The sequence below is a fragment of the Nuphar pumila genome, chromosome 5, assembly GCF_984573655.1.
Source record: "Nuphar pumila chromosome 5, dmNupPumi1.hap1.1, whole genome shotgun sequence".
Taxonomy (NCBI): Eukaryota; Viridiplantae; Streptophyta; class Magnoliopsida; order Nymphaeales; family Nymphaeaceae; genus Nuphar; species Nuphar pumila.
In genome coordinates this window covers 128985077-129057165 of record NC_143253.1, presented here as the reverse complement: position 1 = coordinate 129057165, position 72089 = coordinate 128985077, and the positions used below count along the sequence as shown (strand labels likewise).

General features: G+C 38.1%; 2 protein-coding genes and 1 pseudogene across 2 annotated transcripts in view; all 3 read left to right on the top strand.

The window, feature by feature from the left end:
• LOC149838674 (putative B3 domain-containing protein Os03g0621600) overlaps positions 1-3334 on the top strand; it is a 14498-nt gene extending 11164 nt beyond the window's left edge. Inside the window, exon 4 of the mRNA XM_090008293.1 lies at positions 3246-3334. Within this exon, the coding sequence (XP_089864419.1) occupies positions 3246-3334 (89 nt within the window). The remainder of the gene's footprint in view (positions 1-3245) is intronic.
• Positions 3335-26573: 23239 nt separating this feature from the next.
• LOC149838673 (B3 domain-containing protein Os01g0723500-like) lies at positions 26574-35164 on the top strand (the record flags this gene model as incomplete). The annotated part of the gene is made up of 6 exons (XM_090008292.1): positions 26574-26579; positions 26743-27087; positions 27120-27834; positions 34113-34291; positions 34373-34664; positions 34761-35164. Coding segments are annotated over 6 exons (1566 nt in total), but the record flags the coding sequence as incomplete, so codon positions are not given.
• A 13721-nt stretch (positions 35165-48885) lies between these two features.
• Positions 48886-50568, top strand: LOC149838672 (L-type lectin-domain containing receptor kinase SIT2 pseudogene; annotated as a pseudogene).
• Positions 50569-72089: the final 21521 nt, after the last annotated feature.

Below are 72089 nucleotides of genomic sequence, written 5' to 3'. Positions count from 1 at the left end.
TGAATCCAAACCCACCTAAACCAGCTTTTGCACCTGGAAATCAATTATGAGAACCGGTTCGATCGGTTTTGATTTCACAAGATTCCCTTCTTGTGTTAGGGCAAGAGACGCCCCTGGCTCTGGCGGCACCTAAAAAGGGTAGGGACTTTCGACCTCCGACCGGCCACCCTATCGGTTAGAGCTCACCAGCAGGAGGTGGACAATGGTATTTCCATCGATGGTGGGCTTGCTAGCAGCCTGCTGCAACATAACGACGGAGGAGGAAACCTCCTATGCCATCATCTCTATCTTTGTCGGCGTCTTCTTTGGTAGGTAGGGGGCATCGCTGGCAAGGGTTTCCCCCATTGATTTGCCTCATCCCTTGGTGGGCCGTTGGATGGGGGGTGAGCCAATGGGAAAATTAGGTAGCATCCCACCCGATTCACTATGAGGAAGAGGGTTGTCATGCCGGCCAGTCCTGGTCGGCGGTGGGTCATCGAGCGATGCTGAGCTGGTGGTCGACTCGTGGTCCTCTGGAAAGAGAAAAAGAGAAGGAGGTGGGACCCCAATCGGTAGGTAGGATCTAGCTGTCTAACACCATCCTAGGCGAAGATCGAGTGATAGAAGGTGCCTCCCGTGACTGGCTGGTGTTGCTCCCTTGGTTCACCCCATCCAGGTGAGGGAAAGGGCCATCTGCCCCCTTCGGCAGTGGTGGTGGGACATACAACGATTGATGGGTGGAGATGAGAGAAAGGTCAGGTGATGGTGGAGGAGGGGTCATTGGCGATGTTGTTGGACTTCACAGTGACAGGACTGGGAGGGCCGATTGATTCGGGTTATTGCCATCCCCTCTGTCATGTGTGATCTTCTTTCAAGCATCTGCATGCCATATCAATTATGCAACCAACTGTTTCACCTCTAGAAATATTTGCTCTACCTCCCTTTGTAGGTTATCGTATTCTTGCCCAAACAACTATGAATTCGTTTCTGTCATTTGTTGTTCTCTGAATTGAATGCTTCAAAACTGAAGAAACCAACAAGATCTTCCTTCTAATGGAATCGAGATGATAATCTTTGTTCTGATACCAATTGATGTAAATTGAGAGGGCTCGATTTGTGATAAAACTACTCACACTATGAATTATCTCGAAAAGCAAAAAATAAATTTAAAATTTCAAAAAACCTACTTGAGTATAATAAAAAACTACAAAGAATTAACTCAAAATAAGAAATAAATCAAAATAATTGAAAATATTAAAATCAATCTCAATTTGGAATTCTTAATTTGACTGTCCCTAATCCTAAATCTTTCTTATATTTACAATAAAAGAATTCTAATCTTAATAAACTCTCTAAACTGATAACCCGCTAAAAGATAAAACTTATCCTAATTTAATGAAACTTAGATATTATATTCAATATATAATTCAATATCTGTTACAAATAAACCAAATACTAAATGATCCAAAGAACCAATAAAAATCCAAAATATGAATTAGATTCAAATATATCTTTATGGACCTGAGTCTTCAGCTAAATAAACAAGGAGAACTTTTTTAATTTATAGTCGAACTTCTCTTTTCCTATAAGAACTTTTCTTGCTTCCAAACTTGGTGGGGGTGAGAGGGATTCTTTATGAAAATGGCTGTTTTTTTTTTCAAAAATCAAACGTGTCGTAAGGGTGTGTGTAAATTGCTTTTATGTAAGAAAAGATTTGGTAGCAAAAAGAATTCGCATCAGTGAGGGTGACTAAAAATTTGCTGTTTGTTTTTCCAATCCAACGGTAGTTTGAAGCGTCGTTCCTTAACACTATGTCTTATTTCACTATTAGGTTGTGATGCTTAATATACTTTCAAATGGTAATCATAAATCTTAGTGTCTGCTCTGGGTGACATGCAATGACCACCCTTATGTATAATGATTGCCATCCATCTTTCAAATGAAATAAAACTAAGTGTTCCTTCATGATCTTTCTTAATGGTTTTCTTACCCTTTTGGAGAAGGAAACCCGAGTTCACGTAGGAGAGAATATAACCAAAGAAGATCAGAGGCAACACGTGCTAGGGATTTGTATTTGGCCTCGGTACTGGAGTGAGCTACGGTCTTCTACTTGCGGGGTGACCAAGAGATCACATTGGGTCCAAGAAAAACAACAAAGCCCGCAGTAGACTTACGATCATATGGACAACCAAACCAGTCCACATCTGCGTAGGCACTGAGCCGAAGAGAGAAAGAGGATTGAAGGGGTAGGTCATGATGCAGAGTCTCCTTTAAGCAGCGTAAGATTCTTTTGACGACCGTCCAGTGAGCATCAGTCGGTTGATGCATATACTCGCATACTTTGTTGACCACAAAGGCGATGTCGGGATGAGTAAGAGAGATATATTGCAAGCCACCAACGATGTTGCGATAGAGTGGAGGATCCTAAAAAGTGATGAGTTGTCTTTGGAGAGCTTGGAAGAGGAACTCGTAGGGATAGAAACGGGTTTGGCATCAACCATGTGGGCCTGCTGAAGCACAGTTAGAGTATATAGCTATTGAGAGAGAGTCATGCTCGCAAGAGAATAGAACACCTCGATGCCAAGAAAATAACTCAGTCGCCCGAGATCCTTGATAGAGAAGGCCACACCAAGACGTAAAATAAGATGAGAGATTTCAGCTGATGAGTTGCCTGCGATAACGATGTCGTCTACATAGACTAAAATATAAATAATAAGACTGCCCTGCTGAAAAATAAAAGGGAAGCATCTAATTGAGATATAATAAAACCATGAGAAACCAAGTAGGAGCTGAGGCGATCGTATCAGGCCCATGGAGCCTGCTTAAGACCATAAATAGCACGATCAAGTTTACAAACATGATGAGGAAGCTGGGGATGCACGAAGCCAGACGATTGGCTCATATAAACATTTTCATCCAGAAACCCATTAAGAAAAACATTGTTGAAATCCAGTTGATGAATATGCCACTTGAAGGAGACCGCAATGGATAGAACCACGTGAATGGTGGTTGGCCTAATGACAGGACTGTAGGTTTCAAAGAAATCAACACATTCTTCCTGATGAAACTCTTTAGCAACAAGACGGGCCTTATAATGAGCAATAGAACCATCAACATGCCTTTTGATGTGATAGACCTACTTAGAGCCTACTACATTGAATTGTGGTTGTGGTGGAACAAGATGCCAGATGCGGTTTTGTAAAAGAATAGCATATTCATCTTCCATAGCAAAACGCCAGTGTGAATGCTTTATAACTTGGTTGTAGGTGGTGGGCTCAGGCTCAAGAAGGTGTGCACTAAAGGCAGTGTGAGCGATAGGGTACAAAGACGTAGAGAAAGACTTGGGTTTAAGTGAGCTTGTCATTGAGCGAGTGACCATGGGATGAACATGATCAGTAGAACGAGCAATGGGCTGGGCAGGGATGAACGGTACTGGTGCTAGAGAATTGGCTACAGGGTCAGGAGAAGCAGAATCAGCTAAGTTAGAATCGGGTGAACAAGTCACAGGGAAAGAAGAGGGATCAAGCGGGTCAGAAGTGGATGAAGAAAGTGGGGACTCAGAAGAGGGGGAGGGATTGACTAACACCACCATGGGAGAAACACCCCAATGAGGAAGACTAGACGTAGAGACATGAGAGCAAAGATTGGGAAGAGCAAATTGAGACTCATCAAAGAGCACGTGGCGAGAAATAAAAATATGAGATAAAGAGGGATGAAAATAAATGTAACCTTTATGACGAGGAGGATAACCAAGAAAAATGCAGGATTTGGTTTTCGAATGAAACTTGGTGAAGTTGTAGGGGGTAACAAGAGGATAGCATACACATCAAAAAACACAAAGGTGATGGTATTCCGGGGATCGGTTTAAGAGACGTTCAAAAAATGTTTGGCGATGAAGTACTTGAGTGGGTAAACGGTTGATGAGGTAGACCGCAGTGCGAAAGGCATTAGTCTAAAAGACATAGGGTAGAGATGCATGGCTTAAGAGGCTAATACTCGTTTCTATAACATGTATGTGCTTTTGCTCAACCATTCTATTTTGTTCAGGCGTGTGAGGACAGGAAAAACGATGAAAAATACTCAAACTCCCTACTTGTGAACTCACCACCATTATCGAATTGAAAGGATTTGATGAAAAACTTAACTTGACTTTCAACAATAGATTTGAAACCTTTAAAATAGTCAAATACTTGAGATTTGGTTGTTAAGGGAAAAAGCCATGAAAATCGACTAAAATCATCCACAATTAATATATAGAAACAAAACCCTTCATATGAGCCAATCAGAGCGAGACCCCAAACATCGACATGTAACAGTTCAAGAGGTTGTGAGCTCTCTAACAGAGAACGGCCAAATGAAAGTTTTTTTGCTTTTTCAACAAGACAATGCTCACAAACTGAAGTGCTTTTATTATTAAAAGAAATACCATTATTGAATTTAAGAAAAGAGACAATTTTCTTATTTGCGTGCCTGAGACATTGGTGCCACAGATCAAATGAAGCTGAGGGTGTTGTATGTGCTGCCATCATCGATGTTTCACTCACCTTAATTGGGTAGAGTCTCGTGTTGGTTTTCTATCCCCGAAGAAGAATCTTGCCTGTTTGCCGATCCTTGACAAAAAAATCAAAGGGAGTGAATTTGAAAACACAATCATTATCCTTTGTAATTTTTTTCACAGATAATAGATTTTTTGCAATGTCGGGCATGTGGAGAACATTCTTTAAATCAAACTTAGAGCCTTGAGATAATAAAACCAAATCACCAATATGAGATATGGATAATGTCTTACCATTCTTGATTATAATGGAATCATTGCCCTAATAGGGGGATTTGTTTGCAAGTTGTTGGTCATCTATAGTTAGATGATTGGTAGTACTAGTGGCAGGATACCAATGGTCATCGGTTGCTTAGTGTAATGACATGGCGAAAAAAGCTTTGGAAATATCCCAACAATTTTTCGCAATATAGCCACGTTTACCATACTACTGACAGATGATGGGGCCTCATTAATGTTGAGGGTTAAGTTTTCGAAGGGACCCCTGTGTCGACCACGACTTGGATTCCAATGAGCCATATAGGAGTCACGACCGCAACCTATTGCCCGAGAGACCGTAAAAACGCTTTGAGAAGATTCTTGATTTTCTGATTGCTTAGGATGAAGCATAATAGCTCTTCTTTCTTGATTATTCAGGAGATCATACAAGTTAACAAATGAGCGATAGGTGGCTATACTGGTGATGGAGGTGACAAAGCTCCCATACTCGGTAAGGAGTCCGTTGAGAGTGATATGCACTAAGTCAGTGTCGTCAAAGAGGCTATTTGCAGCAGCAAAAGAATCACCCAGAAACTTGATTTTGTTTAGATATGTGTTTATGTTCATGCTTTCTTTCTTAATGAAGGTAATATCCTTCTTCAGAAGCATGATTCTCAGCGGTGATTGAGATCCATGAGACTTTTCTAGCATGACCTAGGCTTTTCATGCAGTCTTGGTTCTCATGATTTGGCTAAGTACAGACTCAAAAATTGTAGCCTTGATTCAGCTTAAGCCCAGTTGATCAGACTTGCGCCAAACGTAGAACTCTGGATTTGCCTCTTGTTTTTCACCTTTTGAGAGGATGAACTCAGAGTGTTTAGAAGAAGAGCCATCTACAAATCTGAGAAACACTTGACTCAAAATTACTGATTCAAGTTGAGATCGTCAGAAAAGGTAGTTTTCCCTACTCATGTTAATTGATACAAGACTTGCTACAACATTTCACTGGGTTGCGACAATGTTGGAAGCCATTGAAGCACTCAAATGAGCTTGAGGCTCTGATACCATGAAAGAATAACGATAATGGATAAGACTCACTCAATAACGACAATAGAGAAACCTATTTTTCACTCACACGATTTTTTGTGAGTGCATGGCTTTATTATATATTCAGTTATACAGAGATTACACACAGCCAATACATGACACACCTAATACACGATCCTCAAATGTTGACATTTAAGGGATAACACTATATCACGATAGAATATCGATATTTGAGAAATCGATTGGATAACACTATATCATGATAGATACATGATCTTCAAATGTCGACATTTGAGGGATAACACTATATCGCGATAGAATATCGACTTTTGAGGAATCAGTTGCACCATCTTAGGAAGCTGGACTTGATGAGTTGGACTTCAATAGAGGAGACTTGCAATATTTGTGAAATCTCCAACTATATTTAAGGAGTCGATATTGCAACATCATCCTGGAGGATCTTCACGTGTTATTATCGGTTGAGGATTGGTAACATTTGGCTTACACAAACTACTTCTAAGATTTTTATGTTCTCCTTCTTCCTTACTTTTCTTTGTTCTTCATTACGTGGTTCTCTCTCTCTCTCTAAGAAGAGAGAGAGAGAGATTAATTTTTTTTCTTTGGTATTTTTATACTTAAATTGCGGGAATAGCTACTTGGTTATTTTATCTTTTTATATGAATACCTTTTTTTCTGGTACATGTTGCTTGCAAGTCTGCAACCTTGACTTTCTACATTTTAGGGGTTATGATATTATTGATAGTAGGATATAAACGCCTTATGCACGCATGTTAGAGATTGTCTGCTTTGCACTGATTCAAAATTTTGACTAGTCCGGATCGGGTGCAATCACATTGCACAAATATTTATGCATTAAGCACCTGATCGCCCTCCATCGGGCCTTGGCCCCACAACTGACAGGCATGTTCCCAAGATGGAGGGTGATAGGGTGCTTGATGCATAAATATTTGTACAATCATATTGCACCTTATCTTTTCACGATATTGACCACTTGAAAATTCATAAATTTTAAGAAGAATTGCATTTAGGGGCCAAACTTTCATCGGTAGCTGACACAGCTTGAAATTGGCTTGGCATAATAAACGTCCACTGTAGGGGGGCAAAACTTGCGTATAAAAAATGCATGCCATGCTCATGCTGCTCCTACTTGCTATCTACTGAAAAGCCTTAAGACCTCGATGTTGGCGATACCATGTAAAATCAACATGGACAGGGAGCGTACCTGAATTCGCCATTGTTCGTGTAGGAAGTTCGGCGTTCTCCTCAGCCGGTCGACGCCCACAATGAGCCCAGGCCTTAGGTCGACGGTGAGCAGGACCCTTTCAGTTAAGTCTGAATGCGGAATAGAATTCAGGCAGGATAATGGCTATGAACACTCATCATCTTCGTAGCCCCTTAACCCCTTATTTGTAATGGGAGATTAGGCAGTTACGTGAATGTGGTCTCTCCACATTCACGTAACTCCTACCCACTATCTCCATTACTTGGCCACTTACGTGACCCACTAGTAGGTGTCAAACCGGGTCTGACTGTGGGTTGGACCCGTAACCCAAAATGTCTAACATTCTCCCACTTAACCCATTGACACCAAAAGTGTACTAAATTGAGGTATATACCGTTATCTCGATTTAATTCTTCATGTGGGTTCACATGCCACCCTTTATCACAAGGATGAATCGTATGAGTCAAGGATATGAACACCCCTTTATGAAATGTCATATTTCCTTGTACTACACTACAATTCACCTTCAGTGCTTAGGCATGTAAAAAAATTACCTTTATGAATAGGTTGGTCTCATACCTATTCTTTTGGTCCTTTAATATTGTTATTCTGCTATTCTCTCTAACCCATATGAGAGATTCTTTATGCAAAATCAACAATAACACAAAACCTTAGAGAATCAAAACATAAACACAAATGTGATCACATAATGTATTGTCATACATCAGAAGGAATAAAAAAGACCCATCCCCTTTACATGTTGGGAATACAATCCCGGTGCTAGCCCTTTAGTAAGGGGATCCACAGTCATTTCCTTCGTCCCAATTGTATCGATACATACCAGATGATTCTCAGTCCTTTCTTTAACAACAAAATATTTTAACTCCATGTGTCGACACGATGTTGAGCTCTTGTTGTTATTTAAAAAGGACATGGTTGCTTCATTATCACAAAAGATCTTTAGTGGTCTCTTAATAGAGTCCACTATTCTAAGACCCATAATGAAGTTTCTTATCCAAATGGCCTGAGATAAAATCTCGTATAAAACTAATAATTTCTGTCCCAATGGATTTCAGAAATTCCTCCACTGTCTTGCAGTGAGAGATAACACCTCAAATATTCTAAGCCACTCAAGATTGCAAAAAACAATAGGCTAAGATTATTCGAATACTCCCACTTCTCATAGACATCATTTTGATCGCTCCCACTTCTCATAGACAACCTTCAAAATAGTTGTTCTATTCTCCATATAAGTGGGGGATAAATCGCTCTATACGAGATTTATATTGAAAAGGTAAATATGAGACCCCTTATTATTCACATTTTCTGAGACAAGCTTAGTTGAGTTATTATCGTTCCACTTTGGTGAAAATGACAATACTCATAGTTGCCCCGTCTCTTTAATTATCAAGGAATTGACTTCAGTCGGTGAAACTAGCAGATTATGTAACCAGAGGCAATTCAGCACTGTACCTTTGGGTACGAACATGCTTCATGGGCTGGAATACACATCTACTATCACACCCTGTGTAAATTTGGAACACAACGACCTACCTTTGGGTAGAATCGATGTTTCATAAATTCACACACAATTATAATAGCGAATCTTAATACGGTCCAAAGAATCCTTAATTAACACGACTCAGATCACTTTGGTGATTACAAGAATCGATCAATCAAGATCTTTTACCGAAAAATCATATTCGTATTATGAAGCACGCCCATGCACACATTTTAATGCATGTATATTCATGACATAATACCAGTTCATACTTCAACAAAAATGCATAAACTAATTGTCATAAATTTAGTTACAATTCATGCTTAAAATCATCATGCATAACTTAACCAACGCAAAATACATGAATTAACATGCATAAGTCATGCATTATTCAAAACAAATACTTTATAAAGCATGAAAAAATAACAAAAGCATGCTCATATGGATAAAACCCAATGTCCACAAGTAAAAACCGGTCTAAAAACACTCTGAACCGGTCTGAAACCGCCCCGAACCGATCATCTAAGGGTCCGAACCGGTTCTAAACCGATACTTAATATGAACGAAAATTCATAAAATCCTATAAACATATGCAAAAATCCCTGTATTTCTTTATATTTATGAAAACAGGGTCTCAGCATCTCGGAACTGGTGAAAAACTGGAAAGAACCGGTCAAAAATGGCTCTGAACCGGTTTCGGAAGGGGTCAGATTAGGTTCCTGATCCGATTCAGTCTTAATAGTGTTTGGATCCTGCTTTTATGGATCCAACCCAGTTTAAATGGGATCCGGGTCTGACCCGACCCTTACTTAATACGGGTCGGACCCGGCCTGAAATAAAACTCGGGTTAGACCCGGTCCAAAATAGATCCGGGTCGGACCCGGTCCAAAGCAGACCCGGGTCGGACCCGGTCTAAAAACGGACCCGGGTTAGACCCGGTCCTAAATGGACCCGGGTTCGACCCGATCCAAACCGGACCCCGGGTACGACCCGGTACAACCGGATCCCGGGTATGACCCGGTCCAAACCGGATCCCGGGTATGACCCGGTCCAAACCGGATCCCGGGTACAACCCGGTCCATAACAGAACCGGGTTAGACCTGGTCCTAAATGGACCCCGGGTACGACCCGACTCTTAATAGGTCCGGATCAGACCCGATCCAAAAGCAGACCCGGTCCTAAATGGACCCGGGTCGAACCCGATCCGAGATAAAGACCTGATCCTTTCCGGATCAAACCCAGACCCGGTACCTTTATGGGTCCGGGTCAGATCCAAAAAGTGAAAAATAGACCCGATCCACCCAAAAGGGTTTGGATCGGGTCTGTCATCAAGTCTCCTCGCCGGACCCGATCTGGTCCCTTTACAGAAAAAAATAAACAGAAACTCGATGTTGGCGATACCCTGTAAAATCAACATGGACAAGAAGCGTACCTGAATTCGCCATTGTTCGTGTAGGAAGTTCGGTGTTCTCCTCAGCCGGTCGACGCCCAAGATGAGCCCAGGCCTTAGGTCGACAGTGAGCAGGACCCTTTCCTATAAGTCTGAATGCAGAATAGAATTCGGGCAGGATAATGGCTATGAACACTCATCATCTTCGTAGCCCCTTAACCCCTTATTTGTAATGGGAGATTAGGCAGTTACGTGAATGTGCTCTCTCCACATTCACGTAACTCCCACCCACTATCTCCATTACTTGGCCACTTACGTAACCCACTAGTAGGTGTCAAACCGGGTCAGACTGTGGGTTGGACCCGTAACCCAAAATGTCCAACACTCGAGGCCTGACGCAAGCAGGCGGGCGATACTATGGTTGTAGTTTTGCAACAAGAACAGAAGACAAGACGGCTGTGATTGGGGGCTTTGCTGGGCATAAAGCCAATACCCATAGTGCGAGCTCCTGTATTGTGGAGTACTTGCATAAGCGCCATGTCATACTTTGAGGGTGGCTCCATAGCGGAAGAACGGGATTGTAAATGGTTTTGAGTCTGGCTTTACACTTTTTTCAACAAAAAAAAAGAGAAAAAAAAGCAAAAAAGAGAAATGAATGCTTCCAAATCATGAGACTCAAGGAGGGGAGTAAATCGTGACTCTCGTACTGTCGTCAATTTAGTTGAGAAAAAATATTGAAAAGAACTCGGGGACAACAATATTGAAGAAGAAATAATAGTGGAGCTTATCTTAGATGGTGATTTTTCCATCGCAGTTGTTCACTGAAGATGCACCTTGTCACAATGAATGCCTAAGGAATGACTCTGATACCATAAAAAAAAGCGACTGTTGCGTGATGAAGAAGAGCACAACTATGATGTCAGTGCAAGCAAACACGAAAAAAACAAAGGCGAACACAGAAGAAAATGAGGCTCATATTTTTAACATGGTTCGGTTACAATAACCTACATCCACGAACCCTTATCTCTCTTATCTTTCGTGAGATAGAGGTGCTCTCTTATATAAACAAGGATTACAAACAGGTTGGTAACCTGTTTCCTCCTTTAAAGGAGTTCTGGTTACAAGAGGCTACATTCAAAACTGGAAATCTGATTTTACTGGAATCCTCCTTGGACTTGCTTCTGAGATCCTTATCAAGAGAGAACCCGATTTCACTAGAGTCCTCCTTGGGCTTGCTTATGAGATCCTTATCAAGAGAGTCCTTCTTGGACTTTCTTACTTCAGGCATTAGGTCCATGTGGAGTTCCTCTTGTAATCCACGCCAGCAACTGTTCACCATTGGATCCGGGCGAGTTTGGATCACATTGTTTGGACCAGGTCCATTTGTCCTGACAATAGTCTAGGAAGAATTAGATCCCTTTTCTTGCCCATGATTTTCTTATCTCATACAATCTTTGGGATGGCATCATTGCTCTATATGATGTTTTGCAGATAATTTAGCACGTATAACTATTATTATTCTGTATAGCTATTGTTAATTGGAGATCATTGTTTATACGTATTTACCTTTAGATAAGTATGCAGAATTCTTGAGTAAATTTTGAGGCTTTTACAGATAGTATGGTGCATTTTATTATCATCAAATTGAGGTTACATAGGAAAAATGTTGGGTGTATACTTCTTGAAACTTTCGTCAGCTCTACCATGTCTTCTTGTTTACTAGTCTTTCATTACTAATCAACTGTTTGCTTTTGTAGTATATCCCTCTAGCTTTTGTAAATCAAATTAAAGGAGACAAGTGCACCATTGCCACATTACACAGACCCTCTGGTCGCTCTTGGCATGTGAAGATGGGCAAATATGACTTATTCTCTATTTATGGAAAATGGTTGGCCAGAGTTTGTAGAGCATCATTTGTTGGAACTTGGAGATTATTTGATTTTCACGTATAATGGTGATTTAGATTTCAATGTCAAGATATTTGGTAGAAATGGATGTGAAAAGGTGGCTGCAGATCTACCCAAAAGTGTCAGTGCACACAAAGCAAAGGAGGTGAAAAAAGAAGACACTCAGATTAAAGGTGTTAGATCATACAAAGTAAAGGAGGAGAAAAAAAAAGATAATGACGAGCTTGAGTGCCCTTCATATGGTGCTCGTTTTTTGGGACAATCCTATTGGAATGAGGGTGAACATCAGGGGGTAAATGATATCTCCCTATTCATCATCCTGTAAAATGGCTTTACATTAGTTCAGACCCACACAAAATCCGGTTTTCATGATATCTATTGTTAAATTTGGCCTTTTCTTTTAAGCAAATAAATTTCTGCTATTACTTGAAATAGGTAGTGCTATTCCATGTGCTTTAAGGCTGCACATGAGCCCAGTCCGAGCCGAGCTTGAAAAACCTCTCTCCATGATGGCTTGAGTCAAGCTCGACTATGCTTGAGCTGAACATCTTTAGTTGAATTTTTTTTGTGAAATCAGTAGAGGAGGGGAGGGATTCGAACTCAACACTTCCTCTACAGAGGACCTTTTTTTGTTTGTTTGTTTAGTCAACAGAATATGTATATATGTACTAAAACTAGATGGATGCCTTATACCACTATATGAGCTGAGCATGATTGGGCTAATTGAGCTTAACCAAGTTCAATTGCTTGATCAAGCTTGGCTTGTTTATATGTACCGAGCCTGAATTCTTGCTCAATTACAACATGTTTATTCACTCAGATGAATTCAAGCTGAGCTTAAACAGGCCAAGCTAGCTCGACTTATCGTGCAGCTCCAGCATTGTGCTTCACAAATAGTAATTAAAGTGCATTCTTATGAGACAAAATCAATGCTTTGTACAGGTAATAAGTGGTTTTAGTAGACGTATTTTTCAAGCCTGCTACATGCCACTGCGGCGATCTGTGACTGAACAAGAGAAAAAAAGGACCCTGAGTGCTGCTAAGTCCTCGATTCCAAGTCGCCCATACTTCATTGCTGCTATGAAAGTGACAGGTGCCTATAAAAGATTTTATCTGGTCAGTTTTCTTTTAGGGCATTGCATGAGATAATCTTTTGAATTTGTTGTTAATTTTTTATTTTGTTTATTTTGCTTTCATTTTTTTACTTGTTTGTAATATATAGTGCTGTATTTTATATTGTTAAATGTGATACGATAAATAGAAACTTAGATAATGGTGACCAATGTATGCATGTAGACATGACCTGTTTAGTGTGTGCTTTTGCCATGTGCATAGTCACAAGGAATTGTTGAATTAATAATTAATATTTGTTTAAATTGAAATTAAAGTTGGTCCTTTTCTTTTATAATGTTAACTTCAAGTGTTTTAGATGTGGTTCTACATCCGAGAACTTATTATTACTACGCCTTGTTTTTATTTTAGTGAACATTTTGAGAAAGAATGAAATGTAAAGTTGTTTACCCTTGTTTGTAATTATGTGCTCATCTGCTAGGGACGACTTGTGAATGTCACCAAGTAGACAGGACGTCACAAGTTCGAAACCCAAGGGGGACCTCAAGGGTTTTACCAACCGGAGGCTATCCAATGTGCGATCGGTGATTGTGGCGGGGGGAGGTGGTGGGGTGTGTGGGAGAGGGTGTTTGTTGAGGGGTTTCCCTCAGATATCCAAAAAAAATTATGTGTTATTGTATGGATATCTCATTTCTGACAAATTAAGTTCAGGTATGTATCTTTCCTGTCACTTGCCTTCCTAAGACAGATGTATTATGCTTCCCTCCCCTGTTTTTATGCATATAACGTTCAATACCTTGATCCTTCTGCTTTCATGAATCATTTGTATGGAGCTTGTTTCATATGCATAATTATCAAAATATACTTCAAACTCAAGTAATTTGCATAACATGCACATACAATACATAGATAACACACATTCACATGGGGGTTTTGGACTGGTTTATGCCTGCGTATTATGTGATGACTATTTTTTTAATGGTGTAATGAATAAAATGTACTAGCATCTTGTCCTTGACAATTGAATTGCATGTAGGCCACTTGTGTTGGAGACTCGAAAACTAATCCACCACTTCTGGCCATTGTACAGACGGAAACCTGTATGGCCTCAGTCATATATATTTGATGAGGCAAACCCTAGCACTCCGTAGGACTTCCCCTTTTGTAAGAAAGCTAGGACTGATTTGGTATCAAGGCTCATATAATAAGATTTTCTCAAATAAACCAACAAATGGCAACAAACAATATTTGTGCTATTGTACCTTAAAATGTAATTCATTATTGTAATTTACGCAAATTTTTGTTAGTTGTTACTCGAATTGTATGACTAAGCTCTGTATATTGAATTAGTTTTCTCAAAGATATAATTTACACGATGCCAACTGTCTTATTGAACCTAGGTGGTGGAAGTTCTTGATCAAATATTGAAACATTTAGTTGGTGTGCCCTTCTTCCAAGAGCTCTATCCTTCATTTTTTTCCCAAGATGATTCAGCAGTGTGCACATATCAATGCATAAATGTGGGTGTATGAAACTCCCTTAGTTGGATGTCCAATATTTTCTCATGTTTATGAGCTATTATTTATTTTTCATAAGATATTGAAAGTTGAAACCAGTGTGTTTAGTCATTATCTGCAAGCAACATGTTGATTGCAAAACTTTCTCTTTTACTGCACTTCATGCAATGCACTTTTAATGTGATTGCAGTCACTCATCAATGAAGTTATTATCACTTTTGCATATACTATTATCCTTCACTTTCAGATTTCTTATTGATCATATTTTCTGGTATTTCATGATTGATGCTAACACTTCTTTTCTTTTTTCTTTTCTTTTTGGTTTACGGAATATCCCAAGGAGTTCCTCTCGTAAGCAGCACTTGGACTTGGAGAGCCCTTCAACAATAATTCTTCAGGGTCCTAATGCTAAACCATACGAGGTTAGCTTCGCCAAGATAATCACTGGCAGATGTAGGTTTATTGGTGGGTGGGGTTTCTTTCCCCTTGATCATAATCTAGAGGAGGGAGATGCCTGCATATTTGAGTTGAAAAAATCAAAAGATCAGTATATGATTAATTAAGGTGCATGTTTTCAGGGTGGTAGTGGAAATCACCCCACTTATACAGGTGAAATGAAGGTGTGATAGATGAACACAAATTGTTGGGTGTGTCTCAATTTTTTGGTGCTCATATGGTTTGGACAAGGAGAGGCACATGTTGCAGTTTGTTGTACTTTTTTATCCTACACAGACCATCCAACTCTATATTGTGTTTTTAAAACTGTTTAGGCTTCTCACTTTCTGTTAGACAACCTTTTATGCATGAATACTCTAGTTGAAAGGTTTGGTTTGTGATACTATGATTGTTGTGCTAAATTTGCATATATCTTGAGAATCAAGAAACACCTTAAACTTGTATTGATATTATATGTCAGTTTCCAGTTTTATATTATTGGTTTGCCATGATGCAACTTTGTCTAAGTAGGACTAGTTTTCTGATTAAAATAGCAGGGTAGTTTCAAGTGTGAATTTTTTTTTCTTTGTTACGTGTGTATGTGTATGTCTTGTGAGAAGCAGATCCAGTGTTCGAGTCGAGTGTTCAAACACTGGAAAATACCTCGCATTTAGTTCATTGGTTTTAAACCTTAGCTCTCCCTTGCCTGCTTGGGATTACACCCAGCTTCGGCCTCAAAATCAAGATCTGGGTTCATAAGGATATGAATGCACATGGGTCATCTTCAGATGTAGGCATTACCAAAACATACGTGACCAGATGTGGTTTGGTTGGGTTCTGAGACAGATGCGGGTTGCTTGATGAAAACAGTTACAAAACCTAAATGTGATTAGCTAATTTGACATAATTAATCTGGTACGCTTTTACCATTAAATGTGTTTTGGTTATGGATTCAGATCCAGATTTAGATGCAAGAAAATGTAAAGTTAATTGGATCTTGAAAACCTCAACTGGATCCATTCAAATAGATGTTTCCCAAACATATATACTTTTTAAGCCTCGTTTGCTTCATTAGCATGTAAAGGTAAGGCTTTACATGGGAATGGGCATGGATTTTTAAAAAATCATGACAGCTCAACCCATGTAAAAACTTTCTATGCGAAAGCTTTCTTGGGGGGAGGCATGAATAGATTAAAATATAAAAGTGGTAGGTGATAGGAAAAACTGGGACCCCACTTGTGCCAGTATGACACTTTTACACCATGATACCAGGATGATTCATGATGGAAAAGGATTACATCTGGGCATGCCATCTCAACACTTCCACATGTAAGTTGCATGAAATAAACGAAGCCTTAGATTTGCTTTTTATATTAAGTTTGTGGTAATTAATACCTTCATCACCTTTTATCAGCCAGGTTAGTTGGGGGAATGTGGTTAGATAGTAATCTCAAGCTCGGGGTTGTCTTGAGCCTAGCCAACAACGCTCTAGTTGATTTTGTTGATGAGCTTTATGTCAAGTTTGATGTTAATTTTGAGCTTATGACTTCTTTATTTATCATTGACATTACTGATCTTTAATGGAGCTGATGATTTTGGTATCACATAATGATAATCAAAGAAAAAAAATCATTTAAAAGAAGCAAGTTAAGTAAAGAAAGATTTAGATGAATACCATGTCCAAAGAGAATTTTTTTATAAAACGGAAATAATAATGTTAAATGAAGCTGTGTATCATGAATAATTAATTTGTTTAGGTCTTACATCTCCTATAATCTTATATATGCTAGTTCTGACATAATCAGAAGATGCAAACTAGTACAGATCCCATCATTTGATCACGTATGATGGGTTTCATCCTACATTCAATCCTGGCCATCCAACCGAAGGCTCGCATTATCCACATTCTTATGTGGATGTGAACTGACGCTAGCCATCCAGATGCATCAGCTGGATGGTCAGGATCGACATAAGATACTTTATATTCTATGTGCACTAATTAACTGCCTTATTAATTACTAGGGCCAAGTAGGTTAATAGTGTGATTGGTCGACCTCTGGGCATATCCAGACCCAATGGATAATCATACTAGGCTCGAGCCTTGAGCTTCTTGTAAATTCTTCTTCTAGGGTGTTTTGCCAAGGCTAAAACTGCACCTAGTGCCTCACTGTAGTCTAAATACTCGAGTATAATTAAGAAGTAGTTTGCTTTGGATGCAGGAAGCTCCCACCTGCCTATACAAACAGTAGGGAGTGACTTTTAGGAGCAAATTTGCCCCAAACTCTATTGGACACTTTTTCCTTTTTCTAGGAAAATGTTGCCCTTTAGGCAGGGGTGTGAGGGATTTCTTTTTTCATTTGGTAAGACTTGAATAATGGGAGAAAAGCACCTCACTTGTGAGCTTATCAGGAGGGAATACACCTAGTTTTGGCCTTGCAGCAAAAGACACACACACACACACACGTAGGTTTCAAAGTGCATTGTTACCTAGGGGTGTCAACCGATTGGGTTTGGTTCGGACCTAAGTGAAACTAGATTTGGAATAAATTTTTGGGTACGGTATCGGGTCTGAACTTGGGTCTAATCGGGTTTACTATAAGAGAAACCCTACTCGGACCTGATAAAAACTACATGAACCAAACCTGGACCATGCCTGGTAAAATAATATTTTTTTATCATTTTTACATTGAAAAATTGGAGTTCTTAATCAGAATTCGGGTTGGACCCGGGTTTGGTATAAAATATCACAAACTATACCGGGATCCATGTATTAATCGGACCTTTGGGTCCAGACCTGGGTCTTCTTATTTGTCACCATACCCAGACCCTATAGGGTTTGGTGACAAATAAGAAGCCAGCCCTTTACTTCATGAAAAAAAAAGTCATTTTCATGAGAAAATGGCTGATTCCAATGGAGCTCACACGGCACAAAATTTGTGCATTAAGCACCTGATAGCGTTCCGTCAGGCTTTGGGCCCCACAACTGACGGGGTTGTCCTCAAGATGGAGGGTGATCTGGTGCTTAATGCACATATATTTATGCAATCATATTGCACCTGACCTTTCAAATTAGCCTTCTTATATAAAAGTTTTCACAGAAAAGAGGTACTAAAGAATTTATAAATAAAAAAAGAGGTAGCTGGTGGGGAAAACCGGAGCCCTTGGTGTTTGTTTCATCCATGTTGGAAAAAGGGTTACATCAGGATTGTCAACTCAACACTTTCTCACGAAAGCTGCATGAAACAAAGGATGTCTAAGAGTGCTTAAATTGCATTTATGTATAAAATATTCGGTATAAAAAATGAACTCTCATTAGCGAGGTTCTTAAAAAATTTTAGCTACAAAAGACCAAAGGGGTTTGGCTTAGTGGGATGGGGGCTTAGGCGGATTGACCAGCGGCCTAAATTCAAATCCCCTTAAGCTTCGCGACTCCCTGGGGTCCAAGGGTAAGCTCTCTGAGTTTTACACTGACAGGACAACAAGCCTAAGTATGGCAGCGCAAGCCAGCACGGCAGTGGACCGGGGGAAAGCGGGGCCCCACCCCGGCTCGCCCCCTTTGGACTGGGGATGAAGGGTATGAAACGGGGATGGAGGCAGGGACGAAGGTTAAAATCCATCCCCGTTCGGGGATGGACGTACCCTTTTCCCTGCCCAGCCATGATCCCCGCCCCGTCCCTGCCACTTTTCCCCGCCCCGCCCTGCCTCATCCCTGTTTGAACCGGGGATGGAGGACATGAAACGGGGATGAAGGTGGGGGTGGAGGTTAAAACCCATCCCCGCCAGGGATGGAGGTTCTAATCTTGAGGCGGGGGTGGAGACCTTGTCCCCGGCCCCACTGCCATCCCTAACTGTTAGGGATCTGGGCCTAAGGAGGTTTTTTCCAGTAAAAAAAGTAATTGAGCTACAAAAGTTGCCCATTGCGATGGGACCCACAACTTACCAAAAAACAAATGACCACAGCTATTGATTGTCACTCCGTGAGAGCCTAAATCTGTCCATTGTTCAATTGATGGAATTCTTATACCATTCTATGGTTCAACCAAACAAGTGTGGGCTCCGTGAGAATTTTCATTACCGCAAGTTCTCACCCAAGAATTCCAATTTCCAAACTTACCCTAAATTCAAGAAATGAGAACTCTAGGACGCTATGAGCATGAGCCCCAACTTTAAAATCGAATTGCCACCTTTATTTACGGTAATTTAGATATCATTATAGAGCATAAAATTATCCTGCGTTTGAAATGTTTTAAATTTGAATAGTTTTTTTTTTTTTTTGTAAAAGAAAAAACTAGCCTTGTGATATTGTTTGACACACTTTATTTATTATTTTCATGCATTGAAATTGACTTCAATATGAAGTTTCGAGCCATTTCTCCACTATTCTTATCTTCATCAATTGTGAGATCTTCATTTTTTCACCTTCTTAAACTTTGAATCCTATGATTATGACATATTAATGATGTTTAAAGCCTATTAACATAGCAAATAAATTATATTAAACACAGCATTGAGGTTATATCTAACATTTAGTTGCTTGATCCACGTAAATATGAGTATGCGCCACTTATAGTAGTGTTTTTTTTAATCAAGCTGGGGGATTAAAGCCCCCCCTTTTTCCAGTACACAAGCCCAACTGGTTGTTATACCCAGTGTTGTGAGAGGCGTATGCCTCAGTACTTGAAGCGTATGCCTCACAGGCGAGGCACACACTCAAGGTACTGAGGCGCGTTTTGGAATTGCTTTGAATACATAATTATCTAAAATAATTTCAAATATAACACTGTTTGGATTGCCCTCACTGTGATTTCAGCTAAATGTTTGATGCAAGTTTCAATAGCATTAATAGCTCCCGATTAATTGCGTGGTGGTAAACCACTAAAAATCTTGCATTAGTATAACTAACTTAAATTTACATATACCTGTATATAAGTAATAGATGTGCGCAAAAGTGCATTGCAGAAAAACTATAGTTTCATGATAGTTCTATTGCATGTATGCATTTGATATGTCCAAGAAAAAAATATTTATATGCATCACTAAATTTTTTTTTTGGTTTAGGCCATTTTTGATGGAAACAAATTCAAGGTTATAATTTAAAAAAATTGGGAGCTATTTATTTTTCAAGTCCTTCAAAAACCTTATATTTACTAAATCAACCATCAAACAAACTCATATATGTATATAACAAACTCATATATGTATATTTATATTAAAAAACCATTTACCAGTGCTATTTTATTAATATTATATATTTTATTATTTTGATCATGAAGCTTACACTTCAACGCTTCGAGGCTTACCTCGCTTCATAACATGCTCAATGCCTCGCTCCGCCTCATCGCATTTAACAACCTTGGTTATACCAATGTTGTCAGTATCGGTATCGGCCCTGAATCATTGGTCCACCGATTCAGCAGTATCTGCGCCCCCCCTGATACCAATACTCAATTGAATCGTTTTGTATTAGTTAAAAAAATTTAAAAATTTATTGTATCAATCATAACGTGACACATGTTAAAATAATATTAAAAAAATATTTTTGGTATTTATTAAAAATAGCCAATTCAGGCCTGCAGCTAAGGGTGTCAACTGGTCTGGTTTACCTGGACCCAGCGTGAACCAAACCCTATAGGGTCCGGGTATGGTGATAACTAAGAAGACCAAACTAAGACCCTGGTCTTGACCTGAAGGTCCGCTTAATACATGGACCCGGGTAAAGTTTGTGAAATTTTATACCAAACTCGGACCGTTATGACCCACAATTTTTCAATTTAAAGATGATAAAAAATATGGTTTTACCAGGTATGGTCCGAGTTTGGTTTGGTTCTTGTAGTTGTTATCGGGTTCGAGTATGATTTTTCTTATAGCAGACCCAATTAAACCCAGGCCCGGATCCAATACCATACCCAAAAATTTAGTCCAAGTCTGATTCCACTTGGGTCTCAACTAAACCCGACCCGTTGACACCCCTACCTGCAGCATATTCGATAAGATAAGTATCGGATGATACAGGCCAATACGCACCGTTACCAATAACATTGGGCTATACAACTAGGCAGTTATACAACCATCGATACCAGTGGGGTTCGAACTTGCAACGTTCCATCACATGGTGACTTGCAAAGATTGCTCTTACCAAACACACCGAGCCCCCGTTGGTCAGTGTGATGGTTGAAAACCACAAAATCAAGCATATATCCATGCAGTTAGATTTAAAAAAAAAAAAGAAAAGCCCAAAAAATCTCAGTTCACATTGCCGTCCATTAGATTTTGGTTTGTAAGAATCTAATGGATGCAATTCAGATTCAGATTCATATATTCATATTCATATTCATAGCCAGCATGACATACCATGTCTCCATTCCATTTGCACACTTCGCTAATTGGTTTCATTTTTTCCCCTTAAAATAGAGGTTAGAATCTAAACCATAGTCACAGATATCTTTTTTTTTATATATGAAAATATCCCATTTTTATTGCTAGATTTTCAGAAATTGTTATAATCTCCAAAAACACGATTTTTTTTTCAAAATATCTCTCATTTTGAACATATCATGTTCTTATCGTTACATTACATGTTGGTAATGCGATATTTTATGTTTTTCCTATATTGTTAATGTTTTTCTTGCATTTTCATGTATTTTGTATATACGTTTAAATTAAAAACATATTGATATTTTTTAGAAAAAAACAATGTTTAAATTTATTGTGAGTTTTTCCTTGTCGAGAAAAATCCCAGTAATGAGATTTGTAATTATGACTTAATCCAATAATCCATTGAAACTAATTTTGGGGTTACACCCTTAGGTGACAGCGAGCTTGGAGAGAAGGTGCTGACTCCTTCGTCCTAGGTTCAACATCCACCAAGAGTGTAAGGATACCTTTAATTAGCGAGCTCCCCAAGGTAGGGATGGCAGTGGACCCGGGGAAATCGGGGCCCCGCCCCGCCTCACCCCGTTTGGACCGGGGATGAAGGGTATGAAACGGGGATGGATGCGGGGATGAAGGCGGGGATGGACGTACCCTTTTTCCCGCCTTGCCTCATCCCCGCCCCGCCACGTCTCTGCCACTTTTCCCCGCTTCAACCCCATTTGAACCAAGGATGGAGGACATGAAACGGGGATGAAGGCGGGGGTGGAGGTTAGGGATGGAGGTTCTAATCTTGAGGCGGGGCCGGGGTGGAGACCTTGTCCCCCGCCCCGCTGCCATCCCTACCCCAAGGGTTTGGGTGTCATCAACCCTACCCCAGGTTTACTTTGCAGGAGGGCGAGCTCACAGAGAAAGTGAGTGTGAGGATGCCTTTAATTAGTGAGCTTTCCAAGGGTTTGGGTGTCAGCAACCCTATCAGGGGTTTACTTTGCAGGAGGGCGAGCCTACCGGGTTATCAGTGAGGGTTCGTCGTTCAAGAGAGAGACTCATGGGTTTGTTTGAATTGAACATGACCCGATCCGACCCTGCTTGGGGCTGAAGACAAAGCGGTGTGTGTGTCATGTGGATCCAACTTTGCGCGCAGAGCAGAGTGAGGGGGGACCGGAATATATTAATCACCCCAAAAGGGCTTCGCCCCGTTGGTGGGTCCCACCATCCAAAGCGCCCTGGCACATGGGGGTCGGGCGTACTGCATACATGTCGATGGCGTTAGCAACCCTTCCCTTTTAAAAAAACCAAAAAACAAAATGAAAAGAAAAGGACAAAACACTCCCCTTCTCCTCCCTCTCCCCACCCAACACTCGTTCTGCTTTTCCCAAAATCGGAGGCGCAGCAACTCTCTCTCTTGGTGGGGAGTGTGAGAGGAGGGAGACGCAGAAGAAGAAGAAGAGGCGTTGAGGAAATGGCTTGAAGTCTCTAGAGAGCGAGGGTCTCAGCTTCTCAGGGTGGTTGGTTTCTTCTGCTTCCAAGGTTTTAAGTCTCCAGAGTGTTTATCTCGTCTTTTTGCTCGATGGGTGTCTCTTTTTATGCTTTTTTTTCATTATTTTGTTTTAGATTGTTGGTGTGGTATTAAGTTTATGTTGGTGTGCTTTATTTCGGTTTTATTGTTGATTCCTTTGAGCCTGGTTACCTTGTGTGTGTTTGTTGGTTTGGGGGAAAAAATTGGAGATTGTTGTGATGGGACACTTTGAACTCCCCAAAGGCATGCTCTGTTGGTTTTTGTGAATATGACGTGATGTTACCCAGGATTGATGATTTTGGTAGGACTTTGGATTTTTGTTTGTATTACTAATGACGTAAATAAGATAGTTGATGTTGGTCGTGTTTTGTTGCATGTGATTTGTAGGTTGGGATGTTGTGTTGAGTTCTGTAAATGACTTGTGCAAAGTTGGTCTTGTTTTCCACACGGATGTGTTGTGTGACGAGAGCGCATGATTTGGTTGGTTGTGTTGTATGATATGTTGGGGTTAAAACGGACGTACCCGGTCTCCCCACAAGTGTGAATCGATGGAAACAATAATGCATTGCCAGTGAAAGAAATAAAATCAAAACAAATCAAAAGCGGAAACAAAACAACACACAACGATTTACGTGGTTCCCTTTCAAGTGAGGTAGCCTTACAAACACACACACAAGGTGTAATGACAAGAACAAGAGAATATACCTCATTGAGGAAAAAAGAACGAATGATCTGAAGAACCAGCTTGACGAAGTTGTCCTGAAAGAAGTGTAGCAGCACTTCTTGCTTTTGTTCACTCCACACCATTTTGGTGCCCTAAAAACGTTTTTCGCTCTTTTCTGCTTCTTTTTACTCTCTCTCATCCATCCCTTAAATAGAGGATGAGACCTGCATTTAATGTAGAAGACTAAACATCTTGCACAACTTACAATGCGCCTGAAGCGCATTAGCACAAATCGCTATCCACCTGAAGCCACAAATCGCTATCCAGCGACAACTACAAATCGCTATGCAGAGATACCACAAATCAATATGCAGAGATACCACAAATCAGTATGCAGCGATACCACAAATCGCTATCCAGCGATACTACAAATCGCTATGCAGCGATACCACAAATCACTATGCAGCGATACCACAAATCGTTATGCATCGATGCTGCAAATTGATATTCAGGTTAAAGCACTCTTCGCCAAATCGTTATCCATAAATCGTTGATCCTTAAACTTTGAACAATTGAATCGTCATTCAGCTGAGAGAACTTCTACAAATTGCTATCCAGCGAATATGAAAATCATCCTCAAGAAGATCAAGCGTCGTGCTTGGAATTCTGCAGCGATACTGAATGTGCATCGAACCAATGAATCCCACAAAGGAGGGAAACCCAACATGATAAAACTCACGAAGACTACTGTATTAAGAGAAAACTCCTTTATTAGTGTGATGACCGTGATAATTGTTACAGAAGAGGTTAAAGCTAAGAGCGGAAAGAGGAATGCCAAGAGCGTGAGAGATTGTTTTCTTGTTCTTTTTCTTCGTCTTATTACCAAGAGTAGGTTTTTGGTTTTTTGAATTTGGAGTTTTTCGTTTTCGTGTCCTTTTCTTTTCCCAGATTAGATGATTTACGTGTAGTTCTTTCCTTTGCCCAGCCTGAATCATGAATGAGCAAAATGAAGGTTGCGTAGTCCATTAGACAGTGAACTAGATGCTATCCAATGACAAGAAAGCCCTTTGAACTGAAAGAAGGATGAAGGGGGAACCTTTGAATGGAATGAAGTGAATAGGGAAATGTTTCTATCCAATATAAACTGTCTTTGGAGTATTGGAGATCAAAAAATGGATGTTAATTGATGAAGTGTATTGTTCCGATTTCTTGATATTGTACTCGTCCTGTGTAGTTGTGCTCTTTCTTTCAGTATGTTGTTGTTTGTTTCCTTCAAACTAGTCCTATGTACAATCTTGGTTACATAGAACTCGAAGTTACACCATTTTCTTTTTTGGGCTTCTAATGCTTTCTACTAAGAGATGAGGATTCTTGCAGGTTCTTTATAGCTATCATTAAAATAGTATCAAGAAACCTTTTAACATAATTTCCATCAGCATTCTGATCGCATGACTGTACTGTTTTTGTTGTTTTAAGTTCTAGAAAGAAGGTTAAGTATGGACTTGATATTTGTGCATTCATATGTATTTTGTTAGTTCTGGTTTAAATTTTATACTATCTGTTTGTTTATCGTAAAATGGTGCATACTGTCACACATGTAAACTGTGGGACGTGCGAATGAAGATTACATCAGTTAAGAAAACACATGTACAAGACATTGCTTAGGACCAAAGGGTCAAACGACTTGTAGTCATATTTGTATGCCTTAAATGAATATTAACCATTCGTTCTCCAATCTCTGGATAAAAAGGAAGCATCCTGATGCACAAATAGGAGTACTGACATGGAATTTCTGTCTTTTTGGCTAATCATACAGAAAATTTGTTAGTTCTCTTTGTTATATTTGTATATATGAGGACCATATTCATATTGTACAAATTACCCCCTTTGTAACATAATGGCTATCATGATTATTACACCATGAAAGTGGTAAGCGCCCAGCCCAGAAAGGAACATCTTCTCTGATTGAGGAGTTTTTTTTAACAAGTTAGGATCACTTTATCAGAGAAAAGATTTTGTATATATGTTGTTATATATCTCAAACCTTTCATTGAAGAGCCTTTCTAATAATTCATATGCTAAATGTGTAAGAGAAAACTTCCACATACCAGAGATCTATTGTCATTTTGTTTCTTCATGGAAGGAAAGAAGAATCTAATCTATGCATTCCAATAAGATCATTTAGCTCACAATTACTTTTTATTTATTAAGTCTTCCTTAAGAGGTTGAAGGCATCTTTTCACTTGCCCAATGGCTAGATCACAAGGAAGGTCTTAGGGACAACTAATTGGAAAGTGGAGGATATGTCAAAGGAAGAGATTTAAAGCTTGAAAATAGCTGATCCTGGCCACGTGACCTGGAACACATTTTCACCAAATGACAAATTGACAATTTATTGTGAATTTATGTAATGATTTTCATGCATGATTCCTCTTTTAGACTAGTAGAGTGCGATAAGTGAGGAACTGAGGATATGAATTATTAGATTGCTATTGTGACATATCAAAGATATCATTTCTTTTCAGATTTATTTCCAAGCTATTCTCTTCATGCGTGCTAGATCTACATATCAATCATCGGACCTTTTTGATCTTACATTATGCCATATCCATCTTCCACTTTTGGCTGTCATGATTTTATTTAAAAATGCTATTTTCTGACCTTAACATATGCCATTTTCCCTTATTAGCAACCTATTTTCTAAGTTGGCAAATGCCTTCTTGAGTAAAAAAGGGCAAGCCTTGATTTTTTGATGATTTTTTTTATTTAATTAATAATTGTAGAAATTGGTTCCCGATGCCATTGTTTTTATCCATTATCCTTGGGATGGTGAGTGCTAGGTTACCATAGTTTTTTGCAATGCTCATTTAGCTAGGTATATTCTTTACTATGTACTAACAAGATTCCAGCAGCTGGTGTATAGGATGCTACATTATTTAGTTTTCCCAAACCTTAACTTTTTCATGTGTATGCACACACAGTTTTCATATTTTGCTAATGAAGCTGTCTTTCATATTAATTTTTTGGTTATGTTTAAAAAGTTTCTTCAGGCAAGTTTTTTGTGAATGTGAAGATGATGTATGATGAGTGTAGGAATTGGAAAGATCACTTACTTTGGAGCCATTGTCCAGGACGAAGATTTTATTTTCTCAAGGTCCTCACATGAAACTTCTCAACTAATTTAGTAAGTCAACACTTTTGGCCTTCTGGCAATTTGTTTGTTCTCTTATGAAGCGTGTACACTGAATATTTTTGTACTTGTATTTCCCTGTTCAAGTGAACAATCCCATGGTGCGCCTTTGTTGGGATCATACTTTGCTTTAAGTAATGCTGATCATGACCTGTAGGAAATTCCACAAAATTTTACACAACACATTGTAAGAGAACAGCGTGAAACTGCCTTCTTGAGGGGTCCTAGTGGCACCATTTGGAATGTCCAACTGAATAAAACTGGTGGCAGGTTCTCTTTCGAGAATGGCTGGCGGGAATTTCTAGAACAGCACTCTTTAAATCAAAGAGATGTATTAGTTTTCAGATACGATGATGCCTCACAATTTTCAGTTCAAATATTTGATGACACTGGATGTGAGAGAGAAGATTCATTTTCTGTTTTGAGCTTCAAAAAGGTTAATGGGAGCAGGGAACGACTGACACATGGACAGACAGAGGAAACTTGCCACATGGAACCCATGGATGCATGCAAACTGAGGCTTATGTGACATATGAAGCAGTAGGCCCACGAACAGCACTTGTTCTGAGATCTTTATCCTCTAGTGGAAAAGGGAAATATTTAGAGCATGGTTCAGGTATATTCCCTCAAGATGAGGAACTGAGTGCTGAATCAGAAGATCTGACTGATATAATTAGTGTATCACCATTTGCTAAATGTGTTTCTGAGACATCCAAGAAAATGGAAAACAAAGTTACAAAAATTTCATCAGATTGGAAAACCATAGGGTCAACTACCTCACACACTCATGATTCAGATGGAAAGGGCTTGAACTCTGAGCTAAAAAATTGCAGCAATTACTCTTTGAAGAGGAAGGTTTCTGATGATTTAAATCAGGATAATGAATTGAGTCACATAAGACAATCAGTTCATCTGAGATCCCTAGATTTTGATGTGGCAGAGAAGTATGTGCAACATGATTTCATGCAGAACTCTTTGGTGGTGAAACTCACAACTCCATCGGAGGAGCCAGCCAATGTTTCAACTGAACTGCCACCTATTCGATGTGCTTCTGGAACCACATATAAAAAGAAAAAGAAAGGGATTGCCAATTCATCAAAGCGGGAAACTGAAAAACAGGGCTCGAGCTCTGAGCAAAAGATTCTCTCTCTTCCTGCTTCTAAGAGAAAGGTCGATGATGGATCAGGCCACCAAAAGAAATGGAATGGTGCCAAGTCTGAACGTGGATATTTAGAAATCTTGAAACCAGGTGATTCTTCTATTCACATTGTTTATCTAGATGAAAGCTTCCTTCACACTCCTCATTCCTTTGCACACACACAAAAAATACATATACACACATACGTACACCCACCACATATTTGGTATCAATATGTCATTGCTCAATCATCTTTTAAGTAAACCTGATCACACAGATGGCTTATTCATGATTCATTTGCTTTAGAACATACTTCAAATGAATACATTTAAATGTTAAAATGGATTTTAAATGAGGAAGAAAGAAACCCTGCACTAAAATGTAACTATGAAAGGCTTGTTATGCCCAAGTTGCTAGATGGAAAACATGATTTGTGTGGCCAGATCTACTTGAAAATGCATGAGTAGGTGACAATGAAATATATATATATATATATAACACAGACTTGGCTGCCCTTGATCATATCATACCATCTAGCTAAACATCACAGATCTGAATTTTGTTCAATGTTGCAAGTATTATAGCATATCGTATAATATGTTCTATAACTAGAGGGCTATGTCATGTAGGTGTGGGTGCGGGTACTAGTGCGGCACTTTAAAAAAACTTGAGTGCAGGGGTGCGAGAGGGTGTATATATATATATATATATATATATATATATTTAACAGTCAACAATAACACTAATGAAATAAAAAATAATTATCATATCATCAATTTATCATGCATGCAATAAATCAAATTAACAATCTACAATTGCTATTCTTCATCAATAAAAACTAATACTACAATTAAATCAACCTAAATATATTATGACTATGTTAAGTAAATTAAGAAAACATGAAACAATCAAACAAGTAAAGCAAAGAAGATGTAAATTATACTGATATAAGAAGCAAACAATACATAATTACATACTAAAAGTATATCCTACATAATGTATATGACGATCAGGTAATTATTCTAATAATTTTCTACTTTATCATCAAATTCATTATTAGAATTAAAATTTAAAAATGTTAAATAATTGCATATTTAAATGAAGAAACTAAAAAATAGTCAAATAACTAAGAGATCAATTAGTGCCTGTATTCCTCATTGGTTCGTGAAAGTAATCGAAGATTAGAATGAACAAAGACTAAATCCTTTGCATGCTTGCTAGTGAGTTTGTTTATCTTTATGTTGTGGATTTGAGCATATGCGTTTAAATTTCTTTCACAACAAGATGAACTAACAGGCTAGAATAACAATCTCAATACAAAACATTGAAGAAGATGTGTTTTTGATCCATATGTTGACTACCATATGATAGGATCTATATCTTCCTCCTCTCTCGCTATTAATGCTTGTCCATTATCTTCGAAGAGAATTTTTTTTTAAACTCGTGTGATTTGCTTTATAATATGTGATTCTCGATAAAGTCTTGCCATACACATATTTCTATGTCTTAATAGCTCGGAGTCTAAATTTTTAGGGACACGATCAACACCACCTTCCTTTCACTTCTTTGCATAATATTTGACATTAAGAGAATGTGTCATGTAATGCAAAAGAGCGTTGCTCTTATCTCATATTCTAACTAAAATCGAATGTATATGATTAAAAAATTCTGAATCATCCACTGCAGGATTTTTTTTTCTTATTCTTGAAAACTGCAACTTGAATTTTTTCAATCATATTATCTCACATTTCATAAACTTTGTGAAACATGGGCTCATCCTTGTCTACTTCTATCAACATTTCTCAAATAGGTTGCGTAAACTCGAGGTACACAACTCTTTCAAAACTCATCATGAATAATGACTTTCTTAATTTCTTGAGCTTTGACAACATCATCAATATGATAGAATGTTCAATTATCATCAGTCACCATGTTAACCAAAGAATTATTGACTTAATTCTTTTCACTATCGCAATGTTGGACGCAAAACATGTTTTAGCAACCTTCAACAATTTTAGATTATAATGTCTATTAAATATAACATTAACATGATGGTGGTTAACAACAAAATTCTTAGTGTTTTTGATATTTTTTTTCTAATTCCTCAATCCATAAACACAAAGCATATGCTAGTGTTTTTTCTTCTTTTTTTAGATTGCAAATGGTCTTGAGGGGGCCAGATTCAAGTTGTGAGTTACATAGAGAATCCAAAAAATGTGAGGATACTCACTCTCCAAACTCAATGCTGCACTTTTACAAACTGGAGCGGTGTCTGTGATGATTTGCATTACTTTCTAATCACCCACTTCTTCTATTACTTTTATAAACAACTTCTTCAAATACTCATCATTTTTATATTGCTCAGATGCATCAACTGCTTTCAAGAATATTGGGTCAATAAGCGAATAAGTAATGAAATTAATCTGTTAACGCCTTTGAATATTTGTCCACCCATTAAAAACAATGAAAACTCTTTTTTATTTCTATAAAAATTTCTTAAATCTCTGAAAATCTCTTAATATTTGCCCTTTCTTCTGCAAGAATTGTTGTTCGTTGTTTTTTTTTGAGTTTGAATGTACATATTCACTCAAGTTACAATTTGCCAGTGAAGTAATTAAATCCTTTCGCTAAGGATTTCTAGCTACATTAAATAGAATTGAAATAGAATAAAAATACCTCCCTACTTTTCTATTTATCTCCTCCCTTCCATATGTATTAAATGATGCTTGTGTCGTTCCTCTTCCTCCACCTCCTACATCCATTTTTTTTAGCATCTTCTCGGTGGCTTGAAAATGGTATATTGATTACATAAGAATCACTCATTGTCTTCTTTTTCTCATATTCATCTTGTATTTTTTTGTATTGTTTTCGCATTGCCTCATCAAATCTTTTGCATCCTGAAATGTCGTGTCCTGCTATCTTTAACAAATGAGTCTTAACTCATGTGTAAAACCCAACATAATCTTTCACAAAGATTGCATCGAATTATCAATGTTTTATATGGTTTATAATTGTTTGATATGCGTCCTACATCCAATTTTCTTTTTTTTTTTAGCATCTTCTTGGTGGCTTGAAAATGGTATATTGATTGCACAAGAATTACTCATTGTCTTCCTCTTCTCATATTCATCTTGTATTTTTTTGTATTGTCTCTGCATTGCCTCATCAACTATTTTGCATTCTGAAATGCTATGTCCTGATACAAATGAGTCTTAACTCTTGTGTAAGACCCAACATAATCTTTCACAAAGATTGCATCGAATGCTCAATGTTTTATATGGTTTATAATTGTTTGATATGTGATGTTATGTTTTTTTGGTAGCTAGTATCATTGTTACTTGCATTGTGATTTTTTTAACAATTTTCCTTTATTTTTATTTCTCTTTCCACAAATTATAAATTTTTACGATATGTTATAATGGGTATCCTATTTTTGGGTGTGACCCATATGCATATCTTATTTTAGGCATAACCCATATATTCATTGATACACATTTCACAACCCTAGTTTTATTTGCTCAATATGACCACACAAATGTATTCACCATGGTTTGCCTAGAAATCGTTCTTTAGATCAAATTGTTTCTACATAGAACATTATTTTTCAGTTGAAAATAGTTAATGCAATTTGTGGTTTTGATTTTTTTATGCTCTCAAAATATTTGCTTACACATCACAACTAGACGATCCAAAACATGTTTTTAACTAATCAAACCATGTATATTGTATTTCTAGACCTTTGTCTAAAGAAAATCAAGAAGATGCTGAAAATCTAGTTGTTTTTACGAGAGTATAATATATAGTCTCCACACACAGACATGCTGGTGCATGCCCTAACAGTCTCATATTCTTAACCATCCTAAACTGCTTCAAAGTACAAAATTTTTGTTGTTTGCTTAATTCAAACTTATAGATGTATTTCATGTTTAGATGTGTTTTAGAGCGACTGAAAATCAATTGCTCATGCACCAAGAACTTGACGGAAAAAAATCAAGGTTTCTCATTAAATTGATTTGATCCAAAGCATGATTTTTTGTGAATAGTAACGATGAACATATCTACAGGTTTGGATTAAGCAAAAATATCATTCAACTATGTTTTCTAAAAGTGTTTAGGATGGTTTGGGACTCTCTCTCATCATGGTTGTCAATCTCGGAACTGAGTTTTGGATCGGTCAAACTTGACTCTGCGACTTTTTCCCATTGTATGGAGAAAAATTTACAAGTTATGGTTTCATATTAAGAAACAAAAATAATCGACCTAAGTTTAGGACAGCGAACTGTAGGTCTATTCACCTCAACCTGTTCCCAGACAAAAATGTAATAAAAAAGTAGCATAGTTGGCAATATTCAAAACAGTTAAAATATAGTTTTCCACATTCTAGTAATATTTTGCTGTTGATATACTACTAAGAAATTTTAAAAAGCATACTAGTATTTCCATGAATTCTGAAATGCTAAATAGCTAGTGTTTAGAAATTTCAGAGAACTAAAACAGTGTTCTGCAATTTCAGTATAACAGAGCCATTTTTTCTAATATTCAAAGAATCTTGAAGCATTCGCTTGTATTTTTCAGAAAATCAGTTTTCACTGATTAGCAATTACTAATTGCAAGGACCTTTGAAATGGAATTGCCAAATGGTTGAAACCACTGAAACATAAGTTTCACAAGCACTGCTTTGAAATTTTAGGAAAGAAGAGGCACTGAAATGTCAGATTATTAAAACCATGAATTGAGAATGTTCTTCCCTTTCTTTGTCTAACACCCTTCTGGTTATAGAGGCTACTAGAAGGGCATGAACCTGCTGCCTCCTAGTCGTTACCAGCTTCATCTCTCTCTCTCTCTCTCTCTCTTGCCACATCTAGGAATGTAAGGAACTGAGAATCGACATTTGGCATTTGCTCAAGAGGGTGATGTGTATACGGCAGATGAGACCAGTGTAACACCTAACCGTACTATAAGGTGTAACCCCAGCTGAAAATTGCTGAAGACCTTGGTCTCCACTCTCCATTGTGTTTTGTTGTGACTGGTAAAGTAGTGATCAAACAAATTCTAGTTGTAAATTGGGGAATGGTAGGAACAAAAAGGGTTTCCTTGTTACAAAATGATATACCAAACTCGGGTGAGTAGTCTCTGACTTGTGACTTGGCCGAGCCAAGCAAGTTAATAGAAAAACTCAGGTAAATTTAGCATAGAATGAGTTATGCTAATTTTCTGACTTGCAGGGGGATGATACGAGATGACTCGGCTCGGCTGAGTTTTCCAACTCTCTCTCTCTCTCTCTCTCTCTCTCTCTATATATATATATATATATATATATATATATATATAGTAATGCTCTGGTTCTGCCCACTTTCTTGTTCTCCCCCTTCAAAATCGTAGTTTTTTGGTATTTTCTCTCACATCTAATACCATAGATGTGATCTATAGGTTTTGTTTAGTGGGAGCCGACTTTTGGATCACCGGAATCTGACCTGTATACAGGTTTTTCTGGTGTTCCAAAATCAATGGCTATGAAGGCATCAATTTTTCCAGGCTCATAAAAATACATTTTTTCATCGAAAAAATATGATCCAAGAGTCGATTCCCACTAAATCGAGCATGCTAAACACATCTAACGGTTCAGATCTATCATAAAACACTTCAAACTATGGGGCAGAACGAGAAAATGGGGCCTAATATGTTCAATTCTCATATATGTGTGTGTGTTTCTATGTTTACTCATGTGCATTTGTGCATAGACAGTCATGCTCGCACAATGTCTGAGCTGTATCTTGGTCAAGGCAATTTCCTGTGATATTTTACACTTTCATATAAATCAAAATGCCTCTAAAAAAATAGAAAATAATTGAAAAAAATTATTGTGGTTTCTTGTAGAAGTGTAATGAGGATAAAGACAATTTCTCAAAGTGTAGAGAAAAGAAAATTATATTTAAAGTTTAAACCTAGAAGATGTAAAATCTAAAAATATCAATGGTAATATAATTTTTAAATTTTTAATAGGTGATACTTTGAAAATACCATAATATTTTCCCTTTAAATTGTTTCTATATCATATCATGGTAATATCACAATTCAAAATATTAGCAATGGTCATGAATGTGTTGTCCATGTAAATGCAATAACTTTTTCGTAGACATTGGCAGCTAAACACTTAAGAATATGCATGTGCACGCATGATTATGCTTGCTTCATTTGTCTAGTAAACTAGCTTACCCAGTTCACCAATTCTTTTTGTTAGTTCAATATTAGATGAGATGGTTTGTCTGATTTAGCTGATCAGGTTCAGTGTGAAAAGTCACTGCTTTTGCACATGAAAATTGATGATTTTGTCTTGATTTAGGAGGTTAAGGATGATTTGCTGATGATTGCTGTACAAACTGATGCAGGTCAGTCTGGAGCGACAATTAAGAGGTCAACTTACACAAGAGCTTTTGTGTCGAGCCGGAGACCTGTGACAGATGAAGAAAAAACCAGAGCAAAAACAGCTGCACTCTCCTTCCAGTCTGTCCATCCATTCTTTGTCGTTGTCATGAAAGCAACATTTGTTTGTAGAGGATTTTACATGGTATGCTAGTAACATCTTTGAACATTATTCACTTTCGAACCTTGAGAATGATTTGTTGTTTAACGTATGCCCTGCATGCAGCATATTCCTTTGAAATTTGTCAAGGCACATCTGCCTCAGCAGGATGCAAAATTCATGCTTCGGAATCCAGAGGGGAAAGAATGGCAAGCGAGTTACCTTTACAAAGAAGGAAGATCTGGGTTTTTGGGCGGTTGGGCGGATTTCGTTTTTGCCAACAATCTGGAGGAGGGTGATGCTTGCGTTTTTGAACACATCAAGGGTGGCAAAGAGTTGGTGATGAATGTTACTATATTTAGGGTGGTGGAACAAATTACTCCCCTGGTGAAACGTTACTATGTTCAGAATGTGAAGGGTTTGTAGCTATTTTTCTGTTTCTCCTATCAAGTGCAAATGCTGTTGGCTTAATTTTTCTGTAAGTTGATTTCTTTTATGTATGGTTTGCCCGCAGAAGCACCAAAGTTAACATTTTCCAGGTAACGATCTGCAAAGAAGTACATGGGAGTATTGGCTAGCAGGATCCTGTTGTTACTATTGGATGCTGGGAAGAGGTGAGAAAAACTGTGCATTGTCGATCTAGCATCTTTGACGTTTTGTTAAGAATCCTAAGGGAACATATGTGCATATATCTGTTCCGGTGTTCCCTTGTAGATTTGATGTTTTTGAGGTTTGAACTTTGAACAAAATCTTCTAAAACGCTCATGCTATTGATGAAGGAATTCGAATAGTGACTGCTTTGTTGTGGTTTGAGAACAGGTTTTCATGATGCTCACCGCCTACTTGCAGAGCATCTCTCTCTCTCTCTCTCTCTCAATACATCCTTGGGCAAACAGGCAAATGTGCAAACTCTTATCCATGTACTTTCTGTGACAGACTAATTTAGATGTATGGAGGGTGTGGATGTGATGTTAGTTGATGTTAACACATGACGGACTAGTCATATAGAGGACGAGGTCAGGGGTCCATCGGATACTGTGAATGGCAACCAATCATGACTGATGGATTTGTTTATGTTTCTGATGGCCCCAAGTGTTTTTGGGTGTTCATATTCTAGATTGAATGACATCCAATGCGTGTCTTAAATGGACAGCTGAGACCAAGGGCGAGATCCACAGTGGTTGGATGCCGTTCATCATATGAATGAATGGTGTCTGAAGGGCGATACCTCTATCCTGATCTGCTGTTACTTGTCCTTGGCCTGTATGAATGACGAATAATGTTTGAAATTTGATATGTAGGCAGGTGACCAACCTACATCCTACCTGTTTTTTTAACTATGATTGCCGCTACTGTGATGAGAAAAGAATACCAACTTGAATTCTTATCCATACTGTGGTTTGGAGTTGAAAAAATATCTTTTTTCTATTAAAGCTCATAATGACCTATATAGGATTCTCATACCTGTGCTTGATGATTTCATCTATAACCTAACTTTTCTCGACCATGTAGTGATGAACCTTTCAGTTATTCAGGGTGGGCTGAATGTGTTTCAATGCTTCAGTTCAATAAGGTGTTGGGCCAGACAATAAAGTAGGTCTTACCCAGGTCGAATGAGTTAGCTGGATGGCTAGGTCGCACTATCATAAGCTAGTGGTCTCTGGTTTGAGTTCCAGGAAAAACAAGTAAACCTTACCCAGTTGCATCTATGATAGAAAATTTGATTTACTTAATTTTGACGTTTTTTATTCTTTTATGTTTTAATAGATTGTCTACGATTAACAGCCATGGTTCTATAAAAGGTCCTTTCCTTTTCCTTTTTCTTTTTTTATGAAAATGCAATCTAAATAAATAACAATGTGATAGGGGTCAAATGAGATTGCTAGATGATACGGTCATGCTTGTTCGAATTCCCTGGGTTTGCCTGTCAAAACCAGAACAAAAAAATTGGCAAGGATTGTTCCTATTTTTTTCTGTCATATTCCTTATAGACCAACGGGGGTTCCACGTGGTTGGTAGGAGCTGTCAGTGCACGTCTCATTGTGGTGGGACGTTGCTTCTCAGTAGTATGTTGAATAATAACTGGTGGGGGTCTGCCTATTGCCTTAAAAAAAAAGGTATTCCCTAAGGGGAGTGTTTGCGTGCCACATCAACATTGGGGGTATTTGCCTTGCAGAAAAAAGGACAATGAAATCAACAGAGCAAACTCCCCTCAACAACCACAAATTTCTGCACAAAACATTGTCTACGTGGTGGGAGCTCTCTTCTTGCATGACACAAGCATATCCTAAGGGTGTGTTAGATTGCTTGTTCAAGAACAAACAAGTACATGTTCTCTCTGTTTTGTAGCAACTGCATTCTGTTCAATGTTTTTTCGATTAGAGAAAAGTTGTGTTTCTTGTGTTCGATGTTTGATTTAAACTGCAGATAGCATGAATACACATGGATAATGAGTTGAATAATTTTGTTTTAGATTGTATGATTTATTATGGATTTTACCCCTTCATATGGATCTTGGATTTGATCTAATTACCAAAAAAGTATATAACTTATGCAATTAAAAAAAACAAATAGACAATCATATATTTGATATACAAATGTTTCGGTGAGTATCATATTGGATTCAATTATGGATTTATATCAAAAAATTATAAAATTTAGCCTCGAATATGGATCTCGAATTGAATTCATATAAAAAATAATATAAAACTTATATAATTTAAAGAAAAAAAATATGAATTCATAAACTTTCATTCATTAAAAAATAAAATTGCTCATACATTCATTATTCATTCATTAAAAAATGAAGATGCTCATACAAATAATTAATTTATTAAAAAATAAACTTTGCTTGCACATCCATTTATTAAAAAATGAGCATGCTCATAGAGATTCATTTAAAATGAATATGCTCGTATATTCATTCATTTAAAATGAATTTGCTCATATATTCATTCATTTTATTAAAAAATATGCCTATACATTCATTCAAAATAAACCTGTTTATATATACATTTATGCATTCATTCATTCTAAAATGAACATGTTTATTCATTCATTAGAAAACAAACTACTTATATACATTCATTTCATTCGTTAAAAAACAAACTTGTTCATACGATATAATTATCATTTTTAATTGTGAATTGTTTGGAGATTGGGTTCTTTTCTATTATAAAATTATGTATATGTGTATGTTATATGAATAATTTTATCTCTCAATGAGAACTGAATATTGTACTTGGTACTTTAAAACTAGAAATCGAGTTTTTATCAAATAAAAATTATGTTATACTGATGTTCATAATGAGGAGTATCTGTGGCTGTATAACTCGTGGTTTGCGATTGATTTTTTATTGAGTGCATTAAATTATAACAAGTGATAATGATACCCTTTGTGTAGAGTTATAAACTCAACAACTTTTGGATATCCAACATCTGCAAGATAATATTTGCCTATATACATACAATTGGTTTAGCTTGACAAAAATTATTAATCATTATAAATTATATACACAATATATAATTACTTACCTTCGGGTATCAATAAAGGCTGGTTTGGATTATAAAATGCATTGTACAACACTTTTGCTTGGTTGCGCTTCCTTCCCAACCAACAAGCACGTAGTGAAATTTTATGTCAAACCCCACCACAAAAAGAATATTTTGTGACAACCACCGTTTTTTATTTGGAAACATCATTTGTTCTCCCCTTAATTTGTGTATAAGAATGTGTTTTATCTATAACCCCTGAACAATTCTATCATAAACAATATATATATATATATATATATATATATATATATATATATATATATATATATATATATATATATATATATATATAAGTTACAACACCCGACAAGAATACCTCGTCGTGTTGGCTCTGCCTGCCATACCTACGATCATCGTATTGACAACTTAAAACTCTGAGGCTAGGACCCCTATCCTCGGGACCTCTGCTATGCATTGGCTTGTGCAGAGGGGCGACACCCATGAGAATCAAACCTTCTAACAGCCAAGGCCCCACCCACTACGCCAATCCCCCTTGTGGTTGTATGTATGTCCAATATGTAAATCCTAATACAAGTATTGAAGATGAAATATTTCCTTCAAATATGGATAGAATCTTGACTCTTTCCTAATTTTTGCATAGGTGTCACTACTGCATTGGCATATGAATCAGTGCCCATTGCTAAGTATTGTGTTTAACAAAAAATTAAAATACTTGTTAATTGTTTATCATGAGTGTTGGAATACCTCCTCAGTTGCTCTATTTCGCTCAATGACATAATGTTAATAAAAAAATTGCAATTTGTTCTTCAACCCTTACACCACGGGCATCTTGCAATAATCCACTAATGCTAAGAGTCTCTCATAATGATATGTATGTGTAAGAGATAAAAACAATGACCCCTATGTATGAAATCATGAACAATTTTTCTATTTGTGATTTTCAAAGTGACATCATCACCATCATAGTGAGTAAGCAAATAAGTTTTTTTAAAGAGTCATTATATTTCTCTATACACAAATACAATCATGAAATAAACATAAATAATATGCACAAGAACTAAAACATATATATCAAGCTATAAGAATATGTACATATCAATAAACATTAACATACAAATCCACAATAAATATGTTTATAACATGCAACCTTTGAATATTAAACATTTAACACAATGATAACATTAAATAATCACCATAAACATGAATTACATCCACAACTAAAATTTAAATATTAAGCTATAAGAATATGTATATATCCCAAGCCCGGATAAAGGAGGAGGGTTGCGGTAGGCCTGTGACAGCCAGCATAAAAACTTTGTCATATCCTATGAAAATGAACCAATATGAGAATTTTGTTGGGGCGTTCCCTACTGAGCGACGCGCTGTACTCTCTAGGCCCGGAGGCAGTGATAAATGTGCAAGGGTTGCTAGGTCGTCGCCCAGAAGCGACGCGTCACACCGGCGCCCGGGTGTGGTGTCAAATAGGCAAGGGTTCCCTCGCTTTGTTGGACGGGTGGGGGTAAAGAAGTTAGTCCAAGACCATAAAATTAGGTTAGCCACTTGGAACATAGGGTCTTTAACTGGTAAGTTGGTAGAGTTAGTAGATGTTATGTGTAGGAGAAAGATTGATATTTTATGTCTTCAAGAGACCAAATGGGTAGGTGAGAAAGCTAAAGTGATAGAACCTTGGGGATATAAGATTTGGTATACAGGAATAAATAGGAATAGGAATGGAGTAGGGATTGTTATGAGTCGTCAGTTTATAGATAATGTAGTTGAGGTCCGTAGGAAGGGTGATAGAATTTTACTTATTAAATTAGTATTAGGTACGGATATTATTAATATTATTAGTGTTTATGCACCTCAAGTAGGTTTAGATGATTCCATTAAGCATCAATTTTGGGAAGATTTAGATGGAATAGTACAAGAGACATCTTATGGAGAAAAGCTTTTCATCGGCGGTGACCTTAATGGACATGTAGGCATTAGTAGGGATGGATTTGAGAATATCCATGGAGGCTATGGTATAGGAGAAAGAAATGAAAGTGGAGAAAGGATTTTAGATTTTTGTTTGTCCTATGATATGATCTTAGCAAACACTTGGTTTAGGAAGAGGGAGTCTCACCTAGTAACATTTAAAAGTGGGGTTAATACGAGTCAGATAGATTTTTTCCTACTTAGAAAGAGAGATAGGGGTTGTTGCATCGATTGTAAGGTTATACCAGGAGAAAGTGTAGCTACACAACATAGAGTCTTAATTTTAGATCTTAGAATTAGACAATGCCGCAAAAGGGATAGACATAGGATAGATCCTAGAATTAAGTGGTGGGCACTGAAAGGAGCTAAACAAGGAATGTTTGTAGAGCAGGTAGTTAAGGAAGTTGATTGGTGTCTCGAGGAGGATTCAGAATCAATGTGGAATAAGATAGCGGGTGGTATGAGAAAAGTAGCTAAGGAGGTATTGGGTGAGTCTAAAGGCGGTGCACCACTAGGTAATGATACATCATGGTGGAACGAGGATGTCAAATTAGCTATTAAGGTTAAAAGAGAGTGTTATAGAAATCTAAGTAAGAGTCGTGATAATGAGAATTTGGAGAAGTATATGATAGCAAAGAAGGAAGCTAAAAAAGTTGTTCGAAACGCGAGGGCTAAGGTATATAAGGAGGTTTATGACAAGTTGGATACCAAAGAAGGCGAGAAGGATATTTATAGGCTTGCAAAGATGAGAGATAGGAAATCGAAGGATTTGGGTATGGTTAGATGTATCAAAGATGAAACGCAAAGGGTTTTAGTCAAAGATGAGGAGATTAAGGAGAGATGGAAAGATTATTTTGATAAGCTATTTAATGATAGTCATGCTCAAGATCTTGGAGACTTCTCCATTCCTTTTCATGAGATAAATCGTGACTTCATGCGCAAGATTCAAAAGAAAGAAATTGCAGAGGCTTTGAAGAAAATGAAATCAAGAAGGGCAGTTGGCCCAGATGGTATACCTATCGAGGCTTGGAAATGCTTGGGAGAGAAAGGTTTAGAATGGTTGACAAATCTTTTTAACTTGATTTGGCGAACAAATAAGATGCCTAATGAGTGGAGGAAGAGTACTTTGGTGCCTTTATATAAGAATAAGGGTGATATACAAGATTGCACAAACTATCGTGGTATAAAACTCATGAGTCATACTATGAAACTTTGGGAGAGGGTGATTGAGTCTAGGTTGAGGAAGGTTGTCATGATATCGGAGAATCAATTTGGTTTTATGCCTGGAAGATCAACTATGGAAGCTATACATCTTCTTAGACAACTTATTGAAAGATATAGAGAGAGGAACAAAGATTTGCATATGGTTTTTATTGATTTAGAGAAGGCATACGATAGAGTACCTAGGGACGTTCTCTGGTGGACAATGATGAAGAAAGGTGTTTCTCTCAAGTACATTAGTATAATTAAAGATATGTATGAAGGAGTAGTAACCAATGTCCGCACTTGTGGAGGGGTGACAACCAATTTTCCGATAACGGTTGGGTTACATCAAGGATCTGCTTTAAGCCCTTTCCTATTTGCGATAGTGATGGATGAGCTTACGAGATCAATTCAAGAAAATGTACCGTGGTGTATGTTGTTTGCTGATGATATTGTTTTGATTGATGAGTCTAGAGCCGGGGTTAATGCTAAGTTAGAATTATGGAGACAGACATTGGAAGCTAGAGGTTTTAAGTTGAGTAAGAGTAAGACTGAATATATGGAATGTCGGTTTAGTAAGCAACGAAGTAGTGATGGGAGTGTAGTGAAGCTTGGTGAGCAAGATATACCGGTGAATGATTATTTCAAATATTTGGGATCCATCATTCAAAAGTATGGAGAAATTGATGGAGATGTAAATCATAGGATAAAGGTTGGGTGGATGAAATGGAAAAGTGCTACTGGAGTGCTGTGCGATCGTAGAATGCCATTGCGGTTGAAGGGAAAGTTTTATAGGACGACTATTAGACCCGCTTTACTTTATGGTACGGAATGTTGGGCTGCCAAGAGACATCATATTCAAAAAATGAGTGTAGCTGAGATGCGGATGCTTAGATGGATGTGTGGAAATACAATAAAAGATAAGATTCGGAACGAAGAGATACGTAAGAAGGTAGGTGTTGCACCCATTGAAAATAAGATGCGAGAGAATCGTTTACGGTGGTTTGGACATATTCGGCGAAGGCCTAATGATGCTCCAGTTAGAAGGTTGGAGAAATGGGAAAATATATTAGTTAAAAGAGGTCGGGGTAGGCCTAGGAAGACTTGGATGGAGATGATAGGAAAGGATATGAATGCTTTGAACCTCACCGAGGACATGGCGTTGGATAGAAATGATTGGAGGAAAAGGATTCATGTGGAAGACCCAAAATGAATTTCTTTTTTGGTTCATATCGCTGACCCCAATTGTTTTGGGATGAAGGCGTAGTTGTTGTTGTAAGAATATGTATATATCCATCAATAATTTATCATACACAATCTACATCAACATAATCATAACATGCGACATTTCAATATTAAACATTTAATACAATGATAACATTAAATAAATATCATAAACATGAATCAAGCACAATTATAAAGAATGATATATATAATGACTTATGCAAATGCATACCTAAACATTGAGAAACAATTTATAGTCCAACCTATTGACCCTCGCCTTTAGATCTATGTTCAAAATATAGTTGCGTTGTCAGAGACTACCAGTGGGTCTAATGAAATCATGCATGTAAGACCATTAATCTGATCATTATCCAACACTTCTTTTAATACAATACTACATTTTGATGCTAGTTGGTAGGGGGATCATCGTTGATTATCTGCACATACGTAAAAATGTTACCTAGAATGTCTGTATTATCACTATGATTTTTGAGCTTTCCTTTACTTGATTGCCTCATAGAGGATGATGACATTCTAGGATGTGGACTATTCATGGGTGTTTCATTACAAGGAGCTTGTGATAATGAGTTGATCTCCTCTATAACTTTTACAAGACGTGGTGGTGGTTGTTGTTTTGATTATATGGTCTTATAGTTGCCTTCAGCAGTTATTCTTCATAAATGTTCAAATCATATTTATAATACATTTCTTTTTAGGTTTTTGATAATTATTTCTTGGGTCTTTTCTAACACATTTAATCCATATATTTGTGTCAACCACAAATATCTTTTTTGTGGGTCCCATCCAAACTCAGAAGTATTCAATATTTGGTTTGAGATTATTTAGTTGGGATTCACACAATTCAACTTGTTTTTTATTTTGTCCAATGTGAATTCAGACTCAAACTTCTCCATCATTTGGCTTTACACAACCTTCATTGCCTTGTCTTTCAACCCGTCTGCTCTAACATGCAGTCAAATAGATATTTCACCTGAGATGTACTTTATTACATTTTATCTGCCTACCTAACTTGTACTTCTTGTACTTCAACCATTATTGCATCTCTAGTATTGAACACTATTTGCATTCAAAAGTCTAATTTCATCATAACAATAATAAAAATAGTAAAATAATGAATGAAGCATGACCGAAAATGCATGTGTAGAATACATGATCATAAGCTTAAAATCTTTAGTCTAAATTCAAACAAGGTTGGTGTATAATATTTCAGTCTTTAAAATTTAGGCTAAGCCATACATGTGTATGTGTGTGCTTGTCCAAACCACAAAAACAATAAAAACCCATGAATTGAAGCAAAAACCAAATCTAAATCATAAAATCAATAAAATACTGCCCATCTATAGTGATATTCTACAAAAGACCCAAATGTAATCTCTAAGTACACAACGAGATTTAAAAAATATAACATGTAATTCATATCAAGTATACCCTAGAATAGAAGAAAAACATGAACCAAGCAAAAAATCCCAAATGTAAACCCTAAACATAGTAAAAATTTGGCTATTCATAGTGAGTTTCAACACATTAACATGTCATTTATACCAAATATACCCTAAAATTGAAGCAAAATCTAAATCAAGCAAAAATATTAAGTGTAAACCCTAAACCTAGTAAAAATCCAGTCATCCACAATGAGATTAAATACATATAACATGCCATTCAAATAAAATATACCCTACAATTTAAGCAAAGTCTAAATCAAGCAAAAATATCAAGTGTAAACCCTAAACCTAAAAATCTAGTCATCCACAATGAGATTAAATACATATAACATGCCATTCAAATCAAGTATACCCTACAATTAAAGCAAAATCCAAATCAAGCAAAAGCCTCAAATCTAAACCCTACAATTCAGCCATCCATATTGATATTCAATAAATAGAGCATGTCAAATCCTATCAATCATGAGCGCCTCAAATCCAAACGCCTCAAATCCAAACACCAATCTGCAAGAAATACAAATCCTACATCCTAGCCTTTCTAAATATATATATATATATATATATATATATATATATATATATATATATAGAGAGAGAGAGAGAGAGAGAGAGAGAGAGAGAGAGAGAGAGACCTATGAAGGTTGCAAGAGGATCAACGTTAGGGGCACTTAGCTTGAGGGGAGCCTCTCTGAGAGGGGAGGGGGAGATGCACATAAAGGGCATTGGGTAGGGATGGCAGTGGACTGGGGGAAAACGGGGCCCCACCCCACCTCACCCCGTATGGACCGGGGATGAAGGGCATGAAACGGGAATGGAGGCAGGGATGAAGGTCAAAATTCATCCCCGATCCCCGTGCGGGGATGGAGGCGGGGATGGACTTACACTTTTTTCCGCTCCGCCCCATCCCGTTAATAATATTACTAAAATACCTAAACCTAACTAATAAAATTACAAAAAAATCACAATAATATATACTAACTTACTAACCCTAAATCGTGCAACACCACGTTTGTCAGCCCTCAGCCCTCAGCCCTCTCTCTCTCTCTCCACCATCGACGACCATCATCGTCGGTGCCAGATTCGTCCACCAACGACGATGAAGGTTCTCCATCACCGTTGGTGACCATCATCACCGGCCCTCTCTCCGTCCACCATAGGCGCCAAACACCTCCATCGCACTCGTCTCGAAGAATAGATCGGGACCACCCATCACCTCCATCACACTCGTCTACCATCAGCGCCATCACCTTCTAATGACATCAGAGTGGGGTAAAGGTTGCAAAGGTCTGACTGCATAAATACGTTTGGTAAAAACCTTCCTCTTATTTCCTTGTTTTTCTTATCCTATATTCCCCTTTCTAAATTTGTCTTTCCTTTCACCAAAGTATTTTTCTTAGTGCCATCAGTCTTCTTTTTTTCATCACTGTCACTGTTTCTATGCACATACGCTGCCCTTCTTTCAACCATGTATTGACCTTTCCTATTACCCTTTATAAATGCAACTCGTTCCTACCCTTCTTTACTACCATTTATTTTTCATAGTTTTTTTGTACTTCTGCTACTCTTAAAACTTTTTGTGTTTTTGTTACTTGAAAATAATAGCAGTAGGCCTGATATCATTCCTGAAATCACTGGGCAGCGTCGGTGCAGGGGCAGGGCCGGGATGGGGACGGGGATGGGGGCGGGGATGGGGACAGGTTAGGGCGGGGACGGGGATAATTAGTTTGAGATGGGACGGGGGTGGAGGTCCAAAGTGCCCCCGGCCACGTGGATGGACCGGGGATGAAGGCTAACTTTTTGAGATGGGGCGGGGGTGGAGACCATGTCCCCCGCCCCGGTCCACTCCCATCCCTAGCGTTGGGGGTATTACTCCATGCCCAATAATTTTTGTTTTAGTTTTTAGTGTAATCCCCATCTCTGTTCCCAGCAAAACGGGGGGTGGGGATGATGAAACACCATTCCATGGGCCACATCCACTGTTTGATGCATCCACCGCATCCTTCGCGATGCATGAAACACGCTATCAAACACGCCCCAAGAGTTATGTCCATCAGTTCAGATGATTCCAATGCTATATCAATCTACTCTGTCTTTTGTATAAGATCATAAGAAAAAAAAGTGACTAATTTTTTTAATCGGCAGACTTGGGGATAAACTCCATAGGATTGGAATCCCAGACCCTTTAGTTATGACAATGCAAACCTAACCATCCAGCTCTCCCACTCGATTCAAATAGTAATGCAACATTAATCTGACTTAAGAGGGCGTTTGTTGCATGCCCTTTTGTGTGAAAGACATCCTCTTTCTTATGAAAGATAGCCTTTTCCATAAATGGTGTGAATATATAAGTGAGAAATATGTGGTGGGGCTCATATAATATTGCCAAACAAAATATCTTTCCTATTAAAATGGGTTAACACCTCCCCCACCCATAGGGAAGCACTTTCTCTCATGGGTATCTCTTTCAAGGGAAAATGTTTTTTCTTGAGTGGGAGTATAACAAATGCCCCTTAAGTGATATTTTTTCATAACCTTAAGAAAATATTTATTCCTAGCATCATGTGAACGCAAAAGGAAATCCAAATTAGGAAAGTGCGATATACAAAAAATTACAATGGTGCTTGTAACCATCAAGTCAGCAGCTCATTGTTTATACGCCACTTGTGTAATCAGTCACCAAACATTTGCTGGAGATGACACATAAAGTCACCAATAGAGCAGCATTCCATGTCACCAACAGCCAATGGAAGCCATTTTAGAAGCCTCGTCAAATGGCTAATGTCTATAGGGGATTTTTTTTAATTTAAAAATGTATAAAGTACTTGCACAGTTTATAAAATTTCAACTTTTTAAAATTACTACGGCCATTTCTTCGTAATAATGTAATAAAGAGCAATCACCAAACGAATAAAAGAGCATCAACAGTCAAAATGATTATATATATGTATATATTATATCAGGTCGCAATTGTCACATTAAGTAGAAAATGTCATTTTTTTTTACATATTTTAAAGGTTTTTTGCAGATCAGACCTTACAGATGTGATCTACAAGGTTCAATGATTAGTAAGAAGCAGGTTTTGGATTGTGAGATCATGACATTTAAGATTTCGATACAACAACAACAACTACGCCTTCATCCCAAAACAATTGGAGTCGACGATATGAACCAACAAAGAAATTCATTTTGGGTCTTCCACATGAACATGTCTCCATGGAGGCTATGGTATAGGAGAAAGAAATATGGAGAAAGGATTTTAGATTTTGGTTTGTCCTATGATATGATCTTAGCAAACACGAGAGTCTCACCTAGTAACATTTAAAAATAGTGTTAATACGAGTTAGATAGATTTTTTCCTACTTAGAAAGAGAGATAGGGGTTGTTGCATCGATTGTAAGGTTATACCGGGAGAAAGTGTAGCTACACAACATAGAGTCTTAATTTTAGATCTTAGAATTAGACAATGCCGCAAAAGGGATAGACATAGGATAAATCCTAGAATTAAGTGGTGGGCACTGAAAGGAGCTAAACAAGGAATGTTTGTAGAGCAGGTAGTTAAGGAAGCTGATTGGTGTCTCGAGGAGGATTCAGAATCAATGTGGAATAAGATAGCGGGTGGCATGAGAAATGTGGCTAAGGAGGTATTGGGTGAGTCTAAAGGCGGTGCACCACTAGGTAAGGATACATCATGGTGGAACGAGGATATCAAATTAGTTATTAAGGTTAAAAGAGAATGTTATAGAAATCTAAGAGCCGTGATAATGAGAATTTGGAGAAATATATGATAGCAAAGAAGGAAGCTAAAAAAGTAGTTCGAAACGCGAGGGCTAAGGTATATAAGGAGGTTTATGACAAGTTGGATACCAAAGAAGGCGAAAAGGATATTTATAGGCTTGCAAAGATGAGAGATAGGAAATCGAGGGATTTGGGTATGGTTAGATGGATTTGAGTATACGTTTAAGATTTCGATAACTTAAAAAAATCAACAACCTCATTCTTTGAAAATTTTGTGGAGAAGAGGTTATATATCTATATAAAAAAATAAAAAGATAAAATCCAAGTTGCAACTTTTATATCAAATAGACCATGCCAAATGCATTCGTGATGTTGGATTGAGTCCGTTCCTGCTCGCACCAATGATTTCCAGTTAAGTGAGATGGTCAAGTATCGTCGGATGCCCCAGGCATCAGACGCGTGGCCTTGCACCGTTTATCCTTTTTTTTTTAATTTTGACTTTTAGTGGCGGTTTTGAACCACCGCTAAAGACCTGACTTCCACTCAGGTCTTTAACATCTGTCAAGACCGTCGTTAAAAGTGTAAAAACACAAAAAAATGCTGACGTTTTGCATGACTTATCATCAGACAGTTTGTCTGTCTGATGATACACCAAACTGTCTGATGATACAACCTACTATATATATATACTATGAGAACTGAAAATATGAGAACTATGTGTGAACTATGATTTTCAAGAATTTTTTGTTTTTTTCTCTTAAATCTAACAGGATGTGATCTACATGTTTGGTTTTTTGAATCATCCGATTATGATGCATAAATGAGATTTTTTAAGGCTTTCAAATCAATATACGGTTCATAATCTTCATAAATATTATGATTTTTATGATTTTTTTGTTTTTTTCTCTTAAATCTAATCGGACGTTATCTACATGTTTGGTTTTTTGAATCATCCGATTATGATGCATAAATGAGATTTTTTAAGGCTTTCAAATCAATATACGGTTCATAATCTTCATAAATATTCAAGAATTCAAAAATCACAAATTTCATCGAAGATACATGATCCAACAATTGATTCCTAGCAAATTTTCAATATCATTAGCGTTCTTTCACAGGAAACCAAATTCAAACCACGTGAGAACCAAGAAGATGGCCCACTTTCATTGCGGCAAAGTTCTGCACAGGCTGATAATGAACTCGCCAATCACATTCCTTAATGCCTTCTTTACCTAACCTTAACAGAGCTTCCATAGAAGCAAAGAGTTTTGAGTCCAAAGAAAACACTGGTGTAAAATTGAGCTCCTTTCTATGATGGCAAACTCCAACCTGATTCTTGAGCTACCAAGGTGCTTTCTTCTCCTCATTCTTCTTCTTGCTCATTTCTGCAAACCTGCAATTGCAATTCACAGCAGCTTCGTCTTCAATGGCTTTCATCAAACCAATTTGAGCCTATCAGACTCTTCAGTGATAACCAAAACAGGGGCTCTATGTCTAACTAACAGCTCCCATACCTCAAACATGGGCAACACGGGCCATGCGTTCTACCCGGTTGCTCTACAATTCAAGAATTCTTCTGCTGCTAACACAACTCAATCTTTCAGTACCCATTTCGTCTTTGTGATCGTTTCCGAATCCCAGGATTCTGGTGGTCACGGCCTTGCCTTTGTCGTCGCTCCATCCACCAACCTCTCCAACACTGCCAGAGGCCACTACCTCGGCCTTGTCAATGTCTCGAGCAATGAAAAATCATTCAACCGTATATTTGCAGTCGAATTCGACAAGGTTCAGGCCCCACCTCTGCAAGATAGAGATGGAAACCATCTTGGTGTTGACATCAACAGTGTGATGTCCAGTACATCAGAAACTACTGCTTACTACACAGACGATGGCAAGAATGAAACAGTTGTGTTAGACAGCAGGACATCGATCCAGGCATGGATAGACTATGATGGGAACAACAAGCTTCTCAACGTAACCATAGCTCCGTTGACACATCCACTCAAGCCCAACCGCTCACTGATATCATATGGTGTAAATCTATCCCCTGTTTTTTATGAATACATGTATGTTGGATTCTCCTCCAGTATACAGAAGCTTGCAAGTGAGCACTACATCTTGGCATGGAGCTTCATGATCAATGGAGAAGCTCTGGAACTGGACCTCAAACACCTTCCCTCTATCCCTGGGAAATCCAAATCTTTTAGGCTTTTTCCTTACACTTCTACACTAGCACTGCAGCTTTTAATGATGCGTTTCTTATGTGGTGTACAGGAGGAGGAAGATGACATTTAGTACAGTAGAAGAATGGGAGCTGGACTATCCTCACCGGTTGCCGTATAAGGAAATCTATAAAGCAACCAACGGTTTCAAGGAGAAAGAGCTTTTGGGCAAAGGTTTACAAAGGTGTGTTGCCCAGGAATGGCATGCAGGTTGCAGTCAAGAAAGTATCGCATGATGCAAAATAGGGGATGAGGGAGTTTGTAGCCAGAGGTATCAAGCTTGGGGAGGTTGAGGCAAAGGAACCTGGTTCAATTGCAAGGTTGGTGTAGGAGAGGAGACGACCTTCTTTTGGTCTATGATTTCATGCCAAATGGGAGTCTTGATAGTTTTCTTTTTGAGGAGGAGAAGAGAATCCTCAGTTGGGAAGAAAGGTTCAAGATTCTCAAGGGAATTGCTTCTGGTCTGCTGTATCTGCATGAAGAGTGGGAGCAGGTTGTTGTTCACAGAGATGTAAAAGCAAGCAATGTTTTGTTGGATGCTGATCTGAATGGGAGGCTGAGCGATTTTGGGCTTGCAAGACTCTATGAGCATGGCACCAATCCTAAGACAACTCATATTGTTGGCACTCTGGGCTACATGGCGCCTGAGCTTTCACGCACCTATAAGGCCACAACGAGCTCAGATGTATATTCATATGGTGCACTGCTTCTTGAGGTGGCCTGTGGGAGGAGACCCATTGAAGCTGGAAGGCCTAATGTAGAGGTTGTCCTGATGGAATTGGTGCACTTACTGTGGAAGGAAGGGGAAATACCGACTGCTATGGACAAGAGGCTTGGGATGAACTATGTGAAGGAGGAAGCAGAACTAGTGTTGAAGCTTGGTGTGCTCTGCTCACAGGCTGTACCCGAGTCAAGACCGAGCATGCGTCAGTTGATTCAGTGGCTTGATGGTGATGCAACATTACAAGATTTGGAACCTTAGAATCATATTATCCTGAATGATCCAGGCATTGATGAACTAGTTCTGCAGTATTCTTCCTCTGAGAAGATATTGCATAACTTGAGGATCATGCCGAGTGCAGACTTGCAAAAGCATCAAAATAGATCACCACATATCTTGTTCAAAATTCTCAGTTAATAGATCGAAACATGATTTGTCAAAAGTAAACCAACAGAATGTTATCTACTTTGTTGATGTTCTATATGTTTGGTGCACTGCAGGTCAGGGATCCTGATTGTTTAGCTGAATTGTATCTGAGCCAATGTTGAGCTTATCCTTTATGGTTTTATTTGGCATGTTCTTGACCAACCTAAAAGTATGTATGACACTAGAGCATAGATTAGATATATATGGCTTATCCTAGAACAAACTGTGTTTTTGCAGCAAAGGTCTACACTATCAATATAAAGATTTGAAGGTTTCATGTGAGTGTTCTTAGGCTTATGTCTTGTTTGAATCGATTTTCTGTTGTTAGCTCTTTCTTGCTTTGTCTGAAAATGATTTTCCATCCAGAGTTATCCGGATCATATTGGAGTGTAAATAGGTTTCTGATAAGCCAGGCTATGTGACTGTCTTCGGTGCTTTATTTGTTGTTGTTTGTGCTATTTGATTAACCTAATTTTCATTAGTGGCTTTCAGTGAGAATTGGATAATTTTTATTGTCATCCCTCTCTGTTACGGTAGAGATGAACCCACTTTTTGAAATTTTTTGTGCAACCACGATTCCAAGCCTTGTTCCACGAAAACCCATTCTACGATACAGGTTTTCGCATATATATATATATATATATATATATATATATATATACATATACATATATATATATATATATATATATATATATATATATATGCAACCTTATGCAACAATAAATCCCTTGATTATAGAATTTGATAATTAAAATTGGAAACCAGACAATATAATATGTGAATAATTGAAATTTAAATGCAACACGAAACTACCTATCCCAAAGTTCTTTCTTTTTTAAGGAACTATCCCAAAGTTCTTGCCTTGCCTTAGAGCTTTAGGTTGCTTAACCACAATTAGCTTTTCCAATTTACGCATATATTTGCATTTGGATCAATTAGAGGCCAATAGAGTTTTTACACGTTTTTGTTAATCCATGAATTGGATCAAACCTTATTCCATGGCATTTCCTACCTAATTCTGTTTTTGATGATCGATTCAACCTATGATCAAACAGATACACCTTTGTTATATTTCATCAAGTCTAGTAATGAGCATAACCGCCATGGAGAGAAGAACCTATTATGAGCTTTTCCGGAGTTTTTCATACAAATATATGTAAGAAATTTTAATGTTTATTATTTATAATATTTGTTCACTCCAACCCATTAAGAACCTTGTTCCACCTAAACTTGATTTGGATCTACGGAGTCTAGCTAGTTCAACAAGGAGATATGGTATATGATGACATACGGTTTGAGAGTGTATAGAGTGGGCACTATACTACACTGTTAGTTTATGAATCATTACGGAGTTGATGTCTCATATTATGTCCGTTACGAATAGGCTTGACTATAACTGAAGGAAGGGCTAGTGAAAGATCGTGATTCAAAGTCCAGTCATTCTCTAACATGGAGCAGATTATATCCATAAGAAATTTATATCAAACCAAGAGTGACAAACATGATCTAAAAATGAAGGTTTAGATTCAACTCTATTTTGGGATGAGTATCTTTCTGGAACCCACCAAAATTTCATGACCCATATCTTTTTTGGAAGGATTAGAACTCTGTTACTAAGCGTATTGGGAGTGTTAATTTTAAAGAGATATTGATTGATTCATATCTCATTAGTTTGATTTTTTTTCTTGTTTTCTTTTATTAAAATTTAATTCAGTAAACAGAATCTAATTTCTAATTTACTGTAGCCTAAGTTTTTCTTCCTGTCATTTGCATCAATATATCTAACTTCCAGGAGAGGACAAAAGGATGGCATCATATGACCTATCTTTGCCATAAAATTCGACTTATTCCCTTTAGTTTAGTCCTACGGTCATAAACGTCATCATGTTCATGCCTTATCCCAAGTGCATGAGAAGGTACGACAGTGAACTGGGGATAAGGCAACTTTGGACCTCCAACCCTGCACCATCTCAAATTTACTGTCCCCATCTTCATCCCCGTTCTGGTTCCTACATCTCACCGAATTCACCGTGCTAAGTTCATTAAAAAGAGAAAAAGAAGGAGAGGTTGGGCCACCAAGAGGATTGAGTTGTCACACAGCACTGCATGAGAAGCCTTGAAAGGAGGCAAAAAGGGAGAAGGAAAGGAAGGAGAACTGAAGAAGCTAAAAAGCTTATTTTAGGTTTTAGGGTTAAAATTTTAGTATTAAGAATATATAAGAGTTATATGTAATTTTATTAAATAACAAAAGGTATTTTAGTTATTTTACTAACAAATATTAATGATGAGGCAGGGCAGAGCTGAAGAAAGTGTAGGTTCATTTTTTGTTTCATGCCCACTCCAAACAGAACGGGTTTTGGACAGATCCCAGCTTCTTCTCCAGGTCCATTGGGTTTACTATGCAATAATTTTGTCTCATAGTGTTCCACTTTTATCCTCTCTTTGTGTTTGTGTGTATGTGTACGCGTAGGGATGGCAGTGGATCGGGATAAATGTAGGGGACTAGGTTTCTACCCTTTTCCCATCTCAAAATTGTGCCCTCCATCTCCGCCTTCATCCCCACATGGGTTTCGATTTTAACCTTCATCCCCGTTTCATGTCCTCCAATCCCGGTCCAAACAGAGGCGGGGCGGGTTCTATTTCTCCTCGATCCACTACCATCCCTAAAGAAGGAGGTTGAACCGACAAAGGGTATTTTAATTGTTTTATTAATGAGGATCGGAGATGGAGAGGGACGGGGCCGGAGAACGTGGAAGTCCATCCTTGCCTCTATCTTCACACGAATTTTGATTTTAATCTTCATCCCCACCTCTATCCATTTTTCATGCGGGGGAGCCCCGTTTTGATCCCCTGATCCACTGCCCATCCCGATGCACGCTCATACAAGTACGCATGTGTTATGGAAGAGACTAAGCACATTCAGCTGCTCTAGTTTAAATAATTTGACCATGCAATAAATTATTTCAGTAATCATTAGTTTCTCCATTAGTGATCGCACATTGGCAGGTTGGTAATACCCTTATGGGTTTCTCTTGTTTATTCGTGAGTACATTCAGCTTCAACCTTGCAGCAAGGGATGCTTTTTATGATTTTCGAACCCTTGACGCCCAATCAACTTGGTGAAGTTCACAAACCATGTCTGATATGCACAAGACTTTATGGGCTGGCCGGGCCCGGGCATTGAGACTGCTTACTTTCCCTTGTCTATTATTAACATTTCAATTCACCGTCTTTATTGTACAGCCTCGATTTAATATTCACCATTTCTTTGTACATCCATGATATTGTACATGTCTTTATTGTACAGCCACGATATCGACTTGGATTTATTGTAGAGAGAGAGAGAGAGAGAGAGAGAGAGAGAGAGAGAGAGAGAGAGAGAGAGGATTTAGCATGCACCATCTTCTTGGTACGATTGGATTTACTGCGTGGTATTTTCGACCTAATTCTGTTTCTGATGATCAAATCGATTCAACGTCTGATCAAACAGATACACCTTTGTAATATTTCATACTGCCATACTGTTCCAGGGAGAGAAAAGCCTTTTATTAGCTTTTCAGCTGTAAAAAATTTTAATGTGTATTATTTATAATATTTGTTCACTCCAACCCATTAAGGACCTTGATTCACCTAAACTTGATTTGGATCTACGGAGTCTAGTTCAACAAGGAGATATGGTAGATGATGACATACGGTTTGAGAGTGTAAAGAGTGGGCCCTATACTACACTGACAGTTTTATGAATCATTTACGAATAGGATTGACTATAACTAAAGGACGGGCTAGTGAAAGATCGTGATTCAAAGGCCAGTCATTCTCTAACATGGAGCATATTATATCCATAAGAAATTATATATCAAACCAAGAGTGACAAACATGATCTAGCCATGAACGTTTAGATTCAACTCTATTTTGGATCCCATCAAAATTTCATGACCAATATCTTTTTTGGAAGGATTAGAACTCTGTAGGTAAGCGTATTGGGAGGGTTAATTTTAAAGAGCTATTGATTCATTCATATCTCATTAGTTTGATTTTTTTCTTGTTTTCTTTTATTAAAATTTAATTCAGTAAACAGAATCTAATTTCTAATTTACTGTAGCCTAATTGGTCGAGAGTCACCATCTTACAATGTCTCTGGCATATTTTCGGAAAACCGGTGCATTAGAGAGGTCTCCTACGATTGTCGTCCCATTAGCATCTTCCATTCGAGAGAAGGGTGAAATATAAAGGTTCTTTTTATGCTTTCACCATTTTACACAAGAACAAAAAAAAAATGATGAAAAAAACAATCACACGTAAAAACAAATATTTTACATGTTTGGCAAAAATTACTTACTTCCACAACGGCACTGATGATTGAGATACAATACAGAAGAGATGTCACTTTAAATAAGAAGATTACAAAGAGTCTACAAGTGTAGTGTTGTTGAATCCCCCAAAATTAAGGATTTACATCTAAGCATGAAAGATGCTCCACACTCCAACACTAACAAGACTTTTTTTATGCACATCAAAAAACCATGAGCCATCACTTTTCAAAACCATCCTTTCAAGCATATGAACATCACATCACACAAGAGTGCATTTGTCCTGACGGTTTTAAATATAAAAACAATTTTGAAAAATTTGTTAGAGCAGATATGTTTTCCAGTATCATCCATGAGATAGTCTAGATTATGAAGAGAACTCATCTTTTCAATATCCAAGCTAGGGGTAGATATGACCTCCTACCCATACTTGTGGGTTTCGAACTCATGACGCCCCAACACTTATGACATTCACAAGCCTCTCCGACCAGATCAACACTTCTGGTGGGTAGTTATATGTAACACCCCGATCTGGAACTCGAGAGCCCGAGTTCGGTTGGTATTATTTTTCAAAGATAATAGTTCAAAGTTCACACACAAAAACATGAATATAATTTTTTTATCTTTTCTTGATCATTCAATAACTCACTTTATTTACAATGTTCATCATTTATAACAAAAACAAATAACAAATACATTATTATTCAATGACATGAAAGTAAAAACTACAAAATACTTTGCCAAAGAAGTCGATCAAGTCATGTGTATGCTAGTGTGCATGAAACCTACAGTTGTAATTAAACAAGGAGGGTGAATCTACAACTCAGTAAGAAATAATTATAAGCAAATAAACACTTAAACTTACAACTATAGTGGGCTCTAAGCCCTTAGTCTTAGTTTAGTTTTTGACATACCACACAAGTTTGTATATTTTAATTATCCCCCATTAACTTTCTCAACACTCTCTCACAATACACTATTACTAGGTCGACTATATCAGTCATAGCCGTCTATGAGCGTAGAAACCCCGTAAAATACTTCAATTCTATATATTGGCTAGACAATGAACCATACACTCCCAGTGATCCACAAACCACTAGGCACTGCGGTGAAACAACCACGGAGACCCCACCGTTAGCTAGCCACGAGGTCAAACTCTAAATCTTGGTATGGTTTATGCTATATCCTAACTATGATATTCACCATTGACTCATAAAACTTTGATTTTTGTGTCACTAATTGGACCAAAACCAATAGATAAGTAGATTTCTCTCTTCGATACGAGTCCAACACACCAAACCTCACTCAATTCTGAGTTCAAAGTGCAAAGTTATGCACATATTATTAAAATGAATCTCGGGTACCCATAAGGATATTTTGGATTTCTATACAATTTGAGACTATCTCATAACCCGATCCAGATCCATTTATGATCTGGATCCAATACTGTCAAACTGGATCTAAATAATTTGACTAGATCTAGAATAGTCTGACTAGATCCAGAATAATCTGACTGGATCCAAAACAGTCTGACTGAATCCAGACAGTCTAACTAGATCCAGACCCAGTTCTGACATGGATTAAAGACTGATCCAATCAAATCTAAAACAGTCAGTCTGGGTCCAGATTTGGTCTAATCTAGACTAAACTAGATCAGTATAAGAACTGAGACCCAGTCAGACCGAACTGGTTCGGTCTGACCCGAGTTGATCTAAACCAGTTTGGTTCAGACCGTTTCAGTTTGAACTGACTCCATATGAACCGGTTTGACCAAAACCGGTTTGGTCTGAACCGATTCCACTTGAACTAGTTTAGTCTGAATTGAGTTGGTCCAAACCGGTTCAATCAGAACCGGTTCAACTGACCCCCCCCCCCACCCCCCACCCCCTTTTTTCAGGTTTGTCTTCGTCTGGGTGGCACCCAGACCGACCCAGTTCGGTCTGGGCCACACCCAGACCGACTCAGTCCCTTTTTTTTCACTTGCTTGGTTCGGTCTGGGTGCGACCCAAACCAACTCGGTCCGGTCTAGGTCGCACCCAGGCCAACCTGGGCTCGACCTCATTAAAAGTGGAAGGGGCAATGCCCCTTTCGACCTCTATGTTGCATACGGGACCGTTGTATGAGTCGGCCCTCTCCCATGCTCCCAACTGAGCACAGGTCGGCGTCGACTAGCCATCAATCGACCCTCCCTTCTCTCTCTCTCGTAATCCCCCTTCTTCTTTTTTGTTTAACAAAAACTCGCTGGCAGCCATGGCTGTCGTTCCCCCCTTTTGCCGAGAATGAAAAGAGAAACACAAAAGAAGATAAAGAAGAAGAAGAAGAAGGTGGAGTACCTCGTCGCCGGCAAGTCCCCGATCTCACTCTCTCTACTGCTCTCTATGTCTCTCACTCTGCTGCTCGTTGAGGTGTGGTGGAGGGGGCTGCGTGAGGGCTTTTATAGCCCTCACGCAAGGTGAGGATAACCTCTCCCTCCCACGGATTTTAGGCTTTTTCAAATCTTGTTTGACTCCCCAATGTATTTGTGATTCAAAATCTGAACTGTTTGGATCATTGTAGTTAACTAAAGACATATTTTGAGCAATAGTCGACAAAAATGAGGCATAAAATTGAACCAACTTTATGCGCTATATTTTGTCTTAAGAAATTTGTACCATTGTTTCCTTATCGCAAAATTTTTTCCCATCACCATTAAAGCATCAATATTACCTTTGCTAAAACTCTTATGGAAGGAATTTTTTTTTTAAAGGCAAGCTAGGGTTAGGCAGACCCGCAACAGTTATTATTGAACTTACCACTAGGTTTTGAACCTGCAACATCCCACAACAAGGCAACTTGTACTAATAGCTCCTACCAACCACGCAGACCCCCATTAATTCTATGAAACGATTAGTAGCAGATTTAGCACGAAATACTGTTATACATTCCCGGTTTATAACTGTTACATTTTCACACATCATTTGCTGGCGACAAAAGTTTGCAAACAAAAAAATAATGATATCCATTTTCTATTAACTGAAAATCCATAAAAATAATAAAAAAATAATGTTGAGACATTGTTGGTGATTTAGCATGGAATAATGTTGAGACCTTTGAAATACTATCTTAGTGTGAACCTTAGAAATGAAGTTTTGGTCTTGAGAGGCTTTCCAATGGTCGATGTTTGTATGGCTGTCTTGTGATGCGTGTTGAGTGTTGGATCATGTTGAGACATTGTTGTTTGTGTCACACTCATTATGTCAACTATTTTTTAGGTGCTTAGCGGATAGGCGAAAGGTGCAACATGGAGGACTTGCAGACTTCTGCTGATTGGACCTGGGACCGCTTCTAGTTGTTGTGTTGGTTTTTTGTTTTGATACTTTGTTCAGAATAAATAATGTATTATGCAATTGTTATACTGAAATGAATGTTTCTTATGCCAAAACCTTACGTATTGAATAATGTATTACAAATAAGTGCAAAATGATGTTTGGCCGAGCTTTTGTAATGAATGTAACCTGCTCGAGGTTTTGAATCTTGTTTGAAAATATTTTCATTTTATTCTTAAATATGAAAAAAATATTTTGTACATAATTTTAAAAAGATTAAAATTTTGAGGCATTCCATGTGGTCTACCCGACCTCAAAAGTTGCTTTTAAATATGTGCTATAATTGCCATTTTGTGGAAACAATGCCTAAAAACAACACTCAACAAATGAAGCACCTAACAAATGAAGTTTTAGGGTAAAAACCATAAAATAATAACTTTATCTTAAAAATCAGCTCGATTTTATGATAAACAAAGTATAAATGACAAAAATGTAGGTTTGATGTCGAAACATAGATTTAAGTCTTTTTTCAACAATTTTGAATGTTTAGGTATGTTTTTCTGTTATCGATAATACATTAAGTGTTTTTTTAACTTTTATAGCCAAGTTGGGTTTAGGAAGACTCAACCAGTTGTACATATACCATTGGGTTTTAAACTTGCAATGTTCCCAACACAAGATGACGTCCACAAACTGCTCCTACCACACAAAGTGGAGATTGTTGATGATTTTTTTGAAACTTTTGTTACAATCTTTTTTTTTTCTTTTTTTTTGAACCAAAGATTGTCCTCCACCGTGCACCAAGTTTTGAACCCATACCATACGTGTAACGCCCCCAAAATTTTAACCTTAATTATTGTTCAAATATTAAAATTTTGAGATTAATTTTTTTTGATAAGTATAAGTAAATAAGATCTTTTAATTTTTTTTGATAAGTATAAGTAAATAATATCTTATAATGCGAAAACGATTTTAAAAAATGGTTAATACTTTGAGCAATGTTACACTAAAGATAACAATCAAATCAAAATGTTCGGGATATACACATTTCAAATCATGTACAATATAAGACTAAAATATGAAGTTTTTTAATTTAATTTTAAATCAGAGTATAAAAACAATAGTTCAGTCTCTACATGATCAAGTACTTACAACAAAAATATCATGTCTACCAAGATTGCAAGGTCAGAGTAGACCCTCGAGGATGCAACTCGACCAATCTTTTGCTCCAACTACTCATCATACTTAACTTGCATTACCTATTCCTCATAAAACAGAGCCAGACTCGCTAAAATCTGATAAAGCAACCCAAACTCAAACTTGAAAAAAATATATCAAGCATTTAAAGGTAAAAACATGATATATTATTCATTGATTGTCAAGTGATAGATAAGGAAACAACGTCTTATAAGTCATTCATTCCAAGGATTCAAACATAAAGCATTTACAAATATTTCATCACTTAATATTCTCTTCAACCTTAACTCACATAATAAAGCATAATCTATATGCATTCAAGTCATATAAGTCATCATACAATATATATATATATATATATATATATATATATATATATATATATATATATATATATATATATGACATTCAGATTATTGCATCATTTTCATATGGATTCATAATTCTTATAAACAATAAGTCAAATCATATTTGATCATTCCAGCATGAAACACACACACATACCTTCTGAGTAATTTAGTTAGATATTCATGATATACATCAATCATGATACATAGGTGTGATATATTCACTCAAACAATCATAATGTAATCATTTACACTAAAACTATATAGGCATGATGTATTATTCACCTAATAAGTCAAAACTACTTATTTGTAGGCATGATGTGTTATTCACATATACGCTAACATAAACATCATAATTATAACCTCATATCAAGATCTAAAATCAATAAAGATTTGATTTTTACATCTGAGTTTAGTATATAATCATGCTACAATAGAAAAGCCAAATCTATAGATTCACAACTGGCTATCTCAATCAACTAATAAGATCATCATAATTTATCATAATAATTCATTTAATCATATAAATATTCATAAGATGCAAGCCGGATCGCCTGGTCTGAGAAATGTACCACCTCATAAGGAGTTACCATCCTAGACGGATGATCTGCCTGATCTTTGATAATGCACTTCCTCACAGGAATATATTGTCTTTACGGGCTACCCGCTCTTGGATAATGCACTTTTCACAGATACTTACCACTCTAACCGGATTACCTGATCTGTTCATGCATACCCTCATAGAGAATCCTTTGGAAATAGTTCTTCAACTAGTACTATATCCAGTGAAAACTATTATGATACATGTATCAATACAATTGACCACTCTCAAGGTCGATAGCCACCAACACAGGCACAAGCATGTATCACATCATACACCACTTCATATGACACTTAAATCATAAAATCACACATTTAACCAATAGTTTACTATAGAACTTAAAGATTTATCACATGCATTCATAATTTCATATCACGTTGCATTTAAATCATATCATACAGAAGCATATTATCCTACACATCATATAATCGCCACAAGGAACAATGCATTTCGTAAATTGAACCTCAAAGCATGTGTAAACAAAATATGAGTTCTATGCATGTATACGTAAACATGCACATTTCATAATATGAAGCAACTAAACTTCAACATACGTAACTTCTACATAGTTTGAGTTATGCACACAAAATTCAAGTCATATATACAATTTTCACCACATGAATTTATATATCACCTTAGATATAATTGTGTAAGAAAGGTAGGTCAAAATCTCATTGACCATTCCACCATACATCATACACATGTTTATCAAGCAAACAAGATATATAAGTTTAAAATAATTTTTAACATTCAGAGTATGCATCGAACACGACTTACACGTATCCATAGTAGTTATATGTGCACCATGTATCAAATTCATACAAACACACAAAACCATATAGTATGCACAATCCAAAGTAGGATGACATACATTGCGTATATATTATATATTCATAAGTGCACGAGCATTCAAACCCATACACATGCGTACCTGCAGCAAATACACTCCATATTTCGCTAACTACAATCATGATAAGCATGATCTTCGAACTACAATCACAAGAGTCCTAGATATCCATAACTAGGTGAAGTGTGCGAGTATGAATGTATTGCATACAATAAAATAAATTAGTGTGTGATGCATTTGTATCACATATACTTACCACGGGTGTTTACCAGATTTGTATTTCGCATTGCATTGCATTCAATGCACATTGACTTCTAGTTGTTTTGATGCTTAGCATAAGTATTATATTTTTAGTATATCCTACACTCAAATCAGTTAAACATTTAGGCAACCATAGCACCCCTAGATATTCACAACTATGTGTGGTGTGTGCACATAATTTATATTTACAATTCAGTTAAGAGTTTAACGTCAGACATCATGCTTACAAGATAAATGAATAAACATGTTTTCCATAAGTTCAGTTAAAATATTTTACCTTAATAATGTGAAAAACAATGAATCGAAACTCCAAAGGTCAAGGGGTTTCGAAGTCCACAAAGATCGTTACCCAAGTAATACAATGTAGCCTTCGTGTGCGATCACAAATGCCAAAAACTCAAAAAATGCCAATTATACTCAGATTAACCACATAACACACAAATACACTGCAATAATTTACAAACTCTTTCAAAAATATATTTAAATATACTATATATAGTGATTTATAGCTCAAAATAGTTTTATAATTACCATTTATGCCCTGATTGGCCATTGGTGTGAGTTTTATGAAAACCCTTTTTAAAACAATATTTTTAGTGAAAATTTAGTGAAAGCCAGACACCAAAAATATAAAAACCGGCTCGCACAAGTGGTGGAGTCCGGGTCGATCTCAGGGAACGGAAAATACTTCGTATTCGAACACACAATCTAAACTACTCTTTATTGCCAAAATGAAAAGAATTGATTAAATAATTAACTAACTACGAGAGTACGAACCTACGCAAAGGGTTTAAACAAATAATTAAAGTGCCTTATTACAAACCCAAATGAATTGAATTAAATGAAATAAAAGCCTAATCTAGAAAGAAAAGCAAGTCTTCAGTGCTTGAGGCTTTCTGTCCCTTCTTGAGGTAATGTATGTTTGCTTGCACTTTGGTTTTTTTTTTTTGGCTCGAAATAGCTTCTCTCACACGTCCAAATGCTTCCCTGCAAAACACAAAACACAAAAACAAAAACAAAGCAGTACGAGGAAACTAAACAAGAAATTAATAACTAATGACAAAAAGATTATTCAGCAAAACAAGAGTTGAATTGACTAACCATGAACTAAACTCTAAGAAACTAATCTAAAGACCTAACACTAAAAGACCAAATATCAAAACAGATTTGACTAACAACCAATTAAACACTTTAAAACCAGAAAATCATGAACTAATCAGACTTCCTAATGTATGATCTAACTTAGCCTAATTGAATATACCCACTAAAGTTATATTCTAAAAAAAACTTACAGACTTAACTACACGATTAAAGAAATTCACCTGTTGGAACTAAGCAATAAACTATTTGCTATCGACTAATTAAACTTTCCTTAAATGGCCTAATGAGATACCAAGTGCTAAACTATATTAAAAGTCATATTAAAGCTGAACCGTTTACTAAAACAACTAAGGACTGGAGTGACTAACGCCTAAGATACAAAATGACTACTGCAAGACGTCAATGCAAGTATAAAATGCTGTAAACAAATACCTAAGTGATGAATCAAAACTAATAACATATATATTAAACCCAATAGCTAATGACTTGACTTGTGACTAATGTAATGAACAAAGAACTCAATTAACGTGTACTGTTAATGGAATAAAAGCAACAAATAGCTAATGCACCACTTAACTATGAAACTAATAAAAGCAGAAAACACACAGCCTAACTACAATTCAGAAATAAAGAAAACGTGAACTCTAAAAGTATGCAATAACGTAAAGCAATGTAGAACTGATGATCTGGACTGATGATGAAACCAACAAATAAAAACGCTGCAACACAGAGTTATACGATCCAGCTAATCATCAAGGAAAATATGCAATCAGACCTAACCTATATGCATAAAAAAATAAAATCAAGATCTCAACGTATGCTACAGGCAATGAAGATGCAAAAAAAATGGGAAGAAGGCATGTACTGATCCTATGCTACTAAGATGGGTAGAGAGAAGGACTTACCACAGTCGGCTAGATGGGTTGAGGAAAGACCGGTTCATCCTGGTTGTTGTTGCACCTTCCCAATGAAGAGGATGGAAGAATCGGTGCTGGGGAATACATCAAGAAGAGCAAGAAAAGGAAAAAGGGAGAGGAAGCAAGAGAGAGAGAGAGAGAGAGAGAGAGAGAGAGAGAGAGAGAGAGAGAGAGAGAGAGAGAGAGAGAGAGAGAGACGTGGAATCCACCAGGAAAAGAACGATTTTTTTCTTGCTGTATGATACTATTTATAATATTATATTAGGGTAAAACCATTTTTTCAAAACAAGTCCAACAACTTTCAATGATTTCCAAAATACCCATTTTAGCAAAATATGCTTTATTGTCTAAAGAAAACAAACTTCTTAAACTAATTAAAGATTACAAATTAGCTACTCAAACTTAAGCTAACTAAACTACAATTAAGAAGTTCTAACTAAAAAAATTATATATATATATATATATATATATACAAGGAAAGCTTTCAAGAACACGATTTTCTGATAAAATTCAATGCAATGCGGTTTCTCAAAACTAATGGTAAAAATGGGTTTTTAAAGCAATTTTTACATGGATCATGCATCAATAATGATTAATAAAATGCAAATATTATGCATGATCAAATACCCCCATGCTTATCATTTGCTAGTCCTCGAGCAAACTGAAGCAAAAACAAAAATGCTAAACTAGACACAATAAAAACCTAACTCACTTTCGTAGGAATCACGGTTGCATTTAGCATATGCAACAAGCCCTTTCAACCCCTGAGTTACCCCAGTGGACGAGTAAGGTCTCGTGAGGGTTTGCAGTGATGCTACCTACAAACATCTGTGTCAAGTATGTATAAGAATTTTAAAACACAAAGCATTAGGCAGTTAAGGAGTTCGTTTCCACAAATATTTCATGCCATTGCAACATCAAAACAGGATTAGAGTCTTCTACTTGCCACCACAGAATAAAATATTTTCTTTCACTTTTCTAAATAGCATAATCATTTATGTTTCATCCTTAGAAATTCAAATACATACATATCATTATTTACTTATCCTCACTCATATGTGTTCTGCACAGGTTTTCAATATTTGCTTTTAAGCAATGAACTTTTCTCTTTTACGCTCTTTTCACTTTCTTGATTTTCACTTTTCCACATTTTTCAATCAAAATTTTTTCTGAGCACTATACCCAATTTCCAGTTTTTGTGACCCGTGTAGCGAGCTTTGGGTCAGTGACTCCCAGGCCAGACGACCTTAGGGCACCAGATACAAAGTATCCCTCAGACTTAATTGCTCGAGTCACTAGACCTTCAATTTTCTATAGTTTACGTATAATCTACTTCTCTGTCATGTGCAATGTCAATATCTATTAGGCTTTCTATAAAGTCCATGTAACGAGCTTTCGGGCCGATGACTCCGAAACCAGATGGCTTTAGGGCACCAGGTGTAAACACCCCTCAGGCTCTACTTGCTCGAACAAAATAGGCCACAGATATTAACGTAGACAAAGAATTGACTTCCTTCGTTATCCTTTTCAACATGGACTCAAACACTTCAACTTGTGTCTAAGCCCAGCTACTAGGGAGTACAAAGATATCAAACAACTAAACGTATGCTCGTTTCACTTTTTGAGCTCTTTTGCAACGTTGTTCATTTGCTTAGTTTTAAAAAAAAAACTGTGCATATTCATACTTGTGATTCAAAATAAACTCTAACATGCATTTATAATCATTTCTTTGAAATCCAAATAAACAACCATGGTTTTCTAGATTCATGTTAGAAAAATTTTCGTGGGGCTTAAAAATTCTCTAAAGACGTTAGATGTTGCAAAGCAGTCATATAAGTTCAAACTCATTCCCTAAAAGCCTAATTTTAATGAGTTGACAAAAAAATTGCAAGTACAAAGACATGAAAAGTTTAGGTACCCTCCCCCATACTTGAATGACACTGTCCTCAGTGGCACTCCCCCATGCTTGTATGAAACTAAGAGGCTGAACTTGAGAACAAAATAATTGGGAGAAAAGAGCAGAAGTCACCTGAGATGACATATGAATGCATGTCCTACGATTACACAAGAATGCATACCTGATCTAACAAAACACTCATGAGATACAAGAAATCAAAGCAAAATAACGAAAAACCATCTATGATATTTACTAGATCCTACTAAAAATACAACATACAAACCTGTGCTCCCCCTCATGCATCCACGAGGTTAATAGCCTCAATGTCTTGCTGCACCACCATATCAGAAATGTAGGGCTTCAGTCGCTGCCCATTAACTTTGAAAATGCTACCCGTTCGAGGGTCCAAAAGATCTACCGCTCCATGTGGAAAAACTCTATGGACTATGAATGGTCCATCCCATTTAGACTTCAGCTTCCCTGGAAAAAGATGGAGACGTGAATGATAAAGCCACACCTTTTGACTAGGCTCGAACTGCTTCCTCACAATATGTTGATCATGGAAATGCTTGGTTCGAGCCTTGTATATTTTGGCACTCTCATAGGCTTCATTGCGCAACTCCTCAAGCTCACTCAACTGCAACTTCCTCTCAGCGCCAGCTTGGGCCATATCAAAATTGAACTTCTTGATAGCCCAATATGCCCTATGCTCCAATTCAACAGGAAGGTGACATGATTTCCCAAAAACCAATCGGTATGAGGACATGCCAATCGGAGTCTTGAAAGCAGTCCTATAGGCCCAAAGGGCATCATCAAGGCGCTGAGACCAGTCCTTGCGGTCTGGCCGGACTGTTTTTTCAAGAATCCGCTTGATCTCCCTATTGGAGACCTCGACTTGACCACTAGTCTGTGGGTGGTAGGGTGTGGCAATCCGATGATGTACCGAGTATTTCCTAAGGAAGCTACTTGTACATTACGAAAGTGCGTACCACCATCACTAATGATCGCTCTAGGGACTCCGAACCGACTAAAAATGTTATGCTTGATAAATCAGAGCACCTCCTTATGATAATTGGTTCGGGTGGCCACAGCCTCGACCCATTTGGAGACATAATCAACCGCCACTAGAATATAAATAAATCCGAACGAAGGCGGGAAAGGACCCATAAAATCAATGCCCCACACATCAAAAATCTCAACAATCAAAATAGGAAGGAGGGGCATCATATCACGCTTGGCGATGCGTCCCGTCTGCTGACAGCGCAAGCACCTCCTACAAAAATCGTGAGCATCTCTATGCAATGTCGGCCACCAAAATCCTGACTGGAGGACCTTTGCGGCTGTCTTTCGACTAGAAAAATGACCTCCACAAGCCAAGGAATGACAAAATGATAGAATGGAGTCATACTCCTCCTCAGGAACACACCTCTGAATCATCTGATCCGGGCATAATCGAAACAATTCTGGTTCCTCCCAAAAATAGTGCTTTACCTGCGAGAAAAATCAATCTCTCTCATTGCGGTTCCAATGCGAAGGGTACTCTCCAGTCACCAAAAAGTTGATGATATGCGCGAACCAGGGCAAATGCTTGACATGAAAGAGCTGCTCATCCGGAAATGAATCATCAATCTGCCCCTGATCAGTGGATGTCTCCACTGTCAATCTGGATAAATGATCTGCTACAAGATTCTCACATCCACTCTTATCTCGAATCTCGAGATCAAATTCTTGTAACAGAAGGATCCATCGAATGAGACGCGGTTTGGCATCCTTTTTACTCATCAAATATCGCAATGCTGCATGATCTGAGTAAATGATGACCTTGGAGCCTAACAAATATGATCGGAACTTCTCAAGAGCAAAAACTACGACTAGTAATTCCTTCTCTGTGGTGGTATAATGCATTTGCGCATCAGAGAGGGTCCTACTAGCATAATAAATCACATGAGATCGTCGCTCAATCTTCTGACCGAGAATCGCTCCAACCGCGTAATTTGACGCATCACACATAATCTCAAATGGCACTGACCACTCAGGAGATCGAAGAATAGGAGCAGTAGTCAGAGCTTCCTTCAGGGCCAAGAATGCCTTCAGACAGGCATCATCAAACACAAACGACTGATCTTTCGTTAGCAGGTTGCACAACGGTCGAGAAATCTAGCTAAAGTCCTTAATGAACCTTCTATAAAAACCTGCGTGCCCTAGAAATGATCGCACCTGCCGCACAGAGGCCGGTGGAGCTAATCTAGCAATGGTCTCTACTTTGGCCTTATCAACCTCGATTCCTTTCTCAGACACAATATGTCCAAGAACAATCTCTTGTCTCACCATGAAATGACTCTTTCCCCAACTAAGAATCAGATTTGTCTCCCTACAACGTTGAAGCACATGAGATAACTTTTGGAGACAATCGTCAAATGAAGAGCCATAGACCGAGAAATCGTCCATGAAAATCTCTAGGACATCATCCATCATATGTGAGAAGATCGCCATCATGCACCACTGAAATGTAGCCGGGGCATTACAGAGCCCGAACGACATTCTCCTATAAGCAAAAGTGCCATAAGGACAGGTGAACGTCGTTTTCTCCTGGTCCTCGGGATGAACGGCCACCTGGTTGTATCCTGAATAACCATCCAGGAAACAAAAATACTGCTGGCCCGCGAGTTTCTCCAAGATCTGGTCGATGAACGGCAGAGGGAAGTGATCCTTCCTAGTTGCACTGTTCAACTTTCTATAATCTATGCATACTCGCCATCCCGTGGTAGTCCTCATGGGGACACTTTCTCCTTTTTCATTCGTCTCTACAGTGAGCCCAAACTTCTTGGGGACAACCTGGGTAGGGCTCACCCACTGACTGTCGGAGATGGGATAAATGATCCCTGCACCCAACCATTTGACTACCTCCTTCTTTACCACCTCCTTCATATGGGGATTTAGTCTCCTTTGCGCCTCTCTTGAGGGTTTAGCCCCCTCATCCATGATAATCCGATGCATGCAAAAGAAGGGATCTATCCCCTTCAAATCTGCCACCGACCATCCAATCGCCTCTTTATGCTCGTGCAAGACCTGTAAAAGCTGACACTCCTGTGTTTCAGTCAGGTCTGCGGAAATAATGACGGGGAGAGTCTGATCCTTGCCTAGGAAGGCATACTTGAGTGAGGCCGGTAAGGGCTTCAACTCAAGCTCAGGCAGACTCTCTATGGATGGTCGGGCTGACTTTTCTGCCAATTCAGGAAGCGGCTCGAAGTGCCAGGTCCAACTCAGATCACTTGTCTGACTCTCTATCGACCCATGGCCATCTTCTTTGAGTGATTCATCAACCTCCTCCTGAGGTGGATCACTCAATAACCAGGTATGCTCTGCTTCTACCAGGTCCTGAATGAAGTCGACCTCAAAAGAAGCCTCATCGCCGGCAGGTCCCATCGCCGCATGAAAAATGTTAAGCCTCATCTTCCTGTTGCCAAATGAGACATCCATCGCACCTGTGCGGCAATTAATGCACGCATTGGCAGTGGCCAGAAAGGGGCGTCCAAGAATAATGGGGGTCTGTCGCATATCATTAACTCCCTCCATATCTAAAATGATGAAGTCGACAGGGAAGTAGAAGTCCTCTACCTTGACTAACACATCTTCCAAAATCCCTCGCGGGACCTTGATTGATCTATCTGCAAGCTGCAGGGTCATAGGTGTTGGCTTCATCTCCTTTAATCCAAATTTGTCATAAAAGAAACCCGGCAAGATATTGACACTTGCCCCAAGGTCGAGCAATGCACGCTCGACAGTGATGTCTCCTATGACACACGAAATAATTGGAGTCCCTGGGTCCTTAAGCTTTGGTGGGGTTTGGTGCTGCAACACCGCACTCACTTGCTCAGTCAAGTATATCTTCTTCGGCACTTGTGACTTCAACTTTCTTTTCTGCGTACAAAGCTCCTTTAGAAACTTTGCGTATGCAGGGACTTGCTGAATGGCATCAAGCAAGGGGAGGTTTATCTGAACGTGCTTGAATATCTCAAGCATTTCCTGCATATTCACTCCATGTTTGCCTAATGACTTCGGCCTCTCTAACGCCTCAGGAAAGGGGGCTTTGGGAGTATAGGACTTTGAAGGCTCAGATGGTAGAGCCCTCTCGGTTTCCTGAGGTGGGACGATAGGGATAGGCTGCTTCTCACTCGTTCTCTCTCTTTCTTCTGCAGCCTCCCTCGCCTGGTATTGCTTCCCATTCCTAAGGGTTATTACCGCTTGAGCTTGCTCTTGATGGGCATCTATCATGTGCAAGCCATGCATCGACTCCTTACCCCTAGGGTTCACCACCGGTTGGCTAGGTAAAGCCCCCTCACTCCGCCTGCTAAGCGCCTCAGCGAGTTGTCCCATCTGCGTCTCAAGCTTCGCAATAGAATGTGTATGGGAGCTCAGATTTGCCTTGATATCCGAGAAGGCTTGCAGCATCTTGTCCTCAAAGGACTGGCTGGATGAAGGCTCCTGAGACTGAGGTTGATTATAAGTAGGCTGAGCTGAAGGGTAGCTAGTTCTCTGAAATCCAGGCGCATAACCGCCTTGCCTGGGTTGGCTTTGGGAAGGGTTGAGAGGTTGGGCTTGTGGATTTCTCCATGAAAAATTAGGATGGTTCCGCCAGCCCGGGTTATATGTACTGGAATATGGATTGGGTGCGGGCCTAGCGAAACTCTGCGCCATCTGAGCTTGCTCCTGGACAAACTCAGGGTACTGTGGCGCAACGGGGCAATCAACAACATGGTGTGCAAGGCTAGCACACAACGCACACACCTGTACGACTGGAGAAGGACCCGACAACAACTGATCTAATTTCTGAGACAGTTGGTCGACCTTGTTTTGCAACTCAAGGTGCGTCCCTATCTCGAATGTACCAGCCTTCTTCGCGCCATCTTGCACAGGTGTGGCCCTCTCAGATCGTGAAGCAGAAGCATGGTGCATGGAGTTCTCGCTTAAGGTGTCAAAAAGGGCCCATGCTTCATCTTCACTTTTAAGCATAAAAGTGCCCCCACAGGCAGCGTCAACCATTTGACGGTTCTTCTCAGTGAGACCATCATAAAAATATTGCACCAGTTGCCAGCGGGGCACCTGGTGGTGGGGACACTTGCGAAGAAGATCTTTTATCCTCTCCCACGTTTCATGAAACATTTCTCCCTCGATCTGTGAAAAGCTAGTGATGGCTTTTCGATACTGGTTCGTCTTACCAATTGGGAAGTATTTCTTTAAAAACTCCCTTTGCATATGTTCCCAAGTGGTAATTTGAACTGTATCGAGGGCCTTCAGCCAATGCTTGGCTTTATCCTTAAGGGAGAAGGGGAATAACGTCAACCTTAACGCGTCATCTCCAAAATTGTTGATTCGCACCGTAGAGCAGATCTCGAGAAATTCGTCGAGATGACGGTATGGGTCTTCGTTGCTAAGGCCATAAAAGGAGGGTAACATCTGGATGACACTGGCCTTGATTTCAAAATGGTTCGCTCCCATATCAGGTCTTGTGATGCAGGAGGCAGGAGTGTATGTGTTGGGCATAAAGTACTCCCTAAGAGGACGGATCAACTGCTGATCTTCAACCATGGGGCTGGCTTGATGGGCTCTCCTAAAGAAAGATTCGGGATCCTCAACAAATTCGGCAAGCTCAGGTTCAAGCGAACGTCGCCCGTGCATGCACCAAAGGGTAGACCGGTGCAGCAACCGTCCTAAATTGGGTTTTTCTACCTAACTAACGCGCTAGCGGCCAAACCACACAAACCACAAAGCGAGTAACAAAAACAATTACTGAAAACAAGAGATAAACAAGCACCACGCAGTTGCACTCAATAGAGAATTTACGAAAATAAAATCTATGTGCACGGTACCAATCGTACACAGTCACTTCTAAGGGGATCCTAATGGGTGAGCTGTGCAGAAAAGTAAGCTTGTCTCTATGGTATGCACACACGTGGTTCTAAGCCTAAATGCGAGAAACAAACTAAACAATCCTAATTAAAGAACTGAATTAAACTAACAACCTATAAATACGAGAACAAACATAAGGCAATAAAGTGAATACTAGTATTTCGCCCTTCCCCGGCAACGGCGCCAAAATTTGGTGTGAGTTTTATAAAAACCCTTTTTAAAACAATATTTTTAGTGAAAATTCAGTGAAAGCCAGACACCAAAAATATAAAAACCGGCTCGCACAAGTGGTGGAGTCTGGGTCGATCTCAGGGAACGGAAAATACTTCGTATTCGAACACACAATCTAAACTACTCTTTATTGCCAAAGTGAAAAGAATTGATTAAATAATTAACTAACTACGAGAGTACGGCCCTACGCAAAGGGTTTAAACAAATAATTAAAGTGCCTTATTACAAACCCAAATGAATTGAATTAAATGAAATAAAAGCCTAATATAGAAAGAAAAGCAAGTCTTCAGTGCTTGAGGCTTTCTGTCCCTTCTTGAGGTAATGTATGTTTGCTTGCACTTTGGTTTTTTTTTTTTGGCTCGAAATAGCTTCTCTCACACGTTCAAATGCTTCCCTGCAAAACACAAAACACAAAAACAAAAACAAAGC